The sequence below is a fragment of the Larus michahellis genome, chromosome 2, assembly GCF_964199755.1.
Source record: "Larus michahellis chromosome 2, bLarMic1.1, whole genome shotgun sequence".
NCBI lineage: Eukaryota > Metazoa > Chordata > Aves > Charadriiformes > Laridae > Larus > Larus michahellis.
Genome location: NC_133897.1, coordinates 36174513 through 36238742, shown reverse-complemented (window position 1 = coordinate 36238742; position 64230 = coordinate 36174513). Strand labels below are relative to the sequence as shown.

General features: G+C 40.1%; 2 protein-coding genes across 8 annotated transcripts; one reads left to right on the top strand and one right to left on the bottom strand.

Moving 5' to 3' along the window:
• Window positions 1-6777: 6777 nt before the first annotated feature.
• On the bottom strand, window positions 6778-22405 carry CCDC126 (coiled-coil domain containing 126). Of its 3 annotated transcripts, none has more exons than XM_074574859.1 (4): window positions 22318-22405; window positions 12002-12138; window positions 10955-11355; window positions 6778-8410 (listed from the first exon to the last, which is right to left on the bottom strand). In XM_074574859.1, the coding sequence occupies exons 3-4, from the start codon at window positions 11190-11192 to the stop codon at window positions 8229-8231; spliced, it is 420 nt and encodes a 139-aa protein (XP_074430960.1). In that variant the 5' UTR covers window positions 11193-11355; window positions 12002-12138; window positions 22318-22405; the 3' UTR covers window positions 6778-8228. The 3 variants fall into 3 exon arrangements, with proteins under 3 accessions (XP_074430960.1, XP_074430962.1, XP_074430961.1); XM_074574861.1 differs by having other exon boundaries at window positions 12002-12133; window positions 22318-22361; XM_074574860.1 differs by lacking the exon at window positions 22318-22405 and adding an exon at window positions 20686-21832.
• A 4632-nt stretch (window positions 22406-27037) lies between these two features.
• TRA2A (transformer 2 alpha homolog) lies at window positions 27038-54125 on the top strand. Of its 5 annotated transcripts, none has more exons than XM_074574852.1 (9): window positions 28453-28724; window positions 38092-38225; window positions 39859-40030; window positions 40922-41020; window positions 43047-43235; window positions 51452-51567; window positions 52092-52199; window positions 52910-52977; window positions 53145-54125. In XM_074574852.1, exons 1-9 carry the CDS (start codon window positions 28689-28691, stop codon window positions 53153-53155), a joined length of 933 nt encoding a protein of 310 aa, XP_074430953.1. In that variant the 5' UTR covers window positions 28453-28688; the 3' UTR covers window positions 53156-54125. The 5 variants fall into 5 exon arrangements, with proteins under 5 accessions (XP_074430949.1, XP_074430953.1, XP_074430951.1 ...); XM_074574851.1 differs by lacking the exon at window positions 40922-41020 and adding an exon at window positions 37500-37811 and having other exon boundaries at window positions 28497-28724; window positions 53145-54122; XM_074574848.1 differs by lacking the exon at window positions 40922-41020 and having other exon boundaries at window positions 27038-28724; window positions 53145-54122.
• The last annotated feature ends 10105 nt before the right edge of the window (window positions 54126-64230 follow it).

Here is a 64230-nt window from a genome sequence, read left to right as displayed (position 1 = left end):
ATAGCAACCAAGTCTTTCTTCAGGTTTAGCTTTGACAGACAATGTCGCACTCCAGGACAAAGGTTCTTTAGTTTTTACAGATTGAGTTGATGGCAAAGATGCTAGCAAAAAGAAAAGCACTCAGATATTAAAATTATTTTCCTGTCTTAAAGTTCTAGTGTTCAGTTTATTAAATAGATAAAAATTATACACTAAATTACAGCCTCTGTATAATGCTTACTGAAGAGAGATGTCTGAAAACTCAATTTTGGCATAAGCATGACCATTTCTCCCTGTTTTTCCCCCTACTCCAAGTGTTTTTAATTTTTAGCTTGAGTAAAAAGGAAGTGACTTTGTAAACAAATCCATTCCAAATATTTACTTTTCAACAAACAAATATTTAATATTTTGAGGCAGGTGTAAAGAACATCAAACAGTGGAAGATGCCATGTACATTCTTTAATTCTTGATCTTTAGCATAATGCAGTATATGTCTTGTTCCTTAATGTATACATTTAACAAAGAAACCACTTCCCCTGGATGCCAGCCCTTCACTTGTTGCTGTAGATCTGGAATTTCAAAGTTACCTCAGTGGGTGAGTTTAGACCTATGGAGAGTTTCATTCTCAGTGCATGAAGGAATCTACAAAGTGAAGAACATGACCCAGTTACAGCATCAAGGAACTCAATGGATGCTTGGTGTTGAGAGGATAGCCAGGCTCTTTTCAGTGGTGCCCAGTGACAGGACAAGGGGTAACGGGCACAAACTTGAGCATAGGAAGTTCTATCTAAACATGAGGAGGAACTTCTTTGAGGGTGGCAGAGCACTGGAACAGGCTGCCCGGAGAGGTGATGGAGTCTCCATCTCCGGAGACATTCAAAACCCACTTGGACGCGTTCCTGTGCAACCTGCTCTAGGTGACCCTGCTCTAGGTGACCCTGCTCTAGGTGACCCTGCTCTAGGTGACCCTGCTCTAGGTGACCCTGCTCTAGGTGACCCTGCTCTAGGTGACCCTGCTCTGGCAGGGGGGTTGGACTAGATGATCCCTGACAGTCCCTTCCATCCCCTACCATTCTGTGATTCTGTGAACTCAACCATAGAACTCTTCAGAGCAGAGACAGTCCCTATCTTTGTGTTTTAGAGAGAATGCAGAGCTGTTGATCCAAAAAAAAAAAAAAAAAAAAAAAAAAATACTGTTGCCATTTATCTAGAACAGCGTGAAAGATGTATTTCATTTAGGACATGAAAGCTGCCTCTTGATATCATAATCTTACATCAAACTCACTGACATTTTTTGAAAGCTCTTCCATTATAATACATGTTTTGTTTATAGTGCAAGACAAAAGGAGGCCAACTTTGGGAAACACTCGTAACCAAAGATGGTTCTTAGATTGGCAATCCACAATTCCCACTTCCTCTCCATGTGCACCAAACACCACCATCATGTTGAAAAAACTCCCATGTGTTTGAAGGCTGTAGTCAATAGATCACAGGCTGCTCTTTCTGATACTGCGCTATCTTTGCAAACTGACTGCTGCCTCTTGATACAAACATATTGGTCACCTAGTGACTGAATATGTGAGCAAAAGGTGTAGTACATTTTTCTTAATTGAGCTTTACGAAATTGATGTTTAAATTGTGTTTTGCATGTTAGCATAAGCTATGAGCCCTCAGACTGTCAAAACGAGAACCAAAAGTGTAGGCTTTTTCCATATAATAAAACGTGCCTGTCAAAAAGGTACTGCAATTCAAGGAAATCTCCAGGTTGTTTTGCACTGGGCAAGCCGCCAGCATTGAAGCAGAAGGTGAAGAAAGATGTCACAAGGACCAAGGCAGTGTTTTGCCAAAACATCCCCCAAAGAGAGGCGAAAAAACAGGGAGACTCTCAGGTTGCCAGCAGCATCTAAATGAGGTGATAGGGCATATGGTCTGGGCATTTGTCCTGTGGCTATGCCACATGTATAAGAAATTTCAGCAGAGCAGCCAGCACTGCCGTACAACACGTGGGTTGTCACACTGTGATCTGAACGGGAACAGGTCACTCAAAGGCAGAAGAGACATCAGCACGCCCTCACTGCAGTCAATACAGCTTCAAGTAAGTTAGCTGAGGAAAATAAAAAACACACAAAAAGGTCAGGATTGTTTCTCTGGGGAAAGGAAAAATTCCTCCTGTGACCAAAACTTTGAAAAAGAAACAGATGGGGAAAGGGAATCTTGAAAGCAGGACAAGAAACTCTGCAGGCAGGGAATTTGAACGTACTGAGGAGCACGCTGCTGCACAGGAGCTGCATAAAACTGAAGATCTTTGAGATACCTTATCTGTATGCATATTTCTCTGTTGCCAGAGATCCCAGCACCGCCAGTAGAATTGGGGGAAGAGCTCTGGCAAGCCTCGTTCACACAGAATGAGCTAAGCTCCTATGTCATAGGTTGATGTACCTCATCTGTGCAAGATCTTTGTTAAAAACAGTGCTCTGAAATACAGTTTGGGTTTGGAGAGCAGAGACACGTTTCTGAATTAGGCAGCTTTTGGTGAGGGCTACAAATGTTAGTCCATATTGTTCTTTAGTACCAGATTACCTGTGAACAGTTGGTGTGAAGGTGTTGAGAATAGGAAATCAAAAGTAATTTTTTGTGGGGCACCTGTCCTATGAACTACCTCCCATCTTAAAAACTGAGGATTTATTCACAGATTTGATTATAGCAATAATTCCTATTCCCGATTCCAATAATTCCCACAAATTCCCAAATAGCAGAAAAAAAAAAACTAAACCAAAAGGCCTGTGAAGAGGCCGTGCCACAAGGTAAGCAAAAGGAACAAAAATCCAGATGGCATGTTTTACCTCCTATGGTTGTGATGTAGCATACGGACGCTGCTGGCCTAAGATCTTGGAACACATCAAAGTGGGTTGAACATATGGACGCTCACTCGCAGTAGAGCTCTGTGAGACCTAAGGTGCTGCCTACACATCAAAGGCAACAGCTTAATGCTGCGTAGGGTGTTGACAGTCTCTCTCAACACCCTCTGTTAACAATAAAATGTGTGACCCTTTAAGTTTTTTTAAAACCTTACAAGTTTGACAAGTGCTTTAAAATTCATCTTGGTGAAATATCTACACGAATTGAAGATAGCCACTTTATTAATGCAAGAATAAATAATTTAGAAATAACTTTTTAAATATTTGAGACCTCAATTCATCATTTTGAAGTAGTAGTTAGTCATTCTATTTCTATGCTTTTGGTCAATGACTATCTCTAATTAGCTATTCTGAAAATGAGAAGAATTGGAGTAAAGAATAACGGAGAGTTTCCATCAAATTGTGTCCTTCCTCCATTTTTGTTATCAATACTTTGATATACTTAAAAGCAAATGCAAGCAATACTCACTTATTATAAACTTTTAACTGTGACCATATTATGCTACAATAAAAATTAGTTTGCATATTATTAACCCTAGTTTAGAGATATTTAAAGTGTCAACACATTTCTCTTCAGTTTTGCTATCAGAGAAACAGAACATGATTAGACATCTACTGAACAGAGTAAGTTGATGAACGCCACAGGGAATATGCAAGCAAGGATCAATTCATAATGAAAGTTTTTTGCTGGAGGTACTGACAAACATAGTTGCGAAATTTGTAGTAATTAAGATCACTTAACAGATAAGATCATTCCATAGCATGTGATGCCACTGCTGTTTAAGTTATGTGATTTCATATAGGCATGTAATGGGAGGTTTCTTCTTTAACTTGGGCTGCATTTTAATAACCTAAATTAAATTTTTAAACAGATACAAATGTACGCGTGCATCATCTCAGACACACTGAAATGTAGCAAAACAATTCAGTAACAGTCTATGCCACATGAGAAACATTGCAAAAGTCTAATTCACCTTCTTAGCTGCTACAAAAAGAAGTCTCCCATTTCACTCTTGCCTTTGAACAAGTATTTTACATACTATCAAATACATTAAATCAAACGCCACAGAACACAGACAGTGTTGTTTTGTGAAGCATGCGCTAAGGAAAGGACATAATCTCAGGTAAGGTGGTTATATTTGGATTAATTGTTAAAGATTTCAATAGACACTCTACATGACCTTAAAAAAACCCACAACAATTAAGGAAAAATGTTTTACAGATTTAGCTCATTCCATTAATTTGAGTATTTTGAGGAAGTATTTTCTAAAAGGTTTTTAAGAAAAAATAATAAACTGGGATCTTAAATTTTATGTAGTCATCTTTCTAAATAAACTTCCTGCAGAGGTTCCCAAATTTACTCTGCTTCTGCGTTCCCAGAAACAAAGGCTGCAACAGCAGTGATTTTTGCCTGCTGTTTTCGTACGCCTTTCGTACGTACCTGCACAGGAGGCACTTGGTAACTTAGGCAACTTGCACACACACATGATGCAGTTTGAGAATCTCTGCATTTGCAAATATTTTCAGTTAGAATTTAGATCTATCTAGCCAGCCTCTTTAAATTATTGTGTCACTGAAAAACAAGTATTTAGCAGTTATTTGGAAAAACAGACAACTCTGCAATATGTTTGGCATACTGGATGCCAAGGATACCGATGTTTCACCACACTTACTACAAGAACCTCTACATCCTTGTGCCATGTTTCTGTATTTTTTAAATTATTTCATTAAAAACAGATCAGCAAACTTCTGTGACTCTAACAGTGAATAGTATGTTTCAGTGAAGCATCTGTCTGCCTGTCCATCCATTCATCCCAAAGGTTCTTTAACGTGGGACCACTCAACACTTTGTCTTCTTCACACACAATTGTTAGATGATGCTTGAATATCTTAATTACATTAAGATTACTATGGCAGATTCAGAAGTGGTTTATTTAGACGAAAAAAGCAACAAAAAGCCAGGGAATCAAGACAATCTTCCCTAAGATGTTTGCCTGCCAGTTACTTGGTCGTGGAACTTGAGAGCTGTATTGAGACCTGTGGTGCTTCCAAATCTTTAGACAGCAATCAATATACTCTTTTCTTTCCATTTTTCTTCATTACAACTTTTGTTTGGGAGTGGATCTGTAACATTTTTTGCTACCTACATTAAACAATCATTCACAGGCACAGGAAGGTCTACCAATTACCTAGTGAAATCGGCTGGTAAACACTCATGAGGCAAGTTACAGCTGGGAAAATTTAAGCCTCATAATTTACTAAAAGATTTAAAGAACAAAAACAAACCACTACCACCCCCAAATCAGGAGTTCTTTATATAAGGAGGTTATATGTCCCCCTACCCTCCAAAGAAAAAGAAAAGGAAAAAAACCCAAGCCCAATCCAGCCTAAGAACGAACCAACCTTAAGGAGATTCTGTTTTTCACAAGACTTGAAGCAGGTCACTTTGGAGGGGGGGATTTGTGATGTCATCTGAAATAGGAAATACATAGCTGCATCATAAGAACTGTAGCACAGCAGAAATACTAGTTAATTATTTCTTAAAAAAATAATCTAAAAAAATGTTTGGCAACACAACCTAATGCTGTGATACTATCAAGCCTTTTGGACCTGGTGTGAATTGTAGGCTTTCTCTTCCTTCTTTTTCACAAGCCCTTGGGTTCTTTACACAACCTCCTGCCATTGCAGGGCTGCTACACCTCTCAAAATATGTTATAAAGGTGGCTGCAGGGTAGAACACGCAGATGTTTTCTTGCTAGTGTTGTTGATAGAAAAGGCAGCTGAGACCCTCTCCTTATCTCTTCCTTACCCACTTTTCCTTAGTCTGTACACTTGAAGTTTAGCTTTGCCACTCTCAAAAGTGCTGTCATCTCAGCAGAAAAGATGAAGCTCAGCTTTCACCCCCTGCACTGCTGGAGCACAGAAATCATGGAAGTAGTACTGTGCTAGATAGTTGGTGAAGGGAGAACACAAGTCAGAGGCATGGCAATAACGCACAGAACAAGACTAGCCATGAAAAGAGGGGCAAGACTTATCATAGACACTGATGTATTGTTCTATCAACCCCCTAATAATGTCTTTCACATAAAATTAGATGCAAGATGCTACTAGAGTATTTTTAACTTGCTTCTTGATAAACAGTTGTTTCAACTATATTCATTAATGGAACATTTGTGCCATAAGATATAGGTAATTCACAGTTCTCCCTAGATATTTGTCAGGTACAAGCTAATTCCAATAGCCGTTGTACTACTGAAACCTCAGACAAAAGCAACTATTTGCTAATGGCACCATGAATTACTGTGAGAACATAACTACATGTAAGTTAGTGTATCAGTCTCCAAAATACTCACCTTGCGACTTTTGTTACGCTTTTTTCACAATCCTCAATAACTTTAAGACTTCACATACCCTTACAAGAAAAGTCACTTTGCATACACAAGAACTACTCATGCTACTGTTTATAGCACAAAGGGACACCACCCACCAAGGTTCTGATTGGTACACAGCGAATAAAAAGCATAGATAGGTGGATATAAAAGCTTATCTTCACATTGTCAATGGAGACTTGCAGATTCAAAAGAAGTTATGCACCTGTCTTCTTCACTCTTAGATTAAAGAGTGAAGTCTTCACCATTAAAGATCTAAGCCCATCAGTTTATTTTCTTCTCATTTCTTTCTCCCCTCACCTCTAACCTGAGGAAAGTTTCAGGGCATTAGAATTTCAAGAGACAAAGAACTCAGTGATCGAGTAGGAAGAACACCAGATAGACTGCTACTAAACTTCAGAGACGTACAATCTTCCAATCCAGAAAAACCTAGAGCACATGTAGCAAGAATGACAAGACTGGTAAAAAAAAAACACACACGAACAGGAGCCTTTAAAAGTACAATTAAAATTTATTTTTCCTCTTTCTGCGTTGAAGTGACTATATGTTTACACACAATGTGACAGAAAAAAAAAATCATCCGGATGCTAACTAAGGTTGTAAGTGTATTTTTGCTTTATAACAGTCCAGAATATCAGCAGGGAAATGAAGAAAAAAAAAAGCACATAACTTTGGATGGTATATCATCCAGCACCTTCAATTTTACTGGTTAGATTTTTTCCTTAATATAGGATTAGACCACCCCCACGTACAGCACACTTTTGGCAAAAGTCCCTGAATATACCCCCTCCCTGCCCCCCCCCCCAACATTCAGTACATTTTAAAAAACAGGCTCAGTGTCACTTTCTCTTTAATAAGACTTCAGTAACGTTTTGAAACACAGTGCATCCACACTGCAATTCACTTTGCTGTAAGGCTAACTTAGACATAAGGCAAGCATTACCTTATCTCTCAAATATTCCATAAAACACCCTTAGAACATACATCTCTGTTAAATGCAGAGATGCCTTGCTTCCCCTCATTGCTTTTCCTCCTATCAAAAAAGCAATTCAGGGAGATGGTGTGCTATACTCATCACAAATTGCAAGGTACTAAAAAGTTAAAAAGAAACAGCAATGAATAAAAATAAACAGTATTCACATATCCAAAACTTATTTCCATCACTTAAATAATCTTATCTGCAATTACAAAATACATACACTTAAATATCTTTGTAAGAAATAATCATCTAAGATATCACAGATTATGATTTGCTTTTGATAATCTAACTGCCCTAACTCCAGCATAAATATATACCTGGACAGTGTTACTACCTAGGATGTCTTCCTATTATAATTAGTTTTCTTAAATATACAGTAAATTCTCTCTACCTATTATGACAGATAGTGCAAATAAAGACATTCTTTGGGTCACAATTTTAAAATATTACTGCCAAGGCTATCCTCAATTTAATATTTTTTTAGTAAATGAGTAACAAAATATTATAGGTATACACATTTTCTAGCATCTGTTTAACAATGCTTTTTCCTCAGTTACTTCAGCTTAACGCAGATCACAAAAAACGAATAAGCTACAATACTGCTCACCTATCCAAAAGATATGTTATATTTATACTTAAATAAATATATTTAGAAACCTACCAGTAAGTTCCCCATCGCTTTCCATTTATTGTTATTATCCAATGGCATACTACATCAAATTGTAATATCAAAATATCTTTAAAGACAACAACGATGACTTCAGAAGTACTGCTCAAAGGCAATGAAATAATGCTTTGAGAACCTATGCACATAACTTAGGCCTACATAGATCCAGCACATTGTATAATAGAATAGTTTATGCTTCTTTTAGAGCCAACTACTGCTTTGCCTTAGCCAGAGATAAAAAGCTTATCTTAAACATTACCTATCATAGGTGTAGCAACACAAAGCGGCCCTGTTTGCTATCTAATGTTGCTTGCTGGTTTTACACGTTTATTTGAAGTTACTGGCACATGATTGCTAGTTCCATTAGTGGTATTTGTTGCTGAGCCATTCACAACAATGTAATCAACTTTGTTTTCCAATTTCACAAGGCGTTGTAAGATGTCATCCAGAAGAACAGCAATTGTTCTCTTAAGATCAGCTGAAGATAATGGAAAAAACAAATTAGATCCTGTTATTTACTATGTGTGGAAAAGAACTGCTATTTCAACATATTCACATCTTAAGACTTGCTATCCTTCCTACTATACTTTTTGGGAAAGAGTGCAGATGTGTATACAAGTATAGAATTAAACAGCTGCTTGTTTTTCTTTAATACCATTTCTTTGTTATTTTATGCACAGATCATACCACCATAACAGTGAACGGTGAATGAGGCCAATTAAATATTCAAGTGTAAGAACAAACCCATTATTTGGAACATTAGACTAGTGACTATTCAAAAGCAGTATTTCAAATATCATCCAGACAACAGCACTAGAATACCCAGCTATGACATCTTCTAGCCTTGAACAGCAACAGAATATATTTAAATGCTTTCCAGCATAAAAAGGTAGTTCTTAATAGCTTTCCTCTAAATAACAGACCTACCCCACAGAAAAACTGCTATGAGAAAGTATCTTACCACTTCGTACATAAGCCGTAAAGTAGTTAAAAAAAATCCATATATTTAGGCTGATATTGATTGAAAAACAAGAGAAAAGGACAGTAAAAGAAATTCCCATATTCCAGAACACACAAAAAGTAACAGACCTTTCAACAAAAGCTAATTACGCTGTTGTCAATGTTCATATCACTATCTTCTCTCAGATATAGAAAAAGTGAACAAACTTACCAGGTTTTACAAGGGGTTAAGATCCCCACAACACATGCAGACGCACATAGACTGCCTCTTCCCCCCAGCCCACTAATCAATTCTTAAGCAACGAGAAAAATTGGGGAGGAAAAGCACAAGTATGAAAGTGAAAAGAGAGGAGTAACCTAGATAAAATTAAAACACTACTAAGTAAATTTAAAAAAAAACAAACAACCCAAACCAAAACAAAAAACCACACACCTCAGGCCAGTCCCTCCCTCTAAAATTAACCAGTTCTTGTTTAGATCATCCATCTTGGTGGGTGTGGGTGTGTGTGTGTGTTTGGAATTTAAGACATTGCTATACAATTCGAGCCAGAGCAGGGTCTGCTGTCAATGACATGCCGTGGGTCATGTACTCTGTAGTACCATTTCGCGCTCAACAGTCTGAGGGAAGGAATTGCCCACTCGAGTTGTGAGTCTGATGATCAGCATGTAGACCAAGAGTTGACTTAATTTTTCATTAAACTTCAGACAAAACGTCAGAAGGCAGATCTTGTTTGGAAATACGCTGTAAGACTTATACAGCAGTAGAAAGCTGCAGTACACAAGGGGTTTTTAAAACAAATTACACAGAGAAGTAATTACACAGTAGAGGCAGGAGGTCCTTGAAGACAAAAAAATTGGTGGGGGGGGGGAAGGAAAAGGGGAAGAAAAGAAAAAGTAGTCTCTTACTGTGGTAAAAATGTTAACTTAATGAATGAAAGAATTAAAGGCTAAGACATTTTGATACTGTCCTCCTCCTCTTGGATTGCTTGCTGCTCATCTTGTCATTACAGACTTGCCTCCTTGCTCCTGAGCAGCAGCAAAAAGAGTTCAGACATTTTTTCTGCTTGTACTCTTACCAGAGTGCATGTAAAGGGCAGCCTACAACTGGTAGAGCCCACGTTTTTAAGGATTTCTTAAGAAGGGGATCAAAGTACATTAACATACATCTTTACATATATATTTTTTTAATATTTCTTTTTAAGCTTTGTACTACCCTTATTTTCACAGATACATTGTTTTCTTTAGGACAGATCACAGGTACTTTCTTCAAATTTACTCCCTAAGGGCTAGAGCTCATTGCAGCCTTCCCTCAAGAGAAGCTATGAGGGACCAAAGAGTTAAAATTATTAAGACATTTTTACAGCTTTGCTAAAAAGACCTCAAAACTATAGTCTCAAAACTATCTTTTCTGTATTTCATAAGACAGGCACAGGCTCTAGTAATCTATTACCAGTGAATACTGGCCACATACTCATCAAGTTAACAGGTACATCAGACAGAGAGATACGATGCAGCAAGCATCAAAGCTCTAGAGAAATGGGACCTTATCTCTAATGGCTACTTCTAAAGCAAGGGGAGATCCTGCTAAATCCATAATTTCCTTTCAGTCTCAAGACTGCAAACTCAACTAGTATGTCACTTTCCACTGCTTTTTTACTACTTAAAGAGAAGAAAATTAAATAAAAGCAGAAAGTTAGCAATGAGGCACAAGAAGAATCTGCAATGTTGAACTGACTTAATCTAAAACTTCGTTCCCATATCAAGCATGTGCTTATACCTCAATAGCTTAAAATTCAGAAAAAGCACAATCTTCTAAGTAACAGTAGTCATATACCTGGAGATATCTAAAAAGTTCCTGGAAAACAAAAATCTCATATATCAACCTTGATTTTGCACCACATCTTAATCTTCAACTTCAGTGAATAAACTAAAATCAAATCAGTTAATACAGAGTTTCTTCTCCTAAAGAGCAGTATATATTACTTTAAAAAAGAAAAAGTATAACTTCAGTTTTCAGGAAAAAATAGATACTTAAATAACTAGTATGGTTTTTTCCTCTTACCATATCCTGCCATAGAGGCTCCACCGCCACCGTTCATTAAATTTTTATTTTCTTCTGCCAGTGCTTTGACATATCTTTTACTTAGGTCTAGTATCTGTCCACGCAACTCGGCGCTGCTTTGGCGTCTTGGATACTGAAAAGTGTAACGTAGCAACATCAAACCCCAAATGATTCCAAAAACTAGTAAAAACATACTCAGTTTCTGGGACATATTTTTTCTTGAAAAGGTTAGAAACATTTCTGATGAAGGCCCCAGGCGTGTCTTAATTTCAAGAGAAGTAATTGAACTTGGCTTTGTCAAATTATATTACATACTAAAAATAAGATTTCTATGAAGTAAAAAAATCTTCTGGATGGATCATCTTGAGTACATCTTCTCATGTTTTAGTTGGTCTTGATTCCTGAAATTTGTAAAATATCACTTGGTTATTCAAAACTGCTACAGTTGTTGAGATCAATGACAAATATCAGCTTCCAAATGCAGTATTATTGCATAATCTAGCAAACAGTTGTGGATTTGTATCTGCTTAGAGGTGCAGTAATTCTTCTCTCACCTGTTTTATCCAAGGTTTCCTCTTCTTACTTTTACCAATTTTTGTTCTCCAAAAATCAAGAGTTCTATGCTTCTACAAATCACCTTAAGTATTTTAAATACCATAATTTGGAGTGCCGTTAAACCCAAATGCATCTCAAACAAAATGCAATATCTAGAATAGCCTTGTAAAACACTTATACACAACATTTTGATGAGATGTACACACAAGGAAACAGGAATACATCTACACACAAGGAAAATATCTTGTGAAATTATTCACTTGATTCTTATTCCTCACTCAGAAGCATAGGGCGAGTATAAACAGATAAAATGCAGAACAAAGTTTCTCGGTTGGTTAGTTAGTTTGAAGTTGGGCATCATCCTCTTCTGGTTTTGTAGAGCATTACGGTTGGGGTTGTTTTGGTGTCTTGCTAATAAATAAATAGAACCAAAACGAAGTGGCACATTGCACCCACTTTTAGCATTTTACTACCACTTTAAAAAAGTCTTACCATAGTAGCCAATTCTGATCCCTCAATAGATTAAGGCTTTGGGAGAACAACAAGCAGTAGGAAGCTTCAGCAGTTAAACAGCAAACATCCAGAGAGTTTGAAGCGGTATGAGCCAGACATCTTCAGGGAGCTCTGTACTGGGGGGTTAAAAAAAAAAAAAAACAACCACTAAAACAAATTGCAGGACTGAAGAGACCTTCATTTGCACGTGGAGTGACAGAAGTTCAGGGCTTCAAGCCACATGCTTTTAAAACATAAATACAGTTTTAAACCTAACTTGAAGCACTTGTTTTGGAAGAACGTAGAATACATTTCCATTTTATTATAAATGTATACATTTGAATACTCAATAACTGATTTCAATATACTTCTAAAAAAATCTTGGTAAGAATCTCACTGAAATGTGTCCTTCTTGTGCTATAAGACAGTGACAGCAAATGTTCCAGATTCATCATATATATATAGACACATATATTTGCATACTTATTATTCCCTTATTCATTTCCCCCCTCAAATAAATCTGATCTTTTTAGTCTCTTTACATATGTATACCTCATATTTCTCATTTTTCAGCCACCTCTGAAACTTCTCCAGTTATTCAATACTTTTTTTTGAGAGGGAGTTTTAGTATTTAAGATGATCTAGATAAAGCTACTCATTTTACCTAGTAGTTATGTTTTCCCTGTTATTCCCCATTCTTCCCCACATATTACCTGACATGAGTACTTTTCAGATTGAAGTAACACGTTTCATAGAGTTCCCCACCAGACTTTCTATAGTGGTACGCAGGTCTCTGTTTTTATTAGAATATCGAGACCAAATTTCTTACTGTGCTAAGCACTCATCTAAACTGAACTCCGCCTCCATGGTATTTTTCATCACCTGTGATGATCAGTTCAACTGGCCTTATGCTGACACACCAGGATCTGCTGCAAACACAAGTGTCACCGCCAGCAGGGTTCCGAGTTACACTTGTCACTTATCCTTCACCCTCACTCGAGATAATCCTCTCAATAGGTAGGCCAACGTGACTGATTCCAGCAGCAAATTTTCAAAGTGCTTTAAAATCAACACGCATACCTAAATTATTCTGAAAATTATCATCCTAAGGCAGGGGCAATATTAGGACCCGGACACCAAAGTTGCTGTAAAGTAAAAAATGACTGTGTGTAAAATGCCCAACAGTAACTACCAGTAAATAAAACCTTACTTTTACCTTTGGGCATACCGTAAGCGGCAATCACAAGTCACTGAATGAGGAATAGCTTACCTCACCTTAACTGTGGGATAACCATGCGCATGAACAGCTAGCCAACATGCAGTAATTTGAAATCCCACTGTAAATTCAGTGGGATGTACTTTGTTCAAAAAATGTGCTTATCCCTCAAAAAACTATTTTTAAGACACAAATTTGTCTTAAGTACATAAAAGAAGAGAGAAAACAATAAAGACTTACATTCTACAGTATCAGCACGAATATTTGGAACTGTGTGGTTAAAGAGTTCCTGAAACAGATCCTCCATAAACATGAGCTAGCCAAAACTCCTTTTCCGTAGCTCTTTGCCAAATCCATGGCTCTGCACTCAGACTTTAAAGCATAAACTGCACCTACATCATTATGCATTAACACAATCCCTGAATAGTATCAAATATGATGGAAAACATTTACATATGAGGTCCAGGAGTAGGGTATTCACATGATGGCTCAGAGACCAAACAGTATCTCTCAAGGAGAGACCACAAGTTTCAACCCCCATTCCCAAAAGTCTACATTTTATATTACAAAAAAAAGTTTGCCTGAAAATAACAGATATCTCTTGTAGAATTTAAATTAAGTTCAGCTCTCCACAGATCTCCAGCTATATCTCATCCTGAAGCATTTAGACAATATCACTACAGAGCTTTAGAGTGGAAATAATTCTGCCATCACACTGTAAATAAGACCACAAGCCAGGATAAGAGTCCTAGCCAAGAGGAACAGATTGAATAAACTCCCGCCAAGTAGCAGTAGGAATTACAGACTGGGTCTTTGCCATGTATATTTGATTCACAGTGCAAATGCTGACTACTGAAACTAATGGAAATCAAGGACTTAACCCGCTGGGCAAATGGCATAACATCCAAATACTGTTACTGGGCAAAGGAACTGGGAGTAAGGTGTACTAAAATGAAGGGAACTATCTGTATTTGTCACTTTTCCTATGCATTTTTAGAGGCCATTCCACCTTAGTGAATTCCAGTGTAATTTCAAAGTTCTGGAGATTTTGTCACCTCTTTCTTCCTGAAGCATGCAATTCTAGTGACACATAACTTTTTCATTTATTTTACTCTGAAAATGACAAGCCCAAGCCAGGGGCAACATTAAAACTTGGAACTACAAGCAATTCCTGAACAGAGGATCTGGGACAAGGTTTGCCTTTCACGGACATAGAGTTTGGTTGTCTTCACTATTCCACTGCTGGTTGTCTAAGAAATGTAATGCTAAAGCCTGCCAATGTGGATTTAACACTGTCCAGTGGTACCACAAACACTGACACACATCTGGCAGCAAAAGCCATGAACGGTGCAACCTGCTCTAGGTGACCCTGCTCTGGCAGGGGGGTTGGACTAGATGATCTCCAGAGGTCCCTTCCAACCCTACGATTCTATGAACTAAGACACTCATCCTCTCTAAAATAAAATCATGTCTCTATCCTCTAAGCTGTGTTCCAACATCACTCATATATAAATTATATTAGTGAGTGCATGAAAAGAAAGGAACAAGGGCCAAAGAAAAAGCAACAGAAAATCCATTATATGTTCCATAATAAAGCAGTTCTAGTATCTCTGATGCTACTTAACTAAACAGTTGCATTGGGCTTTCAGTTTGAATACTGACCCTTCTCCATGGAAACCAGCCCATACTTATAAAACATCATACTTGAATTTTGTTGCAAAGTCTTCCTCAGATTCTGCTTCACTTATTCCCAGCCAAACACAGAGATTATATTCACGTACAATGCAAAAAATGCAACATTCTGTAAGGCAAAGGAATGTCTCTTACATCCTCTAAAACAATCTCAGGGTATCCTGAAAACAAGGCATACCCAAATCCTTAAAATATTACAATGCATCTGACAGCACTGTCAGTTCTGCTTGTCAGTCAGCTCTCATGAAAGACCAGTACATATTCATTATCGTTTTTCTAGTCTGTCCGAGAGATCCCAGCCTTCTGAACCACTAGAAGTGGTTATCGGCATCAACAGGGCAAATTTAAAACTATTGCAGAGATGGTGTGTTCCTTCTAGTTTTGAAAAATGTACAGGACAGATGAAGATGATTATTTATAAGAGAAAAAGAAATCAGCAGGCCCATCAGGTATTTTTGGTAGTTATTAGTAAACAGCTTTAGCGAAAAACTAACTAAACAGAGTCAACAAGAGATGAAAAATACAGAAAACTGTAGCCTGAGAATCCCATTTCATTCAAGGATCAAAAAGACCTTAACAATAAAGCCAAGAAAAATGCACTGAAAATAGTACCGTTAACATACAGTCCAATAAAGTCACCTCTTTGGTTATATATTTTGAAAGACAGAATGCCAAATACTGAGGCAGTAGTTCCTCAGTGATACCCTAGAGACCTATACACGACTCTAATGAACTAAATATATTGAGAAAGTAGCCTTGATAAATTGGAATTTTACTCAATCTGTTACTTGCTACCATAATACTTATCTGTTCCTCACTGCCAAATTATGATCAACAACAACGTGACACAATGAATTCAAAAGCAAGTCTGGCTTTGCAACCAATTATTATTATTAACTGTATGAACGCAAGAAGTGATTTATCAAGACAGAGAATTAAAAAAAAGTTCCAGATATAGTCATAGAAGACTGCATCCAACTACAGACAGAGGACGGGGGGAAAAAATTAAAATCTTGTAACAGAACAGAGCGCAGACAGAAATTAGGACAGTAAAAATAAAAGCTGACATTAATAATTACTACACAATAATTGTACAGTACAAAATTAGAATTTATTACAATTTCAGTGGGAACGTAACAAGTTTATGAAATTATTAAGGATTTAAAATTAACATTAAAATTATGTCTATATGAGAAATTTCTATTAAATTAATGGCAGCAAACATCTCTCACTACAGTGAGGGTACTGTATTAGTAAACAATAAGCCATGCTCTAAACAGGCATGATGATACCTCACTGCAATTGCCAACGCATATTTCAGGAAGACAAAAATCACAGCGCATTACAGAGAACTGTGGAAATATTTCCACAGTTCTATCAACTCTATCCTATTACTTTTCTTTTTGTGTCTATTTAGAGTGTGCTCCCCCTGGCCCATTTACCTCTGTGAAATCCAAAATCTTTTGTTTTTTGATTTTCCAAAAGAAAACTTTGAACATCACGGTCACTCAGCTGACAGACATCGCGCTGACCATTCTGAGTGCAGACAGGCTAGTTCTATGTTATTTGGAAACCTATCAGCACAGTCGCTGTGCAGCAGTGAAAATGGGAAGTCTAAAGAAGGCCTGACACAAAAAAAAGAGCATAGAATGTATTCACTGACCAATTAGTCTTTGAAGACAGGCACAATGAAAAAAAGCACAGAGATGCCCAGGAGCTACGTGCTGAGACTTTTTGGAACACCAAAAATGATGTTTGCATTCTGGTAATTTGCTGTCTTAGATAGCTACCAGTTTGGCAGTAGGAAAACAATCTGCATGAGGTACAGCTGACAAATAGGTGCCCAAAGAAGTTAAGTATATCCTGTTACACAGGACCACAATTCTTGGCAATACACAGGAACTTAAGTTCTCCCTTCCTACACACCACACAAACTCCCTTTCACAAACCATCTTACCCACATCATTCATATTTAAAACTGGTGCCGAATGAAGAATCACATTCCTCATATTTTTAAGAGCACATGAGTCCTTGAAAAGATGCCGATAAAAGCATTTTGCTGCACTGGCACATCCATATTGGTGACTTTTGCAGACCAATCCTTTGGTTCCTAGGTTCATTAATCAGGTTCAGACAGCTGCATAGTGCCATGAAAGAGCAGAATATCCTACGCAGAGGCAAACTACTACCAGCAATGTGTGTCCCCAGACAAGCGAAACCACTTTGGGCTGTCTTTTGATGAGATCAGCTCTCAGCTTGTTAAGTATTCCTATTATCGTTGCTGTAAAATTTGGTCAACAGAAAAATGTCACCAGCAAACAGGGAAAAAAGAAGCATACCCTACTCACAAAACCTCAGCAATGCCTGACACAACAGACCCCATCAAAACACTATACCTGTGTCCTGATGAGACTCAAGGGTCTTTCGAGACTGCATCATAGACCAGTCGATAGAATTTATATTAACACCTGCTAGGCTCAAGTGAAAAGAACAGCACTATTCAACACACTGCCATCTTAAGAATAAGCAAGAAGGCATATTTCGGGGGGGGGGGGGAGAGGAGGAGGGGAAAGGCTGCCCTATAAGTATGATGGCTCCTGGTTTTAGCAGGAGCCATCATTTTTGGAATGCACTGCCAAAGGAGTCTGCCTAGTGCTTGGTGTCTTTTCCAGGACATCTATCTTTTTACCTTCATTCCTCTTCCTTCATCCTGCCTTTACATGCCCCAGACTTGCAATTACCAAGGAACACTGGGGAAAAAAATTAAAAAAAAAAATCACTTTGCCTTATTGCTACCTGTCTTTAGGGGAATACCTTTAACGGATATTCCAAGTGAAATCATAGAAAGACATGAGGTTTAAGGGAATAGCAAAAATGGGTAAGTAACTACCAAGAATATCTCTTCTTCTACAGTGCTGCAACAAAGAAAGAAGAAAATCGCCTTGTGTGCTCCTGCCATTCCCTGTCTCTCAATGGAGCCAAGGGATATCTGGGACAACAAAAGTCGCAGCTCACCAAGCAGACAGATACTGTTTCTGCTGAAAAGCTGCTGGGACTGCCTCAAGCATATCTTAAAACAGGAACAGTTTTACCTCCTACAGGCTTCTAAGAACAGCGCACAATTTGTTTTGTAGCAACACTTTGAGTTGAAAGCAAAAAAGTATCGCTTTAGATTTGAAAACCTACATATCAAGTTCCCAGCGGCTCTGGTAAAAATCATCTGAGTGCCCAAACACTAGATTACCTTTTGTATTTCAATATTTTAGAAATACTGGTGACCTGTTTCTACTTTCAATGCATGTAGGACTATTTGCATTGATTTATTTTACACTTTCTGCCAACAATTGTTTTTATTTTGGATCATGTCGAAGGAATCTGATTAAGTACTTTTTGTTACCTTAAAAGTATTCTGGCCCTTTTTAAGCACCTCCCTCCCCAGCTTTATTTTGCCTACTACTGTCAGTGAATGCTTTTAAAATAAACCAACTATTTAAAAACAGAAATCCTTTGTTCCTTGCCTGTGGGCAGTCAGCCAAGATCCAAGATTTTGAGAGGGGAAATGACCTGGCAAGGGTTGTGAAGAAAATTAAAGCAAGCAGATATCAATGGGGACAGTATATTATACTTGCTGAAGTTCCCCTCCTCCCACTGGGTCCATCTGGGCCTCAAAACATTTCTACATCTCTGTATCGGCTTCTTCAAAAAAAAGAAAACCACAACCAAAAACTTCACAGCAAGACCCTTGCTCATAAGAGCCATAGTTATGACAAAGCATGTGGTAGACGTTGTGCTTAGAGACACTGTTCAGTGGTGGTTTTGGCAATGTTAGGTTGATGTTTGGACTCGATCTTAAAGGTCCCTCCCAACATAGATGATTCTATGATTATATGAGGTACCTTCTTAGCTCCTCATTTCCTGATAAGATTGTCACAATTGTTTCATTGCAGTTGAACACTAGGCTATGTCAAGTACTCCCATGCAAAGTCATAACTAGTACCTCTACTCCCTTGTGAAATTTCACAGCTGTGTTTGCACCACTCTTTCCAGAGCCCCTGGGACTCCGAGACTTCCTTCCAAGACGATCATATAGCTAATTTTAGCTAGTTTTACAGAGAGACATACCTGCAAGATGGTGAATGTAGGCTATTGAGAAGAGAGGTATTTTCACTGAACATTTTAAAGAGAACTAAAAGGAAGGAGGGTGTCATTAAAGAGAACTAAAAGGGGAGTCAAGTAACAAAGTGCCAGCTGCAATGGTGGAGAGATTGCCACTGCAGAACTGGTCATACACGTACACACAGTGCAGCATCCACAAAAACACGATTCCCGTAGAACGGTAACAAAAAAGGGCTTGTACCACTGGGGAGAGAGAAAGTAACTTGTCTGGTTTTATTTCAAGAAACCTGCAGAACTCAAACTGAGTATGGACATGTGCGAGGTGTCCACCAAAAGTATGTTTCAGCAGTAAAACTATAATACACACCAGGCCTCAGATTCAGACTCCATCCCAGGAGGCTTATCCAGTTGAAGATTTTCGAAAAATAACACTGGAGGAAACATTAAGCCAGATAAGTTCTTTTCTTCTACATCTTTTTATTATTTCTAGATTGACTTGTCTGTTTATCTTAGCATAGTAAGAATTATGACAGACAGTAGTTAACCATCGCACCACACTGGCGTACACTGCAAAATATGTTATTGCTGGAATTAAGTACAAGGTACACAAAAATTTAACAGGATTACTTCTACCATGGTAGCCTCTTATTTCTTCGTTACTACTATAGAGACCAATTTCAGTGGAATAAGTTTTAAGTCCTCTTGTCTAGGCCTCTAGTCTAGGCCGTGGTTTATGTAGGCAAGGTACCCATTTAGTTCTGAGCAATCCAAAATTAATCTTTTAAGTTACATTGGCAAATGGTAATTTAAATAGTTTTTTGTAAAGTTGACAATCATAAAAGAAAATTTAGGAAACTATTAATAGTGCTTAGTTGAGGAAACCCAGCCCACCTAACGGTACAAGTTTTCAATCACAGGTGAAAGAGCTTGTCAAATAACAAATACCATATAAAGTACATTTTAGCAGTAAACTTGTACCAGGACAAAACACATTCATTTGAATGAATGATCTCCACAGATTTTTGACAGCTACTGGAAACAATTTAATGGCTATTTTTGACACTGGTCTTCAGATATATTGACTACACGGCTGACAATTTAAGCTGACAGCATGTATTTGTCTTACTTACAGTTTCAACAAGATGCAAGAACTAGTGCCCTTAACTGTTCTTGGCAAAGGTACAAGTGATCATGAACTCCAGTGGAAATATTTTACTTTTAGCAGTTAAATGACACTTGGTCCCCAAGCTAAATCACAATACATTATTAGCTAGTATCAACGCCTCCCTCAAGGAGCTAAAAGCCAAAAGAAGTGTCTAAAAGCAGAGACTAGAAAAGCTTTTTTTTTTTTTTAAAAAAAAAAAGGGAAGTAGCTTTATTTCCAACTGTAAAAGCTTTAGGAAAAAGGCCTATTTACTAGACCAAAGGAATTCCAGCATAATTGCTTAATCCTCTGGAGTTCTCAAGTACCTGAAATGAATTATTAAACAATTATATATTGGAGCACATAAAATAACAGAAAGAGGCCAGAATAATTTAGGCGTTACACACATGGGTATCTCCAGCAGTCAAAATGGGAACAAAGGTAGCAATAAATTTCCACATTTGATCTAAAACTGCCATCACTCCACTTTTGACATTAGAACAAAATGCTACTTACAATATATTGTTCTCATCTTCATATTGTCTCCTTTCTTTAATATTCTTATGAGTGTAACAGCAATTCATGATATTTGCTCCAAATTAGACACTAAATTACAATTAGAACAAGTCACATGCATGCTTAGCTATTATGCTCAGCAAGTTCATATTCTGAAGGTTCTGTTAAAAAAAAAAAACAGGTCACAATTCCTACAAAGATCACTTTTCATAGTGAAAAGCCATCCCCTCCAATTCATCCACTGAGGGGGCAAAACAACAAAAAAACCCCACAAAACAACAACAACAAAAACCCCCAGTTGTTAACCTGATCTAAACCACACATCATGTCATAGGACAGAACAAAAACTCTCTGCTTTGCTTTTTGGCACGCAAATACAGAAATTACACTCCATTCTAGCTGTCAGTATCTTTTAGATGACAAGATACATAAAAGCAGATTTAGAAGATGCTACCATTTTAATTAGAAAACTGAAAAGAAAGTTTATTAATAATGAATGATTAACGGAGCTAGAGAAATAAGGTAGAAATAATAGTATGTTATAAATATTTACAGAAATAAAATTAAGAGAAGAGTAAAAATATAGTTAAAATATAATCAGATGTTACATATAAGAGTAATTTTATTATATTTTAAGAAGGAAGCATTATTCCACAACTTTTGCTGTCTGGAAGTTTCATATCTTATATCATCCTAAAATTAAAACAATTGTTTTGCCCATTATTTATTTTGTGCAAGCTTGTTAATGCCAGAAGATCACTCAACCCAACATTATTAAGGATCCCGCCTTTGCTTGAATATGGATTAAACAAACATTGTTTTTTCTTCCTTCTAAGTTCCATCACATCATTGTAAGAATGCTTTGCCTCTCTGAAAGTTAGGTCCCTACAGTACAAGAAAGACATCAATCTTGCAGAGTCACTGCAGTCAGTTTATGATGGAAAGGCCACTGCAAATGAGGAGGGAAACCAGAAAACCCTTGTTTCCTTCCCTGCTTCCTCACCATCTAAGGACACTGCATCACAGCCCTGGAGTAACGTTAACCAGCCAAGGGGAACATTCGGAACAGCAGAACACACCGTACCGCAGCTCCTGCGAGCGGGGCCTGCAGTAACACCGCCACCGGAGAGACCCGCGCTGCCACCGACAGACGGAGCTCGCAGAACCCGAAGGAGCCCCACCTGCGCGCAGCACCGAGCGCTCCGCCAGCCCAGCGGCACGACCCGCTGCGGAAGGGTGAAGGTGAAGAAAGAGGGAAAGGCTGACGGCTGCACAAACGCCGCCGGGGGAGCGCAGAAGCATAGCCGAAGCCAGAAGGAAGCGTAACCTGTCCCGAAGCAGGGGGTAAAGCCTGAGAGAGGGAATAACGCGGCGCGCTCAGGCGAAGTGAAAACCTGGGTTTGCCAGGCCGCGGCTGCCCGGCTTCTCTCCTCACACACTGGCCGGCTCCCCCCCCGCCACCCCCGCCCGGCAGGGCCGTGCCGTCTCCCCACACGGGCCGCCAGGCCTCCACCACCCTCACTCAGGAGGCTTTTCCTCGCCCCTTCCCCAGCCACAGCTCTTCCACACCCCGCTCCCGGCGCCTCAGGAGGACGGAGCAAACCCCCCTCAGCCCCAGCAGCCCGCGGCTACCTCCACTCGCAGCCCGCCGCCGTCTGACAGGCGCCGCTCCCTCCGCTTCCGCCCGCCTTGCGCCGCGACGCACCACCTAAGACCCCGCCTCTTCTCCCGCCCCGCCCCGCCCGAGAGCGCTGCCGCAACGCCCCCTCCGCGCGCTGCCTGCGGCGCATGCGCGGCCGCGCGCTGCCCATTTCACGCCGGCTTAGCCGCTCGTTGCAGCCGCTAACTACCGGTGACCGCCGCTGTCGCAGCCGGTGGCTGCCGCTGCTCCTGGGCCTCGCTCGGGGTGAGGAGGCCAGGCCGCAGAGCCTCGCGCCCGCAGGACCGCTGCCAGGCCGGCGGGGAGAGAGAGCCGCGGCGCGTTGCCGGGGAGCGAGGCGGGCTGTGAGGGGGCGATACATGACTGCAGGCCTGTTATGCCTTTCCTGGAAACGTTCGCTGTCGGGGGCCCCGTCCGCTTCCGGGGAAGCTGGAAAGCTATGTGGCCGTGGCCATCATTTCTCGTTGCCGTCCATAAGTAAAGATTTCCTTCAGAAGTGCAGATCGGGAAAGGTGTCGTTTCTGCCCTCTAACGGCGTGAGTGAATTTTGACAGCGGCCTGAGAAATGAGTGCTGTCCCTCAGCTCTGCCGCAGGGGCACTTTCCCGTCACCCATGCTCTCGTTCTTGTAACCCGCAGCTGCACAAGCTGGGCTGTTCGTGGCTGGGACGGTACTTAAACTCCCACCGTGGCAGACACGTAAACAAAACCCACTGTGGGTATAGGACTGCGCTAGCAAGCTACCTCAGGCTCTTCCTGCAAGGTGATACTGAAAGGAAGTTGGTATCAGTTAGCTAAAAGTGAACATAAGGGCATGTTCAACAGCTGCACTGTTGCTAGTATTGAGGAGTACCTGTTGTTTACCCCAGCTCGATGCCTGTCAGGATTGTCCCTACCTAAACAAGCTGAGGTACTGGTTACAGGTCAGATGTTGCAGGTAGGTGTTAAGGGAAGGTCCTGCTTGCAACACTGCATCCTCTGCAAAATAAACACAGTTAGAGCAAGCGTTGTCTTGCTGATCCCACCACTACTCCAACTCCCCATCAGTACCCCTACACCAGCACTGCGCTGCATCTTTCCCTCCCTTCCAGTGCGTGCCAGAGGCTACCTAGCTCCTTTGTGGTTTTCAACCTTTTTTTCTGCACAGATTAGATGCAGGAAAAATCAGCATTTAAATCTGTTGATCTAATAGAAAAAAGGATATTGATACATCAGAGAGGTTAGTGGCCTGGACCTAAGTAGACAAACAAAACTGTTGGCAGGTGGTAAATGTAAGCCAGTGAATCAGATGCATATAAAACTTTTCTAATGTTGAGTAGTTTGCAGTCCCTTATTTCAGAGTCTTGTCAAACATATTTTGGAAAAGGTTTTTTTTCTTTTCTTGTTGGTCTGGAAAATACTGGTGTTCAACTGAGCGTTAATTTAAATTTGAGAAAATTAGGCAACTATTGAACTGGATAGAAGGATGTATTTCCACAGATAATTTAGAAGCAGCTGCATTGAAGGAATGATATATTTATTTGATTATGCAATCCATCTCATGGGCAAAAGTCTTTTGCTAAATTATACAATGTTGAATGAGGACAGGCAAAAAAATAAAAACTTAAATACTTGATAAGTAAGCCTTTGAGTGAAAAGATTGACTGTATATTGTGCAGCACCAATAAAATTGTTGCTAGAAGTGTTTTCTAAAGCAGAATCACCTCATCCATTTCTGTGGGTATTTTCTCATCAAGATTCCCTCTCGAAAAGATCAAAAACAGATGGTCACGTAACAAACGTACTGCAGCTATTTACTGCCATTTATTACCATACTATTTGCTCAGTGATTAATCCTTTATTTTCACAGACGTGCAGTGAACAGCTGTAATGTCTGCAAATACAATTTATATGGTATTTAGAGCTTACTAGGCAGAGAAAGGGAAATCTGTCAATGGTGTGATCACAGGAACATTTGCTTGTGGAGGTCACAAAATTGTATTAAGAAATCTGTCTCCATTATAAACGTACCCTCTGTTGACAGGAACTTTCAACTATTAATACCATTCTTAATTCCTGTTGCCTGAAGGCCTCATGTATTTGGCCATCTTTCATGAACATGCATCTCACAATATTATGTGATACTTTTGCCCCTTATCCAAGATGCATGGTAAAATCTATATCACAAAATAACATCAAGCACCTTGTTTCTCTTCAGTGACAAATGAAAATCAAACCTTAACAGTGTTTACATGGTCATCATATTTGTGGGTAATAATATTCTCAGGATCATTTCAAGGGATAGATAAAAGCCCAGGACTGCAGGAGTAAAAACTTGCTATACTGCAGCGTTCCGTATTGTTTTTCAAAATGCTAAAAAAGAAAAAACAGGTTGCTGCTGCAATGTTATCTTTGTTCCTTTCCCATGCCATTCACTATCTGTAGACTGTCCTTCTGACATTAATTTGCATAGCTATTGCTCTGTCCTTTTCAAATATGTGTTAAGAATTTCCTCTCTCATGATACTTTCAAACTACTTAACGGTAATGGCTAGAGAACAGCACTCTGACCCACGTGCTTTGTGATTAGTGCACCTGCTGCCTTCTTACTTAACTGATTAATCCTCTAATCTGTATATGTAGATAAGAATGTATACACCTTTATACTTTCCTTACTACTGCTCCTATTTTTCTCTCTTCCGATCTCTTACCAGTAGTTTGTACTCTTTCACTTTAGGGAATGGGTCTGATCTGGGCCCATCTTTCCCCCCAAATTGTGAATATTGTATACTCACTACCGCATTAAAGCTAACAGTATGTTACAACAGTATATTAATATTGCTTGAAAAAGCTCCATAAGGCATGCTTGAAGTACATATAATTATGCCACATTAGTGTATCTTTTAGGCTATCTCTAGCTGTTTTCTGTGTTTGAACCATCTTCTGTTTAGCAAAGAGGCTCCCAAAGACACAGATCAAATTTGCAGTCTGTCATGGTTTTGGCCAGATTGACCAATCAGAATGACAGATGGCCCTTCCGCCCCCCCGCCCCCCCGCCCCCCCCCCCCCCCCCCCCCCCCCCGTCTCTCTCCAAAGAGAGGAGAGGAAGAGATAAGGACATTTACGAGTTTAGAAAAAGAACTAAACTACTTTAATGAAAGTATTAGTAAATAATGAAATAATTAATAAGTATTTTTTTTTAAAAAAGTATACAATATATACAAAACCGTATCCAGCTCCCAGGATGATGATCGTGTCACCAGCAGGCACAGGGAATGTCCCAGACTGCAGTCAGTGACAAACAGGAGCAGGATTTTGGATCTGGAGTCAGGAATGCCCGGTTCGGGATCAAAAGCAGACAAACAGACAGGGTCCTCCTTGGACGTCAGCCATTGAAGAAAGAGAGTTGACCTTTTGATCCCTTAGCTTTATACTGAGCATGATGCAGGTGGGATGGAATACCCCTGTTAGTTTTTGGTCACCTGTCCTGTCTGCTTCTTCCTACAGGTGGGACCCCTCTATGCTTTTCTGCTTCCAACCCTCTAATGGGGCAAATAGCGAAGTTAGCTGACCTTGGTTGTTATCGCAATAAGTCTAAGCAAGAGCCTCTCTGGATACCATTCCTTGGTATAATCAGGTCTTATCACTCTGAGAGTGAACAGTTTCTGAACAACATGCTGTTAATTTCAGAGTTTAGTCAGTTAGAAGAGGCCCAGCTAAAAAGTAAAATTACAAAACAGAAAATTGGTTCTGTTATACCTCAAACCAGGACACAGTCTTACTAACTAATAAATTGTGAAAGTTGAAATGTGATATCAAATAATTATTGTCTTTATACTCCAAGAAGCTACAGGTAAGTTATTGTAGAGAATAATGGATGCAGAAGACTTATGGGAAAAAATGATGAAGAGAGCTTGTATTTTTCAATTTAAAATGTAAACCTGATTGGACTTTTTAAAAATAGGTATTTGTGTCAGTGACTGCCATTTTTATTTTAAGTTTAATTGCCAGAACACTTTAGGATCACAGAGATTAAAAAATCCTGCTGGAATAATGCAAACATCTTGAATGTGTGCATTAATATTAGTGTAACTCCGGAGCTGGAATCACAATGTGGGTGAGATCTTATATATGTACATTTTACCAAAAGGTATATTCCTGTCCTATGTTCTCCTAGCATTTTCCCTTCTTCCCCTGCTTGTTTTTTTTTTAGTGTAACCATTATGTATTTTCAATGGGTTCTTCATATTCCACTTTTTCAGTGATACACCTTATGGTAGAAGAGTGATAAGCATTTTCATCTCAGAATTTAAGCATGCCCTTCATGCTCATCCGCTTTTGTTCCTGGAGTTAGATTACAGGCAACATCATCCAGGATCAGAATCAGATTACACCACAACAGCATATGATCTTGCAGTAGAATAAATGCTTTGTTAATAAAGTTCCACTTGGAAAGGGAGATGAGCAAATCTACCTACTGCAGGTGAATGGAGTACAGCTGGTATAAAAGACAGATTATGACATGGATTCAGAATGGCTTTGGGAAGTGAGACATCAGCAGAGGCTAAAACTCAGGCCAGCCTCCTAGGAATGAGAATTTAGTTGTAATTAAACAAGAACTGGCTAAGGAGTTGACTAAAACTTTTGAAGTGAGTGATATGCAAGAAACTTTCGGACACAAATAATTTGCGAACCTAGAGGACTAATTTACTCTTTAACTGATTTTTTACTTCTGATTCAACAACCAAAAAGAGGAAAGGCTGGCATGTACAGTTCCAGCCTTCCATTTACAATAGACGCAAGAAATAATCAAGATCATTTATGGTCCAGGTAGGAAGCGTTGCACCATTTCCGTAAAGATGAGCCTATATCGAGGCTCTGAGAGAACCTTGAGCTGTGGGTTGAGCTGCGTGTGGATGAGCAGCGTGAACGTGGGCTACCACAGCAGCTGTTGGAAACCCAATGTCACGGGCTGTGGAAGGGGAAGCAACCAGTGCTGGGGACGTGGCCCCTGTCTAAAGCCCCACGAGCACGCTTCATGTAGCAAAGGCATTTGGTTTCTCAGGAAACATCTGCCTGTGAATCACCCTCTGAGCTCCTCGTTCCTTTTTGGGAATACTCGCTCACATGAGGACTCAGGATGGTCATTCTTTGGTTCCAACCATGGTGAACTAAAGTCGACCAGCCTCAGCCAGAGCAGGAACTTGGGCAGAGCAGCTTCTCAGCCACAAAGGGAAGCTCCTGCCCCTGAAGAAGCAGATGGAGATGTGGAGCTGGGGCAGAAGCAACTCCTCAGCTTTCAGCTCCCACAGCTGGCAAGGGGCTGCGAAGGTGGGGAGAGAGCTGCTTCTGGAAAGGGCAACCTGCAGCTGCTGGCCGCTTGTCTTCACCTGCTCTCCAGGCTTTCCGGCACAGGCAGACCAAATCCAGCGGTTTCATCATCTTTGGAAATTTTCTGATCTAAGGAACCTGACCTATTTGGCCTCGGTGCTGAGCCCCCACTGCCTGCGAGGTGAGAGCTGCCATAGTCACTGGTGTGCGTTGGGGGAAGAAATGCCAGGAACGCACGGGATACAGAGGTGGCACAGGGAAGCCCTTGCAGAAAAGACAAGCCTTTCCGCAAAATCCTGGTTAAAAGGAAATTCTCAAGGCTCCAAGCGAAAATTCAGGCCTTCATTTCCTGGAAGCGCTGGAGACTGAATCACATGGGTTCATTTCCAAATTCGTACGCCAAAAGCAACCTTCCAACCTTCTGCCGTAACAAAACACCACTGGTAACAGCGACCTAAGCGTATTATCTTTTTAAATCCGTTCCCACGGTGCAGGAGCGGAACGCCGAGAGAGAGCAGGAGGGGGCAAAGACGAAAACCGAGACCGCCTTCCAGGGCGCGCAAGACCGCTGGCCCGTCGAGAGAGCGGCGGCCTTTGTGCGCGGGGGCGGGCGGGGCGCCCGCTCGCTCGCTCCCGCGGCGGCGCGCCCCCGAGACACGCCGTGTGACGCCCCCCCCCCACCTCCCGCCATCGGGGCGCGCGCACACCTGTGGGGGGCTGCGCATGCGCGTCTGCCCCCGCCCCGCGAAGCTGATCGCAGCCGCGCTCGTTGTCCCGCCGGCGGCGCCCCCTTTGAGACAGGCGGGGCGAGGCGGGCCCCGCCCCCCGCGCGGTGCCGGGCGCAGACGGAGCGAAGGCGCCATTTTGCGCTGCTGCGGGAGACGGTTTGGGAGGCTCTGGCGGGAGGGAGGCGGCAGCGGTGCCGGTAGCGATAGTAGTAACGGTAACAATAATAGCGGTAGCGATCGTGGGTGCAGTTGCTGCTCGGGACTAGCGTCCCCCTTCGCCCAGCCCCGTGGCCAGGACCCTGCCGACATGAGCGACGTGGAGGAGAACAACTTCGAGGGGAGGGTGAGTGGCCGTCCCTCCCCGGGCCGTGCTCAGAGGGGGTGACCTGCCCCAGGGAGGGAGGGTGGAAGGGGGCGCTCCTCGTCCTCCGTCCCGGCGGGGGTGGGGGCAGCGCAGCTTGTCTCTAAAATGGCTTCTTCAGGCGCCAGAGTCTTGACTGGGCCGTGGGCGACTCGCCTCCCTCCTCTCCCTCTCTTTTTTTGCCGAGCCGGCGCTGAGGGACTGCCCCAGCACGGAGTCTTACTCCTCACGCTTCCGTCTCCCATCGCGTCTCTCCGCCCCGTCCCCTTCCATCGGATTGCGGGCCCTGAGCTCTGGTGCTGTGGGTTCGCTTCCACACTGCTAGCGCAGGCTTTTTCTTTAAGCGCGGGGTTTCGAGCGCTGCTGTGGCCCGGTGCTTCTCCCCGCTTATCTCTTTATTTTCTTTCCATCCCGTGATCCCGAGCCGTCCTGTTGTCCCGGCCCTCTGTTGTCTGCCGGGTCTGGGCTTCGGGGTCCTTGCCCTCCCCCGTCCCCCCCCGCCGCGGGCAGTGCCGCTCTCCCGGCCGCGGCTGGCGGAGCGCGGCGCCGCGCGGTGTAGCCCGGGCCTCCGCCCGCGTAAAGGAGGAGGGACCGGGTCCTTTTGTGAGAGGTGCCCTGCCTCTCCTGGCTACAGGCCCGCCAACGGGGGTCTTTTTTGGGCCATAGCTTCTGCAGCCATCGGGGAGGTATGGCCTTCGTTGTTAAACCGTTGAAACTCATTGATCAGGCAGCTGAAGACTTTTCTTCTCTGAACAAGCTGCTGTGGCTTTGTAACCTTGTTAGGCCTGTTTCTCTTTTTCTCTCTGATTGCTGCGGTTTTTCATGTACACATATGACTAGTCCCTTCCATTTTCAATGTTGTTTTTTTTTCTTAGTGATGATCACGGCAAGCAGGAAGCTGCTTGAAACAGGAATGAAATGTGTTCTTTGTCATCGCTCCATCGCTATTTACTTTTTTAAATTTTGCAGAGATTTTTTTTTTTGTTGTTGTTCGCTCCTTAAGAGGTGCTTTAGAGGAACGTCTAAGCATCCTTTTGGTGACTTTCTCTGATGAACCAGCAACAGCAGCTTTGCAGTTATATAGGCTTACTGCCTGCGGAAGCAAGCAATGAAATATTAGGAGAGTGGTGTCATATTCCAATGATTATTTTTACACCAATATTATTATACTTTTGTAGTGTTAGTAAAAAAAAAAAAATACTTCCCTAGGCTGAGAGTGCTGTACCTGTCTGTGCAGTGACTGCTGCTGGTTCCTCAGGTGAGGTGAACAAAATCTGTTCCTGTGTTGATTGCTTGGACAAAGATGACTATGTAGCTAAGCTCTTTTCAGCTAAGTAGACTTATCTCTGAAGGGAAACCAATGAAGTCTAAGCAAGCTGGGCGACAAGTATGCTTTGTTAATTTTTTTAAATTTTTACTTCAGTCTCTCATTTTACAGTAAGGTCTTTTAAAAATTATTTCCTTGTCTGTATGCCCACTGTTGTTTATTGTTAGGAAATATTTACGTTAGATTCATCCACAGAATATTTGTAGTAGGTTCCTTGGTGGATCTGTTGTTCATGTTACAAAGCTGATATAGGTGTGTGGTTTCAGTATTTTTGCATGCCTTCTTCAGTATAACAGTAAAAAAATGTTTTGAGAGTATTTGAAATCTGGAAAGTCCTACGTAGCAGTTTCTGTGACTGCTACTTCTCAGTTGACTTGTTCTTTGTTTTGTGGTGGAAAATTTACCTGTTGGAAAGAGTTGCTGACCATGTTGAGTCTTCATTTGGAAAACTTCTTTTCTCTCCCTAATACTTGAATTTCTCGATCAATCTAGCATGTGGCAGTGTCTTGTCTACTGGTGTTTTTTTTATAACTAATCATAATGGCAGGTACTTGAATCATTCATAGTTTTGGGGTTTTTGTTCTACTAATGGAGAACATTCGTAAGCAGTTCTTTTTTCTTCGGTAATACTTTTTTTTGTTGTTGGCGCTACTAAAATACTTGAAATAAGAAATTGTATTTCAGGATATAACATTTTGTGTGTCACTTTCACTGAAAGTGCTCACAGGCATAAAATAAAGCATGTTAAATTTGGGGCTTTAGTCTGCCATTCCCAATTGGATGGAACTCTTGGTTCTTGGTGCTTCAGTTTGCTATATGCAGGCACGTGGAACTGAGAGAGTATGGCATAAGTTTTCAATGTGAGAAAAAACTGCAGAAACTGGAAGAAAGTTTGTAAAGAACATGCTTCGCACAAATAAGTATACTGAGTACCCTTTCAGTTCCCCTCTTCCCCTCCCCCTCGCCCCCAGTTTAAATACTAAATAGTGTGATGTGCTTCTAAAAAACTAAATGCCAAAGGAATAAGGGAGTTTTAAGTTCAGTTTAGGGCCTTTTATATTCTATCCCTGTTGATGCATATTGTCCCAAAAGCACTTCAGTGAAAGTTCTTGCAAGTAGTGATGAAGTCCAATACCAAGATGAAGGTGCTTATTGATAGGTATGAAGTTTTGTCTTAGAGAGATTAATTAGAAAGTGTCTTCCTGTTTTGCTGCTTATTTTGTGAAGAAAAAATGTTCATACATAAATAATGATAATTTGGTTAAATTTTTTAGTTTTCCTGCGATATGGTCAGGAATTTTACTTTTTAAAAAAAAGCTTATTTTTATCCGCATTTACATACTGCCTGTGTATATGTTTTGCCTCTAATTTATTATTTTAAAATTATAATGTTAATTTGGACAGGAAATTTAGAATAGTTCTGGAACTAACTTTCCAATGAGATTGCATAATTTGTACTATTTAAAAACTTGCATTTCTAAAATGTTGAGTAAAATCATTGTAGAGTTGTTTGGGTTTTCTTAATTATGGAGCTCACTCATTTCTTTATTTATTTATATTTTTTTTTTCAAATGCAAATGTTACTCAAATACGCTCAGAATAATTAACATCTGCTCTGGTTTTGTATTATTTTGTTTCAACTTAAGCAAGTTCTGTATTAAGAATGTGGCTGGTTGAACAGAAGAAATCCCCCCTGCAAGCATGGTGGTTTAATTGAAAGAAATTGACAGAAGAATTAGAAATATAGTGGATGTGCTAGAGCTAAGTTTATGGACATTAAGAAGAAAAAAAAAGATTTTTAAGTCATGCTTCTTATTCAGTGACTTGAATTTTGGAAAAGTCATAGGATTTTGTCACCATTGAATGTTCTTTGTGAGCAGGTTAGACAAATGATGCTTTTTTTATCTTTTGTTGCTGTCGGGTGACGGGCAACGTTTACTTCCTTTCCTATATGTTCAGTTATTTTTAATAACAGATTGTTCATTTGGTACACATTCTGTCATGCAAATTTATTAAAACATTTCCCAGAACAGTGAACAAGCTGGAGTCTGAACAAACCTGTACTGTAGAAGCTGCACTTGAAACTTTGATCAATTATTTTTTTGAGTTTATGATGATGTTTAATCTCTGTAATCTTTAAATTTTAGTAGTTTTGTACCAATATTAGTGTGGTATTTGTCTAAATAGATAAAACTTTATATCTGTTTAGATACATAGAACTGCAGATTGGTTGTCTTCCTTCATTCTAATGTGATGCCTCTTCCTGCTCTCAGCAAATCTCATAGTGATCTCTAGTAAAGCACTTCAAGAAATACATCATTTCGCATGTGAGCCATCTTATTGAAGGAAGTGTGCATAGTGCATACATATGCAAGTGGCTTTTGGATTAGACTAACTATCAATGTGTCTTGTTTTTGCTTCATGAAGCTTTTCAGATAATTTCTTTGGCTAAAAATAAATAAATAATGGAGGGGAAGTCTGTGTAGCTATTGCATTCGACTCCTTCTGCAGTGGCAATCTGCCACCTCTGTGGAAAGGAAGGGACGTTGCTTTCCATACCTGTTGAAATATAGGCATGACAGTATGCGCGGGCATTCTGTGTTCGCTTGGAGAGTGCTGTGATCACCCTGTGTTGGAACAGAGACTTTTTCTTGAAGTAATTTTTTTTTTTTTTTTTTTAAATCAAGCTTAATAAATTCAACCATGTCAGCTGGGAAGACTCCTCTTTCTGAAAACAAATGCCGTTTCCTATCTTCCATATGTGATAAAGGAGTGACTACAGAACCCTTCTTGAAGAGGCATCTTTTCAAGCCTCAATGAGAAGATTAACTTAAAATTTCAAAAAGTTTATTGCTGAAGTTGTTTCTTCCTTTTGTTTCTTTTTTTTCCTTTTAATTGGAGCAGTATCATTGAGAAATGCATAAAGTTTGCTGATGTTGGTAACTTAAAATAGACTTGTCTTCAAGATAGCACAACTTACAAGTTGCTTTTTATATAGAAGCTTATTATGTATACTAATGAAATATTTATAGAAGAACAGCTAATTAAGGGGTCAGTTTTATTTTTAGTATAGAGTGACAGAACATAATATAAAGTAAAAATTACTTAACTTTTTCAGGGAGTTTCCAGGGAAGTTGGTAGATTCCTGTCAAAACAGTGGTTAAATTGTAATCTTGTCCTTTCTCATAAATGAGGTGTCACTAAATTGTCAGTTTTGTCCAGTGAAGGTAGGCTGCTGTTAATTTTCTGGCTTTTTTCTCAATTGTTTATGTTTTTCTGTCCCCTTACAAAGTTGGAGTTAATTTATTTTTTGAGCTTGGGCAGGAGTTTTAAGCAGAATTTTTGTAAAGCCAGAACTACCATTTTGCTGACTTAATTATATTGCTAGGCTACTTGTCACCCTGTTGAGTCCCCCCTGTGTGTTATAGGTATTTCTTCTTAACAAGGTTAAATGAATTTCAACTAAAATTTCAGGGTGATTTAATTTTTTTTCCCCGTTTCAATTCCCATGTTTTGCTATAGAAAGCCTAATCTAAGCTTATTCAGGTCTTCAGGTCTTTTTATTTAGCGTCTCACTTTAAATTTTGATGGCCTTTCTGATATACTCTGAAATGGTAAGCTGTGAGATGAGATAAGGCATGACAGAAGTCCAGGACAGAAGAGTGGTAAAAAAGAAAGAACAACTTTGTCTTTCCCCTCCCTCCCCCCACCATGTTCTTTATCATGATTCATGATATCATGCTATCATTCCACCCATGATAGGTGGAATACTGAAAGAATCCTTCTTAAAGACTTCTGCAATTCTACTTTGCATAGAAGTGTTTTGGATGCTTTCAAAATAGTAATTATATTGGAAAGTAGCATTTCTTCTGAAGGATGCAATGAAGATAAACAGTAGATAGAACTTTTATCAGTTGTACCAGTGTGGATGAAATGCATTGACGTGACTGACATTTGCTGAGCTGGATCGTCTAAAGTTGTTGATTGTTATCCAGTGACTGGGTTTGTGATCTAAGTTAATTGGGGGGGTGGGGGGGGGCGGAGATATCCTTTCCATACCACTTTGTTTTGTGTTATTCCTTCTGGGAAGAGAGAAGGTAGAAAGGATAAAAAATACTCCTCGATGCTCTCTTTAAGTGCTTCTAGCTGTGCCTCTTCTTATCCATAGAGTCAGTAAACGAAGCTGCAGTCTTTAGATTTTGTGTTCAGCTACAATAATTTCTTTGGCTCCAAGTTCCACTTCTTGGTTAATCATTAATCCCTTTTTTCCGGCACATACTTGAGGAAGCCACCACATCTTATTCAATGAAGTACGCCGTTGTGATTGAGATTTGTTTTGTTTTTTTGTTGTTGTTTTTTTAAGGTGGGTTTTCTGGTGTGTTTTTGTTTCATTGTTTTGCAGGGTTTTTTTGTGGTTTTTTTTTTGGTTGTTTTGTTTTGTTTTGCTGTGGGGAGTAGTGTTATGGATGGATGTAGCATTTGTTTTAAAGTGAAGTCTGACCTGAAGAATATTAGGAAGTTAGCTGACTGTCTCTTCCTACAGCCTGTAGTGACAGCGGATCTAGATGGTTTGACATGGTCGCAGTGAGTATCGGCCTGTAAGTTTGTAAGGGTGAAAGTAGTGACTGGACAGTTGCATAGTAAAGCAAAAGGTATTGAAATACATGATGTTTTGTGAGACAGTTGTGGGATGAGAAACTAAGGTTAAGAAATGCGGTCCTATTAGTGCCCCTTAAATGACTGGGGATCTTCAGAACAGAAAGATAAGAAAATGTTGAGGATCCACAGAGAAATTTTAGTCTTTTCCCTCTTAAGGAGTAGTTAAATTAAATTCTGTGATAATGATGGACCTAAGATCAGAATGCCTAGATTGCTTAAAGACTAGTACAGAATTGAGAGATTTTAATGCTTTGGATAATAGAGGTGTTTATTTTCTCTTGTTAAAGATGATGTACCAAGAAAGAATATTAACAATTTTTCTCATTTATGTTGCAGAATGGATATAAATTGTTTATGCAGAACAATTGGGTCTGTCTGTGATATTAGCAAGCTGTATCTTAGTCTATATTGCCTTATAGTAGGAAGTACAGGAGGAAAATTCTTCAAAATCTCCCTTTGTGACTCGTTGAAGCTCTGAAGGCCTTAATCCCTGCCTGTAGTCTTGCTGATAAAAATCTTACTAGGTACTTTTTCAGTGTCATCCATAAGTCCTTGAACTCTTGCAGATTATTGTGATTCCCTTAGTCTCTCCTTTTGAAGCACTGTAGGAGATATAACTAGGTGATCTATGTTGCATCAGAAGATGAGATGTAATTGCCTGCCAATGACAGACGCAGTATGCAACTGCTAACAGGTAATCTTTCTTTAGCTGCAGTTTATGTCTACAATTACTTTGTTTGAGGAAGTTCAAAATTTGTAAGAACTTACGCTGTCACCTTTGTCACTCCAATTTTGAAGTGTGTGTTTGTGATTGCAGCCCCTAAACGGCTTAAACAGATAGTTCCAAAAGGACCTACGTGAAAGGATGTAACGTTGTCTTTTGGCAACTTAATAGATTCCTTGTGATAACTGATACTATTAGAAACTCTGAGGGTGGTGTCATAAGATGCTTCAGTTGAATAGATAAGGACACTAAGTTAACTTTGACATTGTATGGGGGTGATTGGGTCCTTCGTATTTTTGGCACCTCCCAGCACTTTTGCATTGTGCAGTATCTGGTTTTTGTTTGTTTTGTTCGAGTTTCTGAAGTTCTTGTTCAAGAATTCATATTTCAAATGCAAAAAGCATGGACAACACAGTATCTTCATGAAGGGAGTAACTGAGGAGGGTGAATTCTTCGTCTTTTATTGAAGGATGTTTTCTTTTACTGAAGGATGTTTTCTAAATCTGAATGATGTCACGTTAAATGTTTTTCTGTAGTGCTGATCACTTTTACTAGGGAGGGAAGTGAGAATAATTCCCAGAGAAAGTGGTAACTGTTGCAGGGGATGAAGTGTAAAGGGTAGAATTAAGGAGGCTATCAAACAATGAAGAGTACAAAAATAGAGGTGAGGTAATTAAAAAGCATGTTAGCGGCTCTAAAAGGAAATGTATTTTTTTTTATAGTGAACAGTGAATTTCAAGTGTAAAAATAAAGACACCACATAAAATTTGGTAATATTTAAGTGTACGTACATCCCTTTATTTCAGTGACAGTCAGGTAGCTGTATCAGCAGATAGCCAGCTTAGTAAGGGTAACCTGTAATGTAGACCTGATTATATGATCCATGTGTCACAGCCAAGCTTCGAATTTGGCCTTCATTGATAAGTTTGACAGGCCTATCATCCCAATAGGTGATATTCTCTATGTGTTCCTTGTCCTTTTTGTTGAGGTAAAGGCAAAAGGTAGTGTAGCTGTAATGCTTGTTAGTAAAGTGCCTCTCAGGTTCCATTTCCAGTGGAATTATTGCCTTGAAATGTGAGGACAGCATCCTTTGAAAAGAACTACAGTCCAAAGTACTGAAGAATTTAACTGCAAAAGAAAATGCAAATCTGGTCATAGGTGGAGTAAGAAATAAATTCAGAAAAACATTGTGAGATCAGGCAGGATGAGAAGTGACGCAAATCAAAATATAACGCTTACGGGAGGGGAACTTGCTATGCATTTTTTCGTTAAGAATGTTGCACATTTTTTGTGAAGTTACAGATGTATATAGCATACTATTCTGTAGGGTTTTTTTTATACATCTGAGCTCCCTAGAAATGCTGCTCTTTGTTTGCTTGTTTTCCTAGTTTTTCTTGTGTGCATTATGAAACAAAAACCTCTCCTGACTTTTATTGGATTGCTTTAAACTGCCCTATTATACATCTTGTTTTATATGGATTAAGTTGTATGTAAGGAAAACAGGATAACAATGAGGAAGAAAAAATAGGAAGAAAAATAACTTGTCTTGCGTGTATCTATATGCATGTATTATGTGAGTAAGTATGTGCATAGATAGATTTTTGTCTGGAATTCTTTGGCCATTCTGTTGAACTGAGAGTGTCTTAGTAATAATGTGTAGAAGTAGAATTTGGGATATTCAATATTGAGAAGTGCATAGTTATTACTTGGGGGGGGGGAATCACAGTTATTGGTATCAGTACTTTAATATATTTGTGCTAATTAGTTTTTAGTGTATCTATTTATCTTACCAAAAAAAATCTGAAAGGGGAGGAGGGTAGCTTTGAAAAACACAGTAAAACACTGAGAACTCAGTAAGCTCATTGTTAGAACGTAGACACTTATACAGTTTTAAAGATTTTTTTTTTAAAAAAAAAAAGTTGTTTTATAAAATAGTTTCTTGCACTTTACCTGCTGGCTTTTCAATTTGGTAGATAACATCTGAACTCCAGCAGAGTTTTATAATCCCCACGTGCTTAAATATACTAAATGTTCTTTTTCCATTAAGGTTAATGTTCGTGAAGAAATTGAAGAGTTTTTTCCAAGAATGTGGAAGATAAATCAAGATAAAAGAAGGCTAATGAAAAGTATTAAAGATCAGAAAATTAAAATTGAATGGGGGAAAAAATTGAACAGAAGATTGGTCAGATAGAAGCACTTGAATGTTTTTTTAAGGCTATAATGAATTGTTTGAATTGGGGAAGAATACACGAAGTATGAAAAATGAAAAACTCAATGAAGAATGAAGAAAAGTAGAAAGCAAGAGTGAAGTAGAATTAAAAGAATCTGGAAGAATGAATGGGTCCTAGGTTAAGTAAATGTATGGTTTATGTTCCAGTGTCTGTATGATCAAGTTGTAGATGAATTTGCATGATTACTTAGTTAATAGAGAATTGGTGATCTGGTTCAAGCAGGGACCTATTCGAGGAAAGCATACAATATTAACAGTGGGTTAGCAAAATGAAATTTGTTTTGGAGGGTATTGCCTAACCATTTGTTTTTCAGGAGCAATCAATATAATAGAATTACTGTACTTATAAATGTTAGGAGTTAGGCATTTATACAACCAATACCATTTTTAATACTGTCTTTTTTGTTAGGAGTCTCGCTCCCAGTCAAAATCTCCAGCTGGGAGTCCTGCTCGTGTAAAATCGGAGAGCAGGTCAGGATCTCGCAGTCCATCAAGGGCTTCCAAACATTCGGAATCGCACTCTAGGTCAAGATCAAAATCAAGGTATGCCCAGGAAGTTATTCATGCTAATTCAGTGTTACTGCTTATGCCTGTTCTTTTGGTACATGGATGAGCTCTCTTTTCCCCTTGTTATAAAAAATTGTAAACCTTCTGGGGTGTATTAACAGGACTGTGTTATTTTGCACATTAGGGGTTATATAGGTGGACAAAGTTGGGGAAAGATTCCATGAGTGGTGAAGCACGGTTATGATCAGAGAAAGTAATATAAATAGAAGTAGTAATGTAGAAACCACAACTAAAATTTGTAGGTTTATCTCTTCTAGAGAAGAGGAAGGGGTTTGCATCTCAATTCTGTAAAAGCTTATGCTTCTTTCCCCAAAAATCTTTTTTGGGGAACTGCTGTGTGGACCCCTTTTTGGGGGATGGCACTGGGGAGAAAAGTCAAGTAAGAACTGCAGCAAACGTAGTCTGTTGTTAGATAATAGGAGTAAGCTCTGTAGCTGTTGCAAATGTTGTAAGACACCACTTGGGGAGGTTCTTGATATTCCTTCATTGGAGACTTTAAAAACAAAATCCAAAAACTACGGCTTAAATTGGGCATGGATAGCTTCTTGACTTACAGGAGCTTTAAGATCTAAATTAATTTTTTGATGCTGCACATGTCCTCCTCTGTGTGTCTGTGCACTGAGGCAGAATTTTACAGTTCTCAGTTGTGAGAGAGCTTGCTCAGAGTAGAGGAGGAATGTCTGGGTTTTTTTTTTTCTTTAACATGTCATAAATATTACTTGGCTTATACTGCCTATCTTCTCTCTTTCCTTTTACCATCATACTGGTGAAAATGGGGAAAGCTACCGAATTCTGCTTTAATCAACAAAGAGAGAAATGAGAAAACAGCATTTGTAGCTCTGGAGGGGGAAGAGGAATTGCATAGTATTATGTTGTTCCTCCTCCCCAGTTCTTGGGAGAGATCAGTAATCTGTCTTCTCTATTTATACGCTTTATACCAGGGCAGCCAAAAAAGACTTACTGTGCTCTGAATTCCCAAAGTTCAGCCTAATGTTATAGCTTCTCTTCTTGCAGTGAGCCAGATATCTCTTTAGCCAGATAACTAACAGCCTGTTGTTATGATATAATGCCCATATAAAATTATGCAATTTTGATGAAATGATGCCTGTTTAAAACTGAGCTTATTGTTGGCTAGATGTCTGCAAAGAAATGCTTGAGGAGTTAATCAGGTTTTTTTTTTTGATTTTGAATAATTTTCAAGCCTAAGTGAGCTTCGTTTGTAGATACTGCGGCACTGTAGTGCTGCTAGATCTTTCAATTTTTCAGGCAAGATAGTATTTTATAGTGTGGCATGTCTGGTTTCTGTGTCATTGTGCAAGTGTTAGTTACATGTGTAGCCAAGCTGATATAAGTTTAAACTTTCAACTTCCTGAAAACTGTCATGAATGTAATCCTCATTGTATGCCAGAAGCACTCTAACAAAGTTAAAAATCTACGAAGCAGGTTATTAGAGATCTGCACAATCTTTAGATGTGTAAAGTAGAAGAAACTTAACTGTTTTAACTGTAGAGAGCCTCTTAAAAAAAGATTTTTCTCTAGGAAATGTAAGGCTTACAATTCAATACATGATGTGCATATGGCCTAACTAAAAGCTTTCTCTTTGTTGAAGATCCAGGTCCAGAAGACATTCGCACAGACGTTACACTCGTTCCAGGTCCCATTCCCATTCTCATTCCCATAGGAGACGTTCTCGAAGCAGATCGTACACGCCAGAATACCGTCGTCGAAGGAGCCGTAGTCATTCTCCAATGTCCAACAGGAGAAGGCACACTGGCAGCAGAGTATGTCATGTTCATCAAGGCTGAGTATCAACAAAAAATTGCCTGCGTCAACTGCCTACATCAGTGTAGTTCAGGTTACCTGCAGGCTGAATTTGACCTACTGTCTTTTCACTGGAGGATATGACAGTTGCCGGGGGGAAGGCAGCAATCTCTGTCCTTACAGCTGGACACTTCATTCTTGGGCCTGCAACTGGCAGGGCAGTTGTAGAAATTAATTGAAAACGATAGCACTGTAAGTCAGTATGTGCAGATGGGGTGACATCTTTTGCTTCCCTCTGCTCTAAAAGTTGAACCCTTCTGATTTGCTTTTTGTTGCAGTTCCGAGTATATGTACCCTCCACAAAACCGAGACCTTTTCTGTGCATGCTTGCAACCTGACAGTATTGATAAGATTGACTAGAGGAGCCAAAGAATAAAATTATCATGTGTTTATTTGCTTACAACATACAGCATGTTATGTTTGAATTTTGCTTGTGATTTCATACCTCTGAATAATTAATTGGGTTTAACTGGAAGAAATAAACCCATGTGTTATTAGCTAATACGTGATCTTAATAGACTAGGAAAATTTACAGTTATGAAAAGGATCAGTAAGCCTCTCAAAATCTAAATTAGAAGTATCTCTGTATGGACAGGAGGGAAGTATAGGTATACCAACCAAGATCTAAGATACTAATCTGTCGTTTGAGAGATTTCTCCCAGTGGCCTTCCTTCTAGTCCATTTCAGTGCCTTAGCTTCTGCTTCCACATCGCTTCAGGCTGATAGGAGACACAGTCTGCCTCTTCCTTGGGGAGGACGAGGGTACTTTTCTAATCCTTTTAGTTTTAAACTGGTTTAGTTTCTCTGAATTTTTCACTAAACTGGTCAAAAAGAGTATAGTTTTTTTGCAGGCTTACCTTGGTGAAGCAGCTCACCGGGACCAGATAATAACCAGTGTGAGGGAGAAGACAAGAGTGCGTGGAAAAGGGCAAGACTACAGCAATGCTAATGTACAGTGGCTAAAGCTGTTGTGAAGCAACGTTCATAGTCATGCTTTTTGTGGATTTTTGCCAGTGTGTAATCATGATGTAAATATGAATCTAATGTCTTTGAAAAATTGGCAGGAATAACAACTTCAGAAGGGTTAGCAGATTTTCTGGTGAAAGATGAGTGAATCCACTTTACTACTTTAGAAATATTAGAATGTTTTGCTCTGTGAAGAAGTCTTTTTGCCTTGAAATGACTTTGTGAAACACAAAACTTGTTTTCACAGTGAATTTCACTCTGATTCTAAGGAGTAGTTCTAATAGTGTCAAAATGAAACTCAAATCAACCAGATTTTAATCCACTAAATAACAAGGTCCTAAAGACACCAGGAAAATTGGTAACAATTTTGCCGCTTCTGATCTTCTTGAGAGAACTTGCATACTGTGTTGTATAAAAGCTGTCTTTTAGCCTTCCCCAGTCAGTTTAGTCCTTCCAGTGGTGATGTGGCTCTCACTTGTTGCTTAGGGCGCACAGACTTATTCTCCATACTTCTCCTGCCACAGAAAAGGTAGTAGTGTAAAGGGGATGTAAGAAAAGGACAATACTAATATGTACCGTGTGGATGGACTTGTCCAAACAATTATTTAAAAGACAGATTTCATTAGACTCACTAGAGTTACAGTAATAAAAGGAGTATAGCTGTTAATGCCACTGGATTATCAGATAGGTTTAGTTTTTATTCCATATTTCAATCTAAACCTGTATAATTAAAACTTTCAAATTACAAACTGCCAGGTTTTTTTGTGCTCTTCAACTATAATGAGGAATGGTAGAAGATTCATGTCTTAAAACAAAAGTTTGAACTTTGTCAAATGGAAAGAAAGACATTTCAAATATATGAGTAGTTTGGACATCTTATTTTCACAATGGATTCCTGAACAAAAGCTCTGAAAAGAACATGACAGAAGATCTAAACTGGTTTGTTCTTTGAATCAGGCTGCCCTTGAAAGGCAAGCTCTGAGGCATAAATTACTGTGCATCACCAGTGGCTTTAAAAATCTGAAACTGAAATACAAATTTGTATCAACTTCCAGTTACTATTTTAGCAGAAACATTTAATCCCTATGCCTGTTACTGCATGTAGTATAACAGGTGCCAGAAGCTTCACTGAAAAAATGTTAATTTTGATCAAAATAGTTCTTGCAGTGGAATTGGCATTAGATTAACTCTCTGGAATGTAGAGAAACTTTAAACCTAATAGAGAAGTTGTACAATTTCATGTTTGACTTCATTTAATTGAAGTGAAATGTATTAAGCAGATCTGTATCCCACATCACGTTAAAGAATCAAGAGTCTTGCCCTAGAAAAGTGTGCATTACTTTTGGATTACAGTTTCGCAGAACTGGTCTTCAGCATTTGTTACTGTCTAGCTGAAAGAAGCTGGTGACTTTCATCCATTTTACAAGTGCACAAAGATAAACTTCCAAATACAAATACTGACTTTCAGTATTGTTTTATAGGAAAAGTTGGAGGAGGAAGTTTTGATAGAAGCTAAATTTTATAGTTCAATTGTCTGTGCTTAGGGGCTCAGATGTATTTAGTGTGTGCAACTGGAGGCAATGTGCGTGCTCGAGTACCAGTGGTGACCATGCAGAAAGGCTGAAGGTGGGAATTGAGGCTGGCTGACCTGTTCTTAGCACAGACTTGTATGTCATGTCTGCAGCTTGTTGGTGATTCCAGTGTGAAATACTAACAAAATAGATTCCTGTTATTCTATAGCTTTTCTGTAATCAGAATGCTTAATTTTTATCAACTGAGTTTTTCACCAACATGAGAAGTTTGTCTTTGTCTCTTTTCTAAAATAAAAACAAAGTAGTTGCTTTCTGAAACTATCTTACGATTGGAATGATGACTGTTGAAGTATTAAGCTATGTAATAAACTGTGTTTAGTTTTCAGATTAGAATTTTTAATTATTGATAAATTTTGATATGAGAATGTGTAACTTGTTTTTTATAAACTTAATTGGAGTTGAACATTTGTCTTACCAGGCTAATCCAGATCCTAATACATGTCTTGGAGTGTTTGGTCTCAGTTTATATACTACTGAGAGAGATTTGCGTGAAGTCTTTTCCCGATATGGACCTTTGACTGGTGTCAATGTTGTTTATGATCAACGGACTGGACGATCAAGAGGATTTGCTTTCGTTTATTTTGAGAGAATTGATGATTCTAAAGAGGTAAATTCATACTTTACTACGTTTAACAGGTTTGCTCTTTGTGCGTTTTCTTCATGAATAATCTCTGGGGAGAAAAAAAACCTAAAGTGTCTTTTGAGTGCATATTCACTAGCAGGTTCTCACAGTGAGATTAATTTAAAATATTTTGGTTGAACAACATGGCACTTTTAATTGGATGAAACATTTTAATTCAGTGTTCAGGTGCTTGGGAAAATTTTGAGTATGAGCTGTCTGTATTGAGCACTACTGAGCATTGTGCTTTGATTTTAGTCTGTTACTTCAAAATGAAAGCAAGCATTTAGACAGACATAGAAGCCTCCTAGTATTCTTGGTATATTTTGAAAGTTAATTTTTCAAAGTAGTTTCCTGCATGTGTCAAAATTCTGAAGATTCTCTTTACTTTCCATTTTCTTCTCTAAAAGCATGTAATTTGAAAAGTAGAGGGTTTTGTCTTGATTTGTGCCTTTGCTATTTATACAGATAGCTGTTTACAGCTCGACTGAGTTGGTAGTATAATTGATCTGTAAGGAAAGAATTAAAGAATATGAACAGCAGCCTGTATTATGGTTTACCACAGTAAGCAGTACTTATTTTAACCTGCGTAAGGAATCCTGTGAGCTTTACTACATTTACTGAAATTTGTAGATGAAATTGCTGTTAAAAGTAAAGACACATCCTTTCAAAAAAAAAAAAAAATCTTTAAGCCTTCACTGTGGGGTTATCTCTTTCTTTTGGGCACACTGAGTCACAAACTTCAAGCATCTTGTTTATGGACTAATAGTCTTGGGCAGATGTTTCAGATTTGCTGTTTGATTCTGTTTACATCAGGTAAGTATATTCATAATGCTTGGATATGGCTCTTCTCACTTAGGATTGAAGGGAGGGAGGGTGACAGCTGTGGAGCCTACTATCAGTAGCTGAAAAATGAAAACTGATGCTATTTGATATTTTAATGAGAAAAAATGTTTCATGGGTGAGTTGGTTGGACTAGACTCAGTTCTGATCTTTGCTTTATTTCTGGTATGATGCAGCAGAGTCAGTTTATGGGAAGAGTGGGGTTTGTAGATGTATACATCTGTGGTTGTTGCAGGTCATAGGTGTAACTAAAAAGACACAAAACTTCCTTTACTGTCCCTTCTCTTGTTTTCTCACTATCACTTTGACAGATTGCGAGAGGAGTTAATGGAGTGGATAGCTGTAAATCCATCTTTAGTGGCCTGCTGTCTTCTAACTTTTAGGTTTTTATTTCTTTGCATCTTTCAAAATCCGTGGGATTTTGAAAATGTGACTGTTTTGTAGAACATAAGGTCAGAAATACTTGCACAGTATTTCTTGTCACATTCATGTCTATTTTACAACTTCATACATCTTTAGAAGTAGGAGGCTTTCTTAGTTGCCATAAGCAATGGTCATGCATGACACCATGTATTTCTTAAAATGTTCCGTGTAAATAGCATGAAGTAATTTGTTTAGTATAAAGCTGTTTTGGCAGATACTACAAAACTGGAATGCAAAGAAAAAAAAATGGGATATTACTTGCAGACAGAAATACAGAAATAAAGATAGCACCTTAAGCAGGAACTTAAATAATTGGGAATGTAATTAAACCCATTTTTTTCCTCCCCAACGGGCTGGTGCATGAAGAAGGGAAAAGGATGCAAAACCTACCAACACTGGGAATTTACATAACTGAAATACTTTGGCAAAGAGGACAGGAGAAAAACTTGTTTGTCTTGATTTCATGGGCCTTGAGGACAGATTTGAAGATGGCAATAAGTGGCAGCTAGTGTAGAAAAAGGAGATACAGCTATAAATGTGAAACTTTGACAGGCCCTGTAGGAGAACACTGAAGGACATGAAGTAATTCTCTGTGTGGAAGATAGATCAAATCTGAAAAGTTGAGTGTGCATAAAAGCAATGACACTTACATTACTTTTGTTCTGAGTAAATAACTTTCCTATTAAACCAAAACCCCCCCCCCCAAAAAAAAAAGGAGAAAACAAACAAAAAAAGCCCCCAAAACCCCAATACCCTAAGCTTCTGAATAAAGAGAATATAAAACTCTAGGTGAGATGTTGAACTAAATTGCGGCCCTCTTAAAGCAGTCAGATGGATTAAGTACATTTAGAACTCTACCAAAAAAATGAGAATTTCCCATTATCTTCACTGTTGTCCTTCCAAGAGAGGTAACACTGAGAAGCCTCTCAGCTGACATGCTCTCAAATGCTGTTAATATTAAAATTCAACACCAAATGAAATGTATTTACATTTAAACTTCTGTAACTTGGTTTAAGTTAGGTCAGTATCAGTATTGTGTGGATTCTGTTGCAGATGAAATCCTTCAGGATCTCTGTCATCACTGGTTACCATTCTTACAAATTGGATCAGTTATTGAGCTCATTAAAATATTCCTGTGTGTCAAGATTCTGAAACCAAGCGATGCAATGTTTCTAGCTCCTTATGGTGGTAAAGGTATTCTGAATTGTCAGCAGGCTCAATGCTGTGGAAGTCCATAGACAATGTAAAATAGCAGATTTTTTTAAAGGTGATACTTTGCAGTGTCCTAAAAATAATAAAGGGGCAGTAGTAAAGTTTCCTTTTAAGCTGTTTTAGGCTTTCAGAACTTCAGATTGATTATGACACCATATCAGCCTTGTCGTTAGCTGTTTATGATCATCTTGGTTATGAAAAGGAGCAGAGATTTAGCTGTTGATAACTACTAGGTAGAACAGCTAGCTCATCACAGTAGCTTCAGTTGTTCCACCTTAACATCTTTTTGGTGTGCTTGTTCAAGACCTGTTTGACAAGCTCATATATTATCTACCTTTTTCTAGAGGAAAGGGTTTTCTCTTATGGGTGTAGTGGTTTTAATTTTTTGTGACATTATGTTGGGGGTTTTTACCAAAAAAAAAAAAAACCAAACTTTTCTAAGTAATATTTGGCATTGCATTTTTGCCTTGTGTGTTGCAGTGTCTTGTCTTATGTTGGCCACCCTTCTGCTAAGTCTTTAGAACCATGTGTAACATTATGCAAAGGGCAAGATCTATAAATATCTGTTGAAGACCTGTTTTACAAGATTAGAGTTCGTTCTTGTATATTTCTCCGTATTGTCAATGCTGGCACTGAGCCAGTGTTGTAATACTGTGGTTTTGCAATATTTTTGCTAAATTGTAGAGGATATTCACTGGCCCATCACATTAGGAATTTCTTCCTGTGTTCAGAAGAACACAAACCTTTATGTACAGGATAAGAGAAAAACAAAAGGTGGGGGGACTGATTATCTTGGAGTTAACAATAAATTGACAGGATTATTTGAGTAAGAAGTGTTGGCTGTTCTAGGGAGATGATTCTTACTACAGTTACCAGGGATTTCATAGGCCAATGTGCAGCTCTTCAGTAACTCAGAATATGAAGTATTAGTTGTTGCTTAAAGTGAGGCTACTGTGAACGTACTCTGTTTCTGTAGCAAGAACTCCCCTGAGAAGCATTAGCTACAACAGCTGTTGGCAGTATGGAATTTTCTGTTTTCTAATGCTAATTATATGCTCTTTATAGTAGTGACCATCTTTCAGAACAGTTTTCTGAAATAGTATTCATTAGCAATCATGACAAACTTTATACAGGCAAACTGAACTATTAACATAATTCAGTTGCCAAAAACTGGAATAACAACAGGGTTTTTCATTTTAATTTGCAAGGCATTTAATCTCTGGTGCAAGCAGACCAGCTTAGAAGCATCATTATTGACCAAAACTTCTCCCATAGCTTGTTGAAGAAATGTTTTAAGTATTGTTTGTGGTATCAAACAGGACCCATGATAAAACAGAAAAGAACACAAGAAAGTCTCAAATGTTTGGAATTACAAGTTACTGACTTCTGGAGACTCTGAAATACCATGAAATTGCTAGTACTGGCAGAAGCATATCCAGTTACTCATTCTGGTTCTCTAAAATCCTGTATTTCTTGATTTGGAAACTTTTTAAAGTATGCTTTAAAGAGAATACATTTAATCAATACATGTTTAAACTCAGAAATTTGTATATTAAACATATCACTTACAATATTCGAATAATTTTTTAAAAAACAAAATCTCGAACTAGAGAATATAAATTGACTCTTGTTCAAAGGTGAAATGGAAACTTGAATTCAACTTGACACACTGCAGTAAGTGTGAAAAGCTGAGTTTCTTAATTTATTTTTTCATCCCCTTGGATTTCTTACTTTTTTTTTCAGAATGTTCTTTCAGATGTCTTCATTAAATCTAGACCTGAACTACTGATATCAGTATACTGGGGGGTGGGGGGGTGGGAAGGTAATTATGTCTTTCATCCCATGCTGTACCTGTGATACAGTGGAGATGATGTTTTTATGGGTGCCAGTAAGGACAATTTGGGAAGGACTTGAGGTAAAAAACAAACAAGAAACCAAAAAAAAAACTCAGTGGAAAGTGTCTTATATGCTTATTTTTAAATCATGAAAATAGCGTTTTCAAAACGAGTCCCAACGTAAATTGCTCACATTTAACTGTTCAAGTGTATTCAGTCGGTACTTCACTAATTTCGTGGTGATGTCATGTTATTGAAGTAATTCAAAGCAGCTAGGTGCAGTTGAATTGAAGGCTTGATGATTTTTTTGTACAATACAAATGGTATATTGAACTCCGTAGTAGAAATGTAAAGTGACTGACATCAGCTCTGCCAGGTCAAGTTCTCTTCCCTCCTTCCTTCCTCCCCACACCCTTTCCCCAGTGACCACAGTGCAGATTGGAAAGATTTCCCACATTGTTTCCTTGTCCAGCCTGCTCTTTGTGGCATTATCCAGACTGAAAGATTGTTTAATTTCTTTCGAATGAATTATTGATTGCTTAATTACAGCAGTCACCTGTGTACGTTTGTGCATGCAATTAAAAGTTCGCTATTTCCAAATTTATTTTACTCTACCTACTGCTAATACATGTAGAGAACACCATATAGTGTAGTAAATAGCAAATGAAATTGAAACCTGTTAAATTTAATGCTTTATTTCTAATTGTTTTGAGCCACTGGAGGCCGTGATCCTGTAGTTTGGGAACTGCTCATTTTATCAAACTACCACCTTACAGATAATAATTTGTAGGAGTTTTGCTATTACAGATAGACTGCTGCACAGTGAAAACTGTAATCTAAGATTGAATTCTTGCCTGTGTCGTTCCCCGTCCCCATTCTCTCTTTTCTGACTGCAAACATACAGATATGTATTCTGGCCTGCAAAGTCACTTTTTCGTTAAAATTTGCAACCAAAACTAATAGTGCATGTTTATAGGAATCCTGTTCGCTTCCTTGCTTACTGTCATCTTGTGAAAGCCATGCAAGTCTATTAACAACATTGAGATATTTGGAAGAAAATACAGGTTGAAATGAAAATGGACTGTTGACAGTTAAAGGCTCCTGAGAGTGTATTGTGTGTCTTAAACCCCAACGTAATTTGATTTTTCTCTTCAAAATGTTTCATTTGATGGTCTGGAAAATACACTTTTAAACAGTATTTGAGAATGTCTTCTGCATTGTTAGAGTGAATGTGCAATTTTTTTCCCTTTGGCATTTAAATGCTCCTAACACAGCATTCATGCATACCCCAAAACAGCAAGAAAAGCAAACTGAAAATTGTTTTGAATGTGACATGCTAGTCTAATAAAACTGTAAATTCCAAAATTTTTTATAAACTGTTTGAACTTTTAAAGAAAACACAAAAATGCCAGTAATTAGAATTACTAATATGTGTTTACAGCCTTTGTACAAAATAAGCACTGTTGTATCACTTGTTTGAAACCAGGCTTCCAAATAGGACTTTTGTCATATTGCAGCAGTCGTTAACTGATAATGTCAAATTAAGTCCTTTGTTTCAAAGACTTGAGATGTGCACATTAAGAATGATGCATGGAATTTGAAAACCTCTTTGGAAGGAATTTCCAGTTACTAGTGACTGAATGTGAGTGATACTATCAATTATTGTTGGATTTATAATGGCTTATTGTAGGTTTTGGCTTTTCTGCATTTGGGGGATGCAGTCAGAACTGTAAAAGGCTTTGCTATGTCTGTATATCTATGAAAGATTGTTACTATTTTAATTTCTTTAGTTGGCAGTTATTGCTGACAGCTGTTGAAAGCTAAGAAAATTAAAGTTTTCATATTGGGTAGGTCATTAGATGTTGTGACCAGGATGTCTGAGATTCATGCAGACTGGTAACTATGAACTTTTATCTACTGAAGTGTAACCCTTGGTACTTCCAAAACAATCAATCAAGTCTTCTTAAAATTAAGAATTCATCTTGCTGATATGTTCCTCTTCTCTGCTGCTCCCAATCTCAAAGAAATCTTCCTCTTAAGGGGGTGTTTGTTCTTTTAACTGAGACGCATGTACCAGATGTTCTGGATTTGAGGTGGCTTCTTGTCAGCTAAACCTGTTACTCTGCAAGTTGTTGACTGGGCATAAAAATGCCATGAAGCAGAAAATTCCGTACCTTTCGCAACACCTTGTACATTCCTACATTTCCATTTTTCATGATGAAGCTAATTTTTCAGCCAGCTATTTGCAGCCTTCGTTTTTGGGTTTGTGCACACATACATTCCTAGGATGTGTGCACAGATTTATTTTCATTTAGATCATCCTTTGGGAACAGGACATTAAAAAGAAAGAAAGAAAAAGAAAATTCTCAAGGCTATGAAACTTAAAGCCTAAGGATCATGTTTTGTTCACAAAACCTACTTTAGTGTATGTTGGAGGACTTGAAATGCTCTTTGATTATGGCTTGCAGTTAGCTAAATGTAATTTTATTTTTGTATGGGAACAGAACTCACTAGGTGGCGATATAGCATAGATATAAACACCATTATAAGAACACAAACTAAGTGTAGTAAAATAGTGATAATTCAGCCGCCCAGTTTGGGAACATCAGTTAGTTAAATCATATGTCAGGTTTTTGTTTCCTCCTCTATAACTTATCTGTTAATTCAATAAGGTTCCTGTTAGAGGGCTGCAAAAAAAGTTATATTTCTGAATAGTTGTTTGTTTCGTTATTTGAAAAAAGAAGAGAAAAAAATGCTTTGGTTAGAGGCTCCTTCATGTGTTGAGGCTGTGTATTGTTGCTCACAATTTAATAACAGCAAAGCGGTTGTGTTCTTTAACTCAAGATTTTAACAGTGTCTCTTCTCCACAGATGAAAAATGAAAATAATGTATTTTGGGCTAAATTCTGTGCTTAGTGTCACGAATTAGGTGGTGTGTACTAGTATTTCAGAGATCCTAGAGCAGCTGATGAAAGGATCAAAAACAATTTAATAATTTTATTTTAATGCAAATTTTAATAGCATTTAAGTCTAGCATTAGCTGTTTGTTAAATTCTTAAGGTTGTGTTTTTGTGTGGTGTTTTTTTTAAAGTTACTGTTGCATGAATATAATTCTCAAAAGTACGCTGTGCTCCTTTGAAAAACTATTTTCATGATTTTGAGTTTGTGAAAGGCCATTGTATTGATTCTCAAAGACCAGAGAAGCTGGGGCTGGAACACCCAGTGAGCGCGTGCAGGGGCTGCGGGCGGGTCTGAAGGCACAGGCTTCTCCAGCACAGACTGTTACGCGTATCGCTTTAGCGAGCTGCTATTGTGAGAGTGAGTGGGGAGGAAGGTTGTAATTAGGTATCCATGTAGGCTGAACCCGCCATTTTACTAAGCTCTGCTGGAGTAGGTCCTTGTAAGGGAGATGGCAGGAGGCTGGGAGAGCATGAAATGGCAGCCGACTAGCAGTAATCCGGCCATATGCACCCTACAGGAAGCCACTGTTTTGCACAGCTTTTGTATCCGCCCGTCCCCTCTGGGTCAGAGGCAGCAGTAGGAAAGATGCACTTTTCAGAAAAAGCTGTTTTGACTTTCAGGTTACCTTTCTGATGGGTAGAAGATGAAAGTCTAGGGAAAGCGACTGTGTTGGTGGTTAGCACCGTGCTCTCTTAACAAGGGATTGCGTGTCACATTTCTCCGGCACCCCAGTGCAGTCCTGTAACACTGCCGGCAAAGGGGCCAGGGACGGAGAGGAGCCATTCGCCACAGTGGGGCACTAGTAACCAGTCTAAATAAAACAAGTTCAGGGCTTGTTTTTCTGATGGAAAATAATGTGATTTGTACATAGCCTTCCATAGTTACCAGTAGGTTGCAGGTTTCACATCCCTGTTCCTGGTCTCTCCTGCAGGCAATGGAGCATGCAAACGGCATGGAGCTGGATGGCAGGAGGATTCGGGTGGATTACTCAATCACCAAGAGAGCACATACACCCACCCCAGGCATCTATATGGGCAGGCCAACACAGTAAGGAGTTCACTCATTTCCTATAATGTGACTAAAATTGATTTAAACTGAATGTTTGGAGTCTGGTTGAAAAAATAGAGCTACAGATACTTTTTTTTATTATTATTTTAGTGTTATACCAATTGTATTTTATCACAAAGTTAATTTAAAGAACGTTTTACTGTGGTTCACCTATACTTTTAAATCCTACTGTAGTTTATTGTATCTTTATGTATAAAAAAATACTGAACCGGTTATTTAAAAAAAAAAATATATCTCCAGCACAGTCAGTTAATGCACCCTTAACTTACTGAAATACTAAGGTGCCCATTTGCCTTTGATTTTGATGGGAATTAAGCTTAAATCCCTGGTGGGCTTTCTGGGTTTTTTTGGTGGTGCTTTTCTTTAAATGTTTCATTGTTAGGTTGTTTCATGGCATAGTCTCAAGTGTCTGATTTACAAGAACACTTACAAAAAACTTTTAAGTAAGTTAAATCAGGATGAAAAGTAGATACCTGAAATGATTTTATTTTTTTTTTTAATAGCAGTGGAGGAGGTGGTGGCGGTGGAGCAGGTCGTCGCCGTGACTCATATTATGATAGGGGGTATGACAGAGGATATGACAGATACGAAGAATATGATTACAGATACAGGTACGTAATTTTTATTTTATTTCTGTAGAACAGTGGATTTGTTGGAAAAACTGAAAGGTGACAAAAAATGTTACTCAGTTTGTAGCAAGATTCTGCATACACGCTTGCTGTGTCTTAGAGCCTCATTACCTTGGGGTTTGCGGTATTAAAGTAGTAATCTTCAGTGTTAATGTAATTCGGTTTTACAGTAAACAGTTGGGCAATGGGTTCATTTTGCTACCTGAAGGAGGTAGAATATGTGCCATATGAATTTAGTGGACAGATAGAAAGGCAACTCGTTTTTCCATGCTGTATATAGAACCAGGGACAGCTGACATGCAGTGCTGTTTAAAAAGGGGTTATTTGTAGATGGGATTTTTAATGCTTGACATTTCATAACCATCTCGCTGTTCTGAAAGTTATCTAATTTCAGAGAATGTTGTTCAACATGAATTGTAGTCATCTGTAAAAGCACTTCATGTGTTTGCAAGGCTAGTGAGACTTTATTAAATTCTGTGTCTGGGAATATCTTACAGTTTTAAACACATCAAATACAGAAATATAAAAGCATTTGTTAAATAACTGTAAGCCACAGCCAAATAAAGCTGAAATCATTCATGCAGGCCAAGTCTTTCAGTGCTAAGGAAATGGTTCTGTTCTGTAGAAGTGATGTGAATAAGGCTTCTTTCATAATGGATGTTGTTGGGTTTCTTTTTTAATTTCCTTTAAAGGAGACGATCACCATCGCCTTATTATAGTCGATACCGATCACGATCAAGATCCCGTTCCTATAGTCCAAGTAAGTAAATACAAGTGAATAAATAGAATCTGGATGGCTTAAACCTTGTTGTTACTAGTATTAATTGATCAGTGGAAATTCTGAATGTGAAAGCAAAATAGCTGGGCACACTAAAGCTGAGTTGTTCTGTGTACAGTTTATAGTAATTGTGTCGTCTTTTTTTCCAGGGCGCTACTGAAGATCAGAAGAGTTACAGTTGAGGACATGATTTTTAAATACAAAGTTCGGATCTTAGCTTCCCTACTGCTTTCCCTCCCTTCCTTGTTCTCCATCCAGCTCTTTTACAAATCCTTGGTTCATTTAGAATATACATATTTTTCAGTTGAAGTATTCCTGTTTTCCATCCCTCCTTATTGTAATACTCTTAAATATTGTAATTGTTGTAGTTTTTGTGTAGTAAAACATCTTAAGTAAAATGAAATAGAGAACCCAAAGTGCTGATACATTTTGGAAGTCATTCCTATTTTGTTTCTAAAACAATTGGACTCCTGACTAATCAGAAGAGAGGATTGATATTTTTAAAGCTTGCATGTCATATGTAATATACACACTCAGATACTTTAATATAAACCTGCATTTCCAAGTAACTTGTTAATCTTTCTGTTAAAATGTTTACCTATTACTTTGATAAACAAGTAACGACTTTGAGCCTTTTCTGTAATGACAGATTTACTTAGATAGTCATGAACCAGAGGATTATTTTTTTTTTTTTTTGTCAGGTAGTTGCTTTGAGTGTAGACTATTTGAGCTAGAGCAAAATTTGATATTTGACTGACTGGGAAAATAGATCCTTGTACACTCAAAATAAAGGCTGTGTTTTATAGATAAAGTTTCTGGACTGCTACACAGTGGATAACCTTTGAAGATAAACCTAAAAACCCTGGGGTTTTTATTGTACTTGGTTAAATACTTCCCCTTAATCGGTGCAGGACAAAAGATATTTATTGAACGTAGCAATTAGTTATATAATTTGCTGTTCATGTAAACAACAACAAAACCCACCAACATTTTGGTATTGCAATAATGATAAAGCAAGTTTTGTTTCCAGGCTTTTTTTGGAGTTTTGCAAGTACGGATGGAAAAACCTACAATTACATGTAAACCTTTTTTTTTCCCCCCCTCAATAAAAGTTAATTCCACTGAAATGTGGTTTTTTGTCTTTTGTTCTGCTTTTCATGTCAGCTTGGAACGTAGGTTAAAATAGACTTGATGCTGCTGTTTGGATGATACAGTCAACATTTATGTGGCTTCTCAGGAGCCTTGTCTTCCCTGAGGATCAGTGTGTGTTCTTACGGGATGGCTAAGCAGAGCGGGTAGCCCAGCTTTCTCCTGTGCCATCTTTGGCACTTGCTGGAGCTGTGGTGAGATAGCTTAAGGAGAGAAACACTGTTGACATTGTTTAGATTTCTGGCAAGTTTTACTCTCTGAAATAACTCACCATGTGGCTGGTTGAATGTCAATGTTGGCACAGCAAAAGGAATTGGACTACAAAGCTCTCACAGCAAAAATCATTTCATCCCGATTGTCAGGGAATGCCACCAGAGGAGTTTGTCATCATTTTAAGAGGCTACGCCTGTGAAACATAATTTTGTTAACTATTTCTGAATGTTGGTGCCAGGAACTATTTACAAATAATAGAACACAAACACATCCAACTCTTTTAAAGCTTGATAAGATACGCCAGGAGAAACTAGTGACAAAACAAGTTCTAACCTAATGGTTATTACTCAATACTTTTTACCCATTATGTTTTATCTATAAATTGTAGTTGAAAAACTTAGTAAAATCAAAGTAAAGGACCTGAAACACAGAAGTTCAACAAATAACCTTCCAACTCTGATTTTAGTGGGGATCCAGACAAATTAGGAAGTGTTAAGAAAATTGTCCTCTGTAAACCAAAAAGCTAAAGTCCAATCATGGACAACTGTGGCTATTTTTAATTTTGGCTTTGTTATTGCGAAATTCAAGGTTGTGGTGTGCAGAAATAGGCAGCTGGATGGAAAAGCATGGGAAATAGCTGCAGGGCTGGCGGGGGGAGGCATTTGGGCTTGGGGAATTATGATAATAGGAAGCGCGCGAGAGAAGTGGCTCCTTCTTGCCAGGTTATGGCATTTGTGGCCTGTAACTGCCAAGGGTTGAGAAGTTGTTATTAGGTAGAGCGCAGTGGTTCAACAGATCTGTTGCTGGAAGACAAAGCCAGAAAGGAGCGTCTCAATCCTTGGCTTGGAGATTTTCTTCCAACAGTTAGACCTAACAGCCTAACGATCTTATTTGTCAGGAGTCCGTACAAAGTTGTAGGCAGCATCAGTGTTGCAGTACCTGGTGCGTTTTGTGGCTCTTGGTGAGTGATGTGATACAGTCCATTCGAAGAGCAGGTGAAAGTGGTAATTCTTACCATATTGGGCATGCTTGTACACGTACGTAACGGGTGAACGCTTGTTAGAATTAAATGACCATCTCTAAAAGTATCAATCCTGAAATGGGAGGGATAATTTGTAGCTGTGTCCTCATTCATGGTTGGTTTGCTTGTGGTTTTTTATAATAGTAGTAGTAGGGTTTGTTTTTAACTGAGATCAGTTAGGAAGTTTTCTGTAACTTCTGTGGCTTCCTTCCCCCCCCCACCGAGGATGGGAGCCTCCTCTCTGCTTTGTTACGAATGGTTTTAGGAACACCATTTAGACAAGCACCTGATTCTGTTTATGAAAGAAAATAGCCTGGCTAACTCTCATACTGTGTCTCTAAATACAGCTAGTGAAACAGATACATACTTTTGCTAGTCATTTCTGTATTTTCTTTAGTTCTAGATAAGGGGTTATAAGCGTAGTCAGAACTCTGATCATATACTGAAGTTTTGGCAATGAAGCGAAAATAAGTCAATCTAAGCAACAAAACTTGGTCTTGCTTTGTGCTGATACACAATAAGCTTACGTTCACAACTGAACTGCAGGGAATATTTAAATACTGACTTTAGACAAACCTGACAGTTCATCTAGGTTTTTGTATAGCCTCAGTTCTGGGCTTGGGATATAGAATGCAAGATAATACTTGCTCTTGACACCGTGTTCCCAAATGCTTCAAAGAAGCGGCCACAAGGAGTTCACAACAGCTGCTGCACGGGCTGAGACTGTGTGTAATGGAAAATTCGCACCCCATGACAACAGTTAAGAGACATCCGTACTGGTTTACATGTTGGGTCAAAATAACTTCTGAGTGTGTGTGTGTATAAAGATAATATGCATAAGGTGAAGTTTATTAAGGCTGTCATTTTGTCGTTTGTCCTGTACCGCTCGCTGCACTTCACATCTGTAATGACATTAAGCCTTCAGTCTTGCAGTGCTTAACCAACGCGTGTGACGGTGGTGCCGTGTGGTGTGGAAGAGGGGTGACGCAGGCAGCTGAGGGATGCTTTTCGGGAAAGCACCTCCTGTTGCACGGCTGGGCAGAGAGAGGACAGTTGGAGGTACCAACGCCACCGCTGCTCCTCGCTGTCCGTCTGCTCTCTTTAGCTACTGCAGCCCTTGAGAGCTGATGTCAATTCTCTGGACCAGAGAAGGAAAACGATCTGGAATAAATATTTTTCTATCGCTTTCTTACAAAAGCAACTTTTTTGGTTGGGCAAGCGATGGGAAGAAATTTTCCTCGTGCGCACAGTGAGCGCCCTTGTCTTACAAACAGCAGCGTGAAGCAGAACATGAAATGCAGACTCCAGCCAGGACATCTGCAGTATCTGTAGACATCACTTCTTGCTTTGCTTTACATTTTCTTGCTCTACGTTTTAGTTCTGCATAAAATATTTCAGGTGGGACTACCTCTGCCTACAGACAGGTAAGGACTGTTAGGTTCAGCAGGGGACTGCTTTTCTGTATCTCGTAACAGCTGTTAAATAACAACACGTTGATCAAGTTTAGGTGAAAAGCAGAGTTTGCCTTAAATAGGTCAGTAGTATGTCCAAACAGTGCAAAAAATACCATCGTACTTCCTCAGTTTGGGTGAAACTTGTTATTAGACCAGAACAAATAAACCCTAATACTTTTTCTGCTACTGCTTTAGATATGCAAGATTAAACATTCATTTAAAAAATTGGCTAGAAAAGGCAATGAGCCACTGAGGCTGGGCTGTCGTTGACTTTCATGAGAAAGCCAGAGATCACCTTACACAGACTGATTTCTTAACCTTTGTGGTAGCAACCGAAGGTTACATCTTTGGTATCTAACAGCAGATGTCTTTCGCCTTCAAATTAACCACCAAATTCATTTGGCAGAAGATTAAAGATCTTTGTTAACTAAGATCTGCAAACCTTTCTTTAAATCAGTTGTTGAAGAACAAGCGGCTATGGTAGAAGTAAGTTTCCCACTGTGAAAAAGGCTAATGGTGCTTCCTGTATAAGGCTACTTTTTAAACTTAAAACAACTCTGTTGTTCCCTCTTTTTTTTCCTTTTGTTTTTGGTGAAGCTTTCCAACTGTGAAGGTGTCTTAGGGACCAAGAATGGAGAATTGTGGTCACCAAGAACCAATATTGATAAAACTGTTCTACCAGCCCCATCTGTGATTCCACCCTCATCCTCTTCCCAGTACTGCCTTAGCACCAGGACACGTGTTCAGCATCTCAAATTCAGTAATTTATGATCTGCCAAAACTTCCAGGCTGAATTTTCTCATGCCAACGCAGTCCCATAATACATGGAATCATACATCAGCCACAGGCACAAGGTAACCCTCCAAGATGCTTCAATATCTTTGTCTTTCAAGATTCACCCCAAAGGAAAGCACTGACAGACAACTCAAGTTGCATACAGGTGTGTCACGGGAGCTGGCGTAGGTCTTTGTATTTGCTTTAAATGAAGAAAAAAGAAGAAAAAAGAAAAAAAAAGAGAAAAAATGCACATGTAAACTCGTAGAACAATGGATCAGTGTTGTGTAGAAACTGGTCTTGCAAATCTCTAGATGGAGGAACCGTGGGCTGTTTGGACCCTTCTTTTTCACTGCTCCATTTTTGCTTGTTTTCAGCCAGTCTTTTACTGGTTTGGTCTGTGGATCCAAGCCAAGGAGAGAGATGCTTATTTACAGTACTTCTCCAGTAACTGTGAGCTGTTCCTTTCTGTCACATGGTAGAAGCCTTGTAAACTCATGGAGATGAAGAGAACCTGAAGGATGGCTAAAGGTAATGGATGTTTATTAGGCTTTACTAATTGGCAGTGGCTCCGCTGTCTTTTATAGTTTGTGTGGAAGCAGCCGCGTGACTCTGGCACAGGGAAGAGGGACTGCTGAACGCTGATTACTAAATCACTGCTGGTGATACGCTATTCCACTACACTGGCAACGCACACGCAGATCTTTACAAATATTGTCTAGTGTTTAACCTCCCAACAAACACACGAGATGCCTTCATCAGGGAACGTTCAACTGGTTGGTGTCTCTCTCGTGTGCGCTGCTGGGATATTTTGGCGTGATCTGGACCGTGGCAGGATGGCAGCAGAATGGAGGGCTTTGTCAGCAGCTGCTCCCCCCTACTTGTCAACTTTCGCAGCCTGACGTGCTTTCATAATGTTCCTATTTCTCTTCTGCTCCTTGCTCTAGATGTCGAGTTTTCCCCTTTCTCCAGGCTACTTGATTCAGTGCAGGATTGGGCAGAGAGGAGCAACACCTAGAGAAAAAAAGGTGATCTGTTTCCCACTGAAAAAATCCCAGATGCCGCATCCCATGGTTACTTTGCACTGAATTCCTCCTGGTTGAGGATCCTCTCTTCCACCAGGAACTGACAATTTGGATTTCTAGGTTGTGGCTTTAACGATATTGTGTAGTAAATGTTCAGAAGCTGGTCTTTTAAAAAACAAACAAACAAAAAACCCCAAACCCCCAAGATTTTAACAGTGCATCAAATACATCTTCGGTGCGACTGAATTATTTGCATAATTCCACAGGGCATGAACACCTCTAACATTTTTTCTTCATTCAGAGCAATGAATTCACTTTAGAGGAAGGTTAATTACAGGTAATTGAGCTTCCCATTAGCAGAACACTGACTTCCCCGGCCCCTGCCCCCAGCCTGCCAGGGGGCTGCTGCTCGGGACCCTTTGTTCTTGCTGGCTTCCTCTTCCTGCACTGCAAGGGGACACTGCACCAAATGCTCCATTCTTCTCGTCCAGAAGAGAGAGGAAAAAAAAGGCAGGAAAACAGGTCCTAACCTACATTTCCACTTCCCAAAGCTTTTCCTCCTTGTGTATCCATGGATGCCTGAACAGTGACGATGCCAGCCTTGTCCCAGTGGACCATGTCCAAAGGAACATCCAGCAAGCCTGCTGTCTCTTTAGAGCAGGCAAGAAAGAGCTATTTGACAAGCTGCTTACTTGTGTCGAGGTGTCCTCCCGAAGTTTACAACAAGTATAAGTAGTAATTAAAGTGGCTGATGCCAAATCTTCTGCTTGAGCGGCGATGGCAGCACGACTAACCACGGCTGTTGCTGCGTGGCTGGGGTGGCCCTGGCCCTCTCTCTGGTGCGGCTGGATCTGCCGGGGAGTGTTTGATACCATCACGTTAGCTCCTAGTGCTTGAGGGAAAAGGCAGCAAGAGCAAAGTTTCACTAAAACCCCAAAATCTCACGCTGGGCTCACACTCACAGTGGAACATAAAGTATAGGGATTTTTTTCCTGTTGTAAATTAAAACATCCTTCCAAAGTCCGGACTTCCAGGCAGTCTCATATACAGCGTGTTCAATTTCCATCCACTAGAGGCTAGAATGGAACCCACGCGGCAACCCATCTGAGGATTTCATAGGAAGGAGACAAGAACAATAGGTCTTCAAAATACAAGACAAAACCTTACGGGAGTTAACAACTGGTCTAGATATTACAGAATCACAGAATGGTAGGGGTTGGAAGGGACCTCTGGAGATCACCTGGTCCAACCCCCCTGCCAGAGCAGGGTCACCTAGAGCAGGTTGCACAGGAACGTGTCCAGGTGGGTTTGAATGTCTCCAGAGACAGAGACTCCACCACCTCTCTGTTCCAGTGCTCTGCCACCCTCAAAGTAAAGAAGTTCCTCCTCATGTTTAGAGGTATCTGAGAATATTCCCTGGAAAGGAAAGTTCATGCTGGGATAAAGTCACCCGATGTGTGGGAACGTAGGAGGTCTGGATTTGGTTCCTACCTCAGTCTGCATGGGTAACTTTGGACAGAATATTTAATTACAGTTTTCCATGCCTAAGACGAGGTTAATAAATACTCTTCTTCCATATTTTTTTTTATTTGGTCTGTTCCAGCTTTGGAAGACAGCGGGCGATTTGCCAGAGGATCAGTGAAAGACGATTAAACAACTTTATATAAATCTATAAACGAGTTTATAAAGTCTATACCAGTCCTGGCAGATGCAGAACATGTAAGAGCAGCCACACGTGCACAGGGGTATCCTTAAGGACCGGTCTATCTGTCCCAAGCAGACGTTGCAGGAGGGGACGTGCTTTCAGAGAGTCCAGTTCTGGAACTCTGACACCAGGCGGTTTCTTCCCCACGTGGACACAGACGGTGAAGGAACAGGCAGCTTCTTCAGCCCAGGGAAGGGACTGAGCCCCATTTCGCAGCCCACGCTTATCCCACCCCCACCAGTGCTGGTGGGGAGGCCCCCTCCTTGCTGAGCACCCCAGCAGCCCCTGCAAGCTGCACATTGTGGGGCAGTTGGACCGGCGTGCTCCAACAATGCCAACACTTCGTAAAAATGTTACAGAATCCACGTTTTAACATTCCCTTAAACTTCCAGGGTTTAGTGCATCTTTGATCGTACTGCACAGTTCATTTTGCTCTCCAAAGCCAGAGAAACCTGGGATCTTTGCTACAGAAACCAGGGTCTCCTGGGACAGTGATTATCCCTGGGTTTACCAAGAAGTAGCTGCACGCCCCAGTCTGTAGGCTGACCATCCATCCAGTCTATCCCGCAAACCTTCTGCTGGCAGCACCTACAGGCAGATTTACGTTTGCTCCACCCCTGCCAACAGCCCAACTCAGCTGCCCTCTGCCCGGTGGGGCTCTCTGGGCTGCATCCGTGTCCCCCTCCCAAGCTGGGGGGCTACCGCCACCGCTGAGGGCAAGACCTGGGGTCTCCTCCGCAGCCCTGGGAAAGAAAAAACTCTCTCCCATTTCTCTGTTCCCTCAGACGAAACCATGGCATGAGCATTCCTAAGCCTGGAGCACTCAAGCAGCTGAGAACCAAGAGATGCCCACCCCACCAGGAACACCCCCGGGACACCCACCACTGGCAGGGGAGTGGAGCAAGACCTGCGACCCTGGGCCCACAGAGGGCTCAGCAGCTCCTTCCCCTGCCCTGGGGCAGCTCCCAAACCCAACAACCCTGCCATGCTGCGAGCCCAGCTGCTCCTGTGGCTGCTCGGGCTGGTGGGACTGGGAGTAACTGGTATCGTGTTTAGAAAGCTTAAATTGTGGCCGTTGCATTTTGTTGTTCGAGTCCTGTTGGAAGAAGGTGCTACTTGTGCTCCTCAATTTTATTTCTTTTTAAATGTCCGGTGGAGTCCAGAGATGAATGAAAAAAAAAAGGAGTTTGTTTGTTGGGATGGTCCCCGGTGCCCGCCTCAGGCAGGGGAGCACAGAGGAAAAGCCACCCCAGCATCTGTGTCTGCTTCTGCCTCCACCCAGGCAGCTCCCTTCCCTCCCTGCTTAACTCCCACCTTGCCACACACCACTCATCCACGCCGGCACTCCGCTGCCTTCTTCTTCTCCTCTCCTCTCCTCTCCTCTCCTCTCCTCTCCTCTCCTCTCCTCTCCTCTCCTCTCCTCTCCTCTCCTCTCCCCTCCCCTCCCCTCCCCTCCCCTCCCCTCCTTTTTCTTCTTACCTTTTCTTTTCTTTTTTAATTTTCTTCTTTTCCTTTTTCCTTTTCCTTTTCCTTTTTCTTTTTCTTCACATATTGAGAAAGATGTTTCTGTATTGCACCATGAGCCTTCAGCCCAGGCATGGCCATGCTGCAGCACAACGCTGGTGGCCAGCCTGCACAGCAGGCGAGCTCAGGGGTCTGGACCCCCACCCCTGGGCACTCCCCAGGCTTCGCTGCCAGCCCCTCAGGGCAGTGGCCAGCTAAAACACCAGGGGAGCGTTTGGCATCTACTATGTCTGCCTCCAGGTGAGCAATGGATAAAGACGGTGTCACTGGCTCTCCGTGCCCGTGGGCATCTGTTACGGTTTGAGGAACCCACAACAATTTAATGTCGTTCAGACAATTATTCTATCACCCAATGACCCCTCCCCACCCGGGAAGGGGAATCGGGACAAAACAAGGAAACCCAAGGGTTGGTATACAAACAGATTTAATAGAATAAGGCTAGATAATTAACATTAATAATACTAAAGAACCAGTATTGATCCCGATACCAATATAAAATATACAAGGATTAAACTCAGCCCATTCCATCAGCAGGAAGCTGTGCACTCCCAGCTGTGGGCAGCCAATGTGGGACACCGTGAGCACTGCGGCTTCAGGAGGAAGGGAAGGGCTCAGGGGTCCGGCACCGGGGCAAGAAGTTCTCTGGATCACAGCCATCATCGGAGAGAGAGAACTTCTCATCAAAATTTCTAATTTATATTGAATGTGATGTTCGTGGTATGAAATAACCCTGTTGTCCAGCTTGGGTCAAGTGCCCGGCCCTTGCTCCTCCTCGTCCCTGCACCTGACAAGCTGGAAAACACTGAGACCTTGAAACCCACATACCATAGCTAGCTATAAAGTAAATATTTTCACAAATTCAGACACTAGAGTCTTCTAACAGTGCAGTTTTCTGAGGTATTAGAAGATAAATTAGTCCTGTGTTGCTCAAACCAGGACAGCATCTCAGCTGTCTCCAAAAGCAGAGAAGTAGGGGTTTTCCCTCAGAGCCTGGGACGGTGACAGGGCCAGGCCAAACCCTGTCCAGAGAGGACAAGGGAAATCCTGAGCCCTGGCTGGAGAAGAGACAAGAACAGTGAAAACTGGAGGCTAGGATGTATCAGAACTCCAAACTGGAAAAACTTTGGATGAAATCATTCTACCTGAGTTCCCAAACTGCAAAACGTCTCTGGGCAATAGTGGATTCCCAGCTACGCACGGAGAGGAAATCTTCATCACCTGTGGGAACAGCACAAAAAGGGATGCAAAGGCCAGCAACTGCTTGCTTCTTCACCTTTTTTTTGGGGCCATTGCAAGTCTTCTTTGACTAAGTATATCATTAATCAATCTAATTAACTAATCGAGGCAGGTAGCTGGGAAATCGCTAGACGTGTGGGGCATGTGCCTATTTTTTAAATGAACTCCCCACAGCGGGCAGATCCTTGCTTATTTTTTTCCTCTTGGCTTCTTCAAAATATTTTTCCACTGCGGGCATTGTACAGTTCTCCCTTGTTACAGTCCTTGCCGTGGACACTAGTGTCCACTTTTTGGGGTATTGTAAGCTGTGAAGGAAACAGGAAAGTGTGTGAGGCGTCTCTAACGCACAGGAGGACTAAGTAAGTAAAAATGAGAATTAAGCAGATAGTAGGGCTGGAGTATCCAGGGTGGGGGAAGCGTGGAAGAACCTGCTAAATGAAGACTTAACTAAAGTTTGCTGCAAAATGGGCAAGTCAAAACTTACCTAAAAGCAAAAGCTTTGTTTCCTACCCATGCACCTATGCCTCCGCGGGGGGTCCTGAGCCCAAACCCTATGGAAGAGAGAGCAGAAGAGCTGATGGGTTTGCGCTAACCTGCCTCAGAGCACGGGGGTTCCCATGCAGAACCGTACCCCTGGGGAGGTGGAGAGCATTAACGTCCGCTTTGGAACTTGGTAGGGAAAGAAAGCAAATGTGAGAGAGAGTATTTTAATGACATGGGCACTACAGAGATCTGGAGGAGGCAGGACTTCAGGCATCCTTCAGGCATCGTCACAGAGAAGACTCCTGCAGCAAGGCTAGAGATGAGGGGCAGATTAACGACAGACAAACAGGAACTGCCATGTCCTGCCCTTAGTGGCATATGCCACTTGAACGCATTTCTTATTGCTCCACTGTGACATGAGGAGCAAATTAGTGGCTCCTCTCCCCCATCCTGTGGTCAGAAGCCCACTGATGGTCCGTAGCAATGGGGACTCATCCTTCCAGGCAGGAGACAGCAAGAGTGAGTGGGGAGCATGGCTGTGATTTGAGTTACTGCCCGGCACTCCATGTGTCACCAGGGGCAAGACGCAGCTTTTCCCTTCTGAATAGGACTAAACCCTGCTCCAGCCTGGATTCAACCTCTCTGATCTCT

Bases quoted from the DNA above. Each gene is read 5' to 3' on its own strand.
- CCDC126 (XM_074574859.1), bottom strand. From the start codon at position 11,192: ATGTTTCTAACCTTTTCAAGAAAAAATATGTCCCAGAAACTGAGTATG. The intron at 8,411-10,954 runs GTAAGAGGAAAA...CATTATCTTCAG, and splicing joins AGCCTCTATGGCAGGATATG to CTGATCTTAAGAGAACAATT.
- TRA2A (XM_074574848.1), top strand. From the start codon at position 28,377: ATGCGCGTCTGCCCCCGCCCCGCGAAGCTGATCGCAGCCGCGCTCGTT. The intron at 28,725-38,091 runs GTGAGTGGCCGT...CTTTTTTGTTAG, and splicing joins AGAACAACTTCGAGGGGAGG to GAGTCTCGCTCCCAGTCAAA. The intron at 51,568-52,091 runs GTAAGGAGTTCA...TTTTTTTAATAG, and splicing joins TATATGGGCAGGCCAACACA to CAGTGGAGGAGGTGGTGGCG.